We start from the raw sequence: 72,089 nt of genomic DNA on the forward strand, positions 1-72,089 counted from the left end.
AACAGACCCTGAATATCATAATTACACTGCCAAAAATTTTAATAATACAGGCCAACTCTACCAATAAGTTGAATTATGAACGAAATAGCTAGACGGATTTGGTAAATTTATTGATATCCAGAAAGAGCAGAGCAAGGTAATTAATTTTCTCTCATCTTACTTCACCTGTTTTTTCAGAATCAATTATTAAAGGGTTTTTCAAATTTTGTCATTGTTTCTTACTCGTTTGTCATAATTGACAGTTATAATTTTACCTTTAGCTAAAGTTGGGCATATTAATTGGTGTCACCATGTTTGCCATATGAGGTCCCAAAATTCTATTCATGGAATCATGGTGTTGGAGATTCGAATGTGAGAAATTCCTTTTCAACTGCCAAAATTTTGCAATTTCATTGCGCCACCAGAAATTGAATACTGAATAGTGCTTGCAGTGGGAGTGTGGGACAAATGCCAATATCTGGTTACTCAATAAATATGGGGATAAGGTTCAAGTTCAACTACTAGATGAGTTGTATGCTTAGACTTAGTTAATGCAGGTATTGGCTATATGGTTACACTTACATACAAATTGGAATCATATATAGGAACTAAATGTAGGCATAAATTTTGAACTGAAAACTATATATAATATTTCCCTCCCCCCCCTTCCTTTTTGATTAATGGTTCCATAGGGTAACAATCATATTTTTGAAATAATATATTATCTAACTAGAACATACTTAAGTATCCAATCTATATCTATATAATAATATCTAAAAGTTAGAGTATAGCATTTATTATTGTTATATTCTTGTTAAGCTATATCAATGTTGCATTTTGGTCTACTTTGGTCTATTCAGTTTACTTTAATCCATTTCGGTCTACTTTAGTCCATTTCAAAAATGAGAAAAAACATTTTTGGGTTAAGAGTACATATTCTAAATTCAAATTTATTAAAAAAAATATATATAGATCTCAAACTCGTTCCAAATTTATTAATTCTCAATTGCACACTTGGGTTGTTCCCTGAGTTCGGGCTAAATGAGGTTGAGAGATTTTCATGTTGGATTGTTTATCTAGTTGTCCCAACATGTGTGAGGATGTGGTATGGTATGAAGATAATTTTGGCATTAGTACAAAACTATCTTTTCTAATTTGTCACCCCAATTTTATAATCTTAGCTCCACCACCTCCAAGGGAATAACACTAATTTTTTAAAAACTATTTTTCATTGGATTCATCTAAGAAATCTTTTCTTTTTTTAAATGTCAATAATTACAACAATGAAGAAGAGGGGTTCAAATCTCAGTTCTCTTAATAAAGGAAACTCAGATTCGATTATGCCAGTGAATTACAAGGTTTTTGGCATCATCTAACAATTTTGAAATAAGAAAATATAGGCAATTGTTCTTTTAGTAGGCGTGGAGCTCATATCCATAAGACTCGTACGAAACAATTCTTGCGCGATAACATGACATGAGATATGTCCTCCAAATCTTTTAGCTAAAACTTTCATGTTGACAAAATTTGTAGGCCTTACATGAGGCAGGTAGTTGGACTTTTTAAAGTATGCTGACAACTTGGACCATTGGCCCAATCGGCAGAGTTATGACATCAGGCCCACCCATATTTTACATAATATGGAGCTTCACGTCCTATCTAAAAAGGTTAAAGCCCAGATATTTCTCGTGAGGATAAGCACAATAATGAATAATGATACATATTGGGGATAACCAAGCTACCAGTTGTGAGATTGAGATGGCACACTGATATTAATTTGAAGAATTGATTTAATAAATGGAACTATTAAGTTGCACAGTAGTTTTCACATGCAAGATGAAGAAATTTTATTGAGGTTGAAACTGCTTTTCATCTGTGCATACACTAAAAAATTGCAGAAATCATTCTGAATAATTCAATTTAATAATTAAAATTTCCTTAAATGGGTAACAGTTTGTACTTTGTAGCAATAGTAATTCCACAAAAATAATCATAGCTAGAAACAACACCAGATTTTAAAAGGCAAAACATGCAAGAACCCCAGTAGCCATGAAGAGCTGAAAAGCAAGAAGGTGTTTGAAAAATTGGTTAGAGGAAGCACTGCTCTTAGATGGGCCTGGGGCAGGTGCATGTCCCTCAGTTGGGCTTGGGCTTGGGCTCAGACTTGGGCTTGGACTTGTTGAAGTTTTAGGAACCCTGATGTCTACCTTCTGACCAACCTCGCAGTGGCCCGGGACGCCACAGATATAGTAGTAGTGACCAGGTTTCGTAATGGGCAAAGAGTCATTCCCAGAGATACGAACAAATTTTGGGTCAGTTGAGTTGCATGACTTGAAATTCTCATAGGTCACTAACATCACATTGTTTTCTATGGGGTTGTACACGAAACCTGCATTTGAAGAGGAGCCAATAACAATTTACAATTAGCATGTATCTAAATGTTGATTTACTAAGAAAGTTTTGACATTAAAAAAAAATAAATAAAAAATAGAAGGAATTTTCAAATACCTACCAAATAGCCTAATATTAACGTCTCTTTTGGGCATGATCTATTGTTATCTTATTACGTACTATCAAACTTCTATTCTTACAATTTCAATGTGTCACTCATGGCTTATATATATATATATATATATATATATATATGTGTGTGTGTGTGTGTGTTTTGTTTGTCAAACAATTTCACGGAGAACATGATTGCACGAATTGTTCATGTTGCATCTTGGATTAATGTAAGAAGGAATTTTTTTTATCACATTAATTTGCTCCCAAGACCTTTGACTTTTTCTAATTTTTATAATTAGAGTCAAACTTTAAAAGGCTGTATGTGAGTGAAACTACCAAATTAAATCCCTGAAAGTGCTACAGTTACAAACTATTTTACAATATTTTTACAAATTATTGTTGTAGCCAACTTCTTATTGGTTCTCATTTAAACCTACTAATAACAACATTTTTTTTATTTACCAATAATCACTCATCACATTAGCAGTTTGTAAAAAAATTTGTAAAAAAGTTTGCATTTTTAGCATTTTCCCAATAGATTATATAGCCCCTAAATATAGGGCTTCCTTTAATCTGCTTCCTAAGTTCATACTTAGAGACAAACCTTGGTGCTATGCATTTATCTATTTGGTTGCTTTCTTTCTTTCAGTGTCAAATGTTTGTTCACATGAAAAGAGGAGGATTGCGATAACTTGGCTACCAATGTAAAGATTTAATCACTCTATTGTGAATGTGTTGAAAATACTACTAAAACTATCTAGCTAGGCATAAAGCTAATAGATTCAAATCTATAGAAAAAGATTCAGCAAAAAGAAAATCTACAAAATAATTAAGAAGTTATACCACACACATATCAAAAAGAGGTTATGCGGTTCAATTATATAAGAGGAATAAGAGGTATATTTGGTGGGGAGTGTTTTCCCCTTCCTAGGGTTGTAAATGAACCAAATCAATCATAAACAACTCGGACTCGGCTTAATAAAAAACTTATTCATGTTTGTTTGTTTATAAATAAGTTAAGCTTGAGCCTTAGTTTAAGGCTCATTTAATAAACAAGCTGATCCCAAGCAAAAAAATTTGTTCACGAATAAGCTCGTGAGCTATTAGGCTTGATACAAAACTATTCAAGCATAAATTCATTTATAAGTTTATATGTGTTAGCTAAATATACTCATTATACATATCTTAATAATGACATGACCAACATGAGATCATTACATATTACCTTAATTTTTTTTTCTTCCCTCTAAACTAACCAAGAACCACTTTAGATTATAGTTACATTTAAAAATAAACTAATTAATTACGTAGGCCACATATGATCCTTCCTTATCAATCATTTAAAGTAAAATTGTGAAACATGTTAGTACTTTCTCATTCATAATAGTTATAGACAAGTATTTTTTTAGTTCTTCAACGTCTAACATGAATGTAAAAATTGTATTTTGAATAATTGTTGAAGCTGTAGACAAGAAATGATAAATGAATGAATTTAGTTATGTAAATTTTTAATTTGAATAATGGCTAATCATAAGTAGGACTAGATGTATGATAAAATGAGTATACTATTTTCTTTTTCTTTTTCTTAATTTTAGAGATTTAAACATTTGATACTGTAATTTTTTTAGATTTCAAGCTCAAAAGCTTAAGCCGAGCTCGAGTTTGAGCTTGATATTAAGCTTAAGCTTGGCTTGACTAATTAATCAAGCCAAGCCAAACCAAGCTCAAGCTTTTTGGCTTTCTCACAAGTTCAAGCTCAAACACTATTTTTAGGTTTGTCATGAGCTCGAGCCAAGTTTGAGTTTTTTACTTTTCTTGATTAATCAAGCTTGAATATGCTTTACTCGACAAAGCTCAATTTGTTTATGGTCCTACTCCTACCCCTACCCCACTGCCTCGGCCACTCATCATTGATTATTTGATAACACAAATAGTATAGACCACGTACAATATATTAACAAGAAAACCCAAGTATATCAAACAAAAAAAGAACAAAATTTTAGGAATGAGAGTGAAGGAATAAATTGAAAAGAAACAAAAAGGTTATAAACCTATTATTTGATTCTAGCTCCCTCTTTCTTCCTTCCCATGAGCCCACACACATATTAAAAGGCAAAAAAAATGTAAAAATTTTCTCTCAAGCTCATAAAAAAATTGAGATTGTGAAAAGATACTGGAATCAAGAGAAAATACTTCATAATTTATTTGATTCATTTTACATATTTTTCATCTTCTTCCTCTAAATAAGTAATATATATTGTATTTTTTCTCTTTAATTTGATGCTTTGTTTTTTTTTCCCCTATTATAATAAGATGTAGATCTAGAGAGAAAGAAAACACAATTCTCCAATATAATCAATCATTCAATAGATAAAGCCTGATATTGAAAACAGTGATAAATAAAAAGAGAGACAAGAAGAGCTTACGAATGGTGTCCCCAACGCGGAACTCCTTAGTTGAAGCCCAACTCTTGTAATCAATATTGCTATCGTTACTCCATCCTCGAAAGTCACCCACCTCATACACAACACCAAAACTGACCTCAATAAGAGCCAAAAAGAAGAACAAAACCATCACATTCTTAACCAAAGCCATGAGAGAAACTATTATGAATTAAAAAAAAAAAAAGGTGCAATAAGGTTGGTGATTTATATTGGTGTAATTAAACAAACCTTTACATGGGCAACTTATATCATAATGCTAAGATTTGCAAGGTAATATTTTCTTTCCTGAATTTGCACCACTAGGTTAGCGGTATTCTATTTCTTTCCCTCTGTGTGTGTTTGTTTCTTCAAAAAAAAAAAAAAAGGTTAGCGGTATTCTCTGGTATATATGGAAAGTTATTTGTGAATTGAGAATGTAATCTTTGATGATTTTTTTTAATGGGGATTTTTGATGATTTATTTCCATATATATATATATATATATGTGTGTGTGTTACAGGGTCAGGGGTCTAGTACTAGACCTAAATCAGTAAAGGGTTAGAAATCTGTATTTTTGAGTTTATAATCTATTTATTTCTTTTTATGTGATAGCCAGGTTGGGAATTATTAAGAGGATTTTGATTGTTGATTGGGATATACATCATGCTAATGGTAGGAAATTTCGTGTTCTATTCTTCTCTAGCTGTTCACGTGTTTGTTAGTTTTAACTTCTTTTTTGATGAAAGTTAGTTTTATCTTTGACTCTCCGGATCCTTGTTACTCGTAGCTACTTTAAACATTTCTTGTTTTACCTTTTCATGTGTATCTGTCAAAATCAAATGGTGTTATTATAGTCCTATTTCGTCAATCTTGTATTGTCATCCTCGGTTACTAATTAACTGAACAGGTATTGAGAAGCAATTTATTTTAAGTAATGCTGGAGATGCAATTTATTTTTTTATTTATAATTATTGACGTGATTTGTTGTGCTTATTACTGGACTTATAGCTTGTGTTTAGGGCGGAGCCATGAATTTTTGTTTGAGAAGCCAAGTTGTATGGTACTAATATATTTATCAAGATAATCCCAAACACACATATATGTATACACACTTTTTTTTTATTATATATACACATAAATATACACACTTTTTATTTGATAAATTATATATATATACACACCAAAAAAAAAAAAAAAAAACTTAGTATTTTCAATCAAAATTATGTTTGATGGCGATTTTTCATAAAATAAAATTCATTTTTACCATTTTCATAGCGAAATTCTTATAAAAAGTTTCATTTTCAATACAAATTATCAAATTTTATACTAAAGTAAGTAAAAAATCTTTTAATTGAACTAATGAAATTTTAAAAAACACGAATGATCCAAAACTTGGAGAAAATAAGTTAAGCTCCGAACATATTTGAAGCTATCTTGCTGTAACCCATTATGTGGTAACTAAAGAGACATTTTATATGTAGTTTTAGTGACAGTATTTTTTTTAATAAGTCAATAACTTGCTAATTGCCACATAACAGGCTGAAAAAGATAAATTTAAACATATTTATTACCAAACTTTATCAAATATTTACATTTTACAATAAAAAATAGAATTGCAAAAAATAAAATTATATCTCTATAACTATTAGACCAATTATTTTTTATAAAAGCATCATTAGACTAATTCAAATATTTGGGGGGCCAACTCTTATTAAAATAATTATATATATTTAAAAAAATTTCAAAATTTTGGAGGGGCCATGGGCCCCCCACCCAATTGCATAGCTCCGCCCCTACTTGTGTTTGTGTGTGTTATTTTATTTATTTTTAATGTATTTATCCATGAATAATTTTTTTTTTTTTTTGTCACATATAGTATTTTGGTTCAACCATCAATTATTCCACAATATTGTGTTGCAAGTGAGTCAACTAAGATTTCCTGTCTTCCTTTGCTTCTAAAAAGAAAAACTAAGATTTCCTGTCATGCAACACATCATCTCCAATTGCCATCTATTTTTCAGGCTTCGACTTAATTACCCTCGATTGGCCTAATAGCTTCTACTACATTTGTAGTGTCCCTGGCCACTGCCAAGCCAGACAGAAGGTTGAAACTGAAATCAAGGTCACCCCAATCCCAATCTTATCAATTCCGTGCACAGGCATGAGCCGATCTCCTTTTTAGTTAAAGGAAAACATTTGCAGTGTTCTTCATTTCTTCTCTCTTCTTTTTTTTTTTTTTTTTTTTTTTTAAATTTTATTTTTGAATTTGAATGGGATATATACAGAAGGACTGCCATTAACATGGTGTCCCACAGGCCACAATATACAATATATGAGTCAAAACTAAAAGAGTATATTAAAGGGGTACTCCCGAGAAGTATGAAAGTTAACAATCAAAATGAAGTCATTTGTGATTTTTATATTAACTTAATCGGTAAAGTTTTTATTGTCAAATAAGGATCTTTAGATAATGTCACATGCAATAAAAATAAAACATAATGATATTTTGATCTAAATTTACAAATGCACTTATATAGAATTGCATGAAGTGCTCACTATAGTCTACACCCTTAGAGTACTCACATCAATGAGTATATAATAGAATGGTAAAACTTTAAGTAACATAGATACAGTACCTTATTTATCCCTTTTAAAATTTAAACATTTGTCTACTTACTTTACGGGAAAACTGCCATTTAACGCTCCGTTATTTCTTTTTCTTTCCCATGTTTCTATGTTTCTGACTATTGAACTCCCGCGGAAAACACAAACGCTCCTACCATTCTCTCTCTCCCTCTCTGTTCTTCTCTTTCTCTCTTTCTTTCCTTCTCTCTCGCTCAGATTGAATGAAATAGACGAATCCAGCTCTCTGTTTTTGCAAATTGGTTGGCTGGCACTAAGTAAATTGGTTGGTATGTATTGGCTAAATCTCATTATAGGTTTTCAATTCTAGTTGCTGAGTTTGTGTTATTTTGAGGTTTAGTAGAGTTTTTTTTTTTTTTGGTTGATTATGATCTGGGTATCAATTTTTGTTATTGGGTCTGTGTTATTATTGTTTTTATTTGGGTTTTCAATTCTAGCTGCTGGGTTTGTATTATTTTGAGGTTTGGTAGAGTTTTCCTTTGGCTATTTCTAATAAAGGTTTCAATTTTGGTTAATGGATCTGTCTTAGTATTGCTTTGGTTAATTTTGATTTGGGTTTTCAATTCTAGCTACTGGGCTTGTGTTATTTTGAGGTATGGTAGAGTTTTCCTTTGGCTATTTCATTAGGCGGTCAAGTTAAAAGCACTTGCAATTGTTTTAATTAGCTTCCTTTGTCTGATAGCATTAACGGAGGAGAATCACTTAGCCCTTATGCTTTTTATTTATTTATTTATTTTTTTGACTGGTTTGCAGTTGCTTAACATTTTTACTATTGCTTTTCAGCTCGCAGTTGCTTAACATTTTTGGCTGGCTTGCTTTGGTTAATTTTAATTTGGGGTTTCAATTCTAGTTGCTGGGTTTGAGTTATTTTGAGGTTTGGAAGAGTTTTCCAATGGCTGAGTTCACCTTGATGAAGCTGAGTTCTATTTTTTTTTCAATGTCTAACGTTTGTCTTTGGTGTTTGATTAATAATTCAAACTAGAGATTTGAAATTGGAAAGGTAAAAGATTCTTAGAATAGCAATCATATACTAATCTTAGAGAATTAAATACAAATATCTTGATTTGCATATTTTGGAAGTTGCTGGATTGATATTTGCAATACCTAGAGATGTTTTAATCGCTAGTGAATTTTTTTGGTTTATTTGTCATATCTTCTAAGACTGCTCTAGTGACTAGTCATTAACATTGTAGCTTGATTTTTAAATGTGGTACGACATTGATTGGTTGCTAATTTAGAACACCAATCCATGTTACTCCTATTGATTCTTTCTTCATGCATATACATTGCAAAACATTTTTTTTTTTTAACTTCTTTCAACAATTCCATCATATATTTTAGTAAATTTTTATATTTTCAGTGAACTTAGTTCATCAAAAGCAATAAGTTGTGTCTGTTAATTTACTGGTTATGGAGAAAGATGGGAAGAACAACCTTGAAGAAGTTGTGTTTGTTGATTCAGAGGAAGATACAACTCCAAAAATTAGAGAAAATGTAGGCACTAAAGAAGATATAACTCCAAAAATTGGAATGGAGTTTGATTCAGAGGATGAGGCATATCTATATTATAATATATATGCTGGATATGTTGGATTCAGTATTTGTAGAGATTGGGTAAATAGAAGTAAGGCAAATAAAACAACTATCATATCCCACAAGTATTGTTGTTTTAAAGCTGGTTACAAGAAGGATGTTGCATATGAAGGAAAGAAATCTAGAATAAAATTAAGATGTGGTTGTGAAGCCCAAATGTTTGTTGTCGCTTATCAGTTTATTTATTGATGCGTGTTTTGGGTACTTTTATTGTTATAACTTATTAGGTGTGACTTCATTAATATTGGGTACTTTTTCTGGTCCAAATTCACTATTGGCCTTTTGATAATTTGAACTGTTTTTGCCTTACTGCCTTTTTTTTCCTCCGCACTGGGTGGCTGCTTTTTTCTGCACTAGTTTTCCTGCACTGGATAGCTGCTGCCTGTAGTGTGTGGGCTGCTGTTTTCTTATTCTGCAATGATTTCCCTCTTGGCACCAGGTTTAGTTGGCAGCATTGGCTTTAGTTTTGTTGTAGTTTAGCTCCAGTCGCATGTATTGTTTTGTTTCCCTTGATTGACCCCAAGTCTATACTTCTTTGCATACAAACTTTATCAATAATATATCTATGATCTATCTTTATCTCCAAAAAAAAAAAAAAAAAACAATATCATTTCACATCATGGAAAATTATTCTTATATACACAAATATGCACTTCCACACATAAATGTAACTGCACATCACATAGCCCTTAGTCCCAACTATTATCTTTAAGTACAGGCAAATGAAGGCTGGTGTGGACTCTTTTTAAAAAGGATGAGGCAACCTGTGGTAAAGATAGAGCCAAAACTCACAATAAATTCAAATGAAATGGCATAAAAGCCCCACTTATTGTTGGAAAAATAATAGTAAGTAAACAAGTTTGATACAACAAACAATATCCCAAATAATTAGCAAGAATGTAAATAAGCAATAATAATAATATAAATTTAAGTAAAGTTAGGAACAATCTCACAGTGCTATAGAATCACGCAAAGAGCGTTGTCCTTAAAGATTGATTCGTGCAACCCAAAGTAAAACTTGGTGCGATTGGTTCTGTTGGCCAAACAACCCCCCAGGATTAGACTATAGCGTCGACCTTTGTGATGTACGCACTTCCACTCACAAAAGGTTTAAGAATAACCCTCTATTGCCTTCCCTTAGAACAAATATTCTTGTATAAAAAATATGTGGGAGAGAAAGATAATAGACTTGTGTATATCTAAAAATATAGAGTAGTAAAAAGACCCTTTAGAAAGTGTGTTAGGATGAGTATTATATAGGCTACTTATGAAGATAATAGTCTATAGTTATTGGTTACTAATAACCCTTAAAAGCCCAACGGCTATATTATCAATTATTGTCTAACGACTATTTTTTTCATAATTGTCCAACGGCTATTTTTCTCATAATTGTCCAATGGCTATTTTACTCATAAATTTCCAATGGCTAGAAAATAAATAAGAATAAAAGTATTTGGAACACACACCCACACCAACACTTATAACTCCAAAAAAAAAAAAAAAAAAACTTAGTTTTGATAATAAAATGAAGTAAACAGTGTTTTATTAAATTGTGAACTCACATTACAAATATCGCATGGCATATTGCAAAAGAGAGTACACTAAAGTAAAAACAGAATTCACTAATTAAATACAATGCTTATTGTGCAATTTTTAAATAACTTGCAATTGTACAGAATAATTTGAATATATTCAACAGCTTAAGTCCTACTGCCTATTCAATCTAACACGTCTCTCTGCCATTGGGAATGGTTGAGCTGCAAATCACTTTATGTCTCAAGACGTTTGAAATGGTTGAGCTACAAATCACTTTATGTCTCCATGTTGTATAAATCTTTTGTCCAAACAATGCATAGATTTTTGGACATTATAATTGTTTCTTTTAGTTCTCCTACTAGGCTTAACACTGATGCATCTTGATGCTAAGATGTTCTTTCCAATCAGTGAGGAGATATAACAGGATCAGTTCGATTAATGAACTCGACCAACTCATTCTGGTGAATGAGAATAGATTTTCTGGGCAAGCTTTAATAGACCAGGAATGAATGGTCAATCCTTGAGATGAATCCTTCGTAAGTCCTGAAGTGGCAAACTTTGCCAATCTGTCCGCCTATGCATAAGTCAGAACCAAGGCAAAATGAGAAATATTAACAAAAATAATCAGAAGATGGTAAAATTTCATTTCTAAATAATCAAACAAAGTGAATAACTATACACACAATATTTCAAGAATAAGAAGTGCCAACAAAAATTTTGAACCATGTTTTGGACTTTAGCTTGTAAAGAATTAAACCTCCAGTTGGAAAAGAACCTTTAATTGTGAATCTTGAGATCCATTGCCAATCTTTAATTTTTCTTTAGAGGATGAATTAGATTTATTCAGCCAACTCAATTTGGCTTCACTAATAAAATATAAAAGTTATATATGAACGAATAGGTGCATACCCTAAATCAGCAATGACAATGCTGACATTATCTTCTGATCGTCGGTCCTGTAGGGCATATGCATTTTTAGGTCATTATAACTTCCCAAGTAAAATACCTAACCAATCAGTGTAGATTAAAAAAAAATGATCATTTAATTCATTACCATAACTGCTTGAGCCAGTGCTTCACAAATCACAAGCTAGCTGAAATCAGAACAAGAGGAAAGTTAACACTGCCCATGTTTAAAATATAAATGAAAAGAAGAGAATATGCAATTTATATTGGCTTTAAGGTTATATGAGACCAATTTACTAAATACTAACACTACACCTGAACATCTCCATGCTGTCGAAGTTGATTTCTAACAAAAGCAATTGCATCTGAGCTGAAAAGCAATAGCAAAAACGTTAAGCAACTGCAAACCAACCAAGAAAGGGTACAATTTAAAGGACTGTCAAATTCATTATCGACAAGAAAGACTACAATTCAAAAATAATATAATCTTTTAAGTCTTGAAGACATCAATGGGATTGAGCCATCTGTGACCACTTTCCTTAGAGATCAAAGACAGAATCAAAGCCATGGAAAAGATGTTAGAGATTGCTATGACTTGTAGGCCATAAATATTAATAGAACTTTGACATGTTTGATCTCCCACATTCTCAAAGAAATAGGGTATTTAAACGGAGCACAAGGAAACTTATGCCTTTATTTTCAGCACACATATATTTCTATAATCAAACATTCTTCTCATTATCCTGGTGATCAATCTGGAAAATTATTTTAAGTTGTAATTTATGCTCCCTTTTGATCAAAACAAATATCCTGTGTAATATATATTACTTGGTGAAGCCAGATGACATTTTACATTGTTCCATCTTACCCCAAGAAAAGATTAAATTGCTCTTCTAAAGGGCATCAACAGTTACCAGGAGTGAGCTATTGAGTGGATGTGATTTTATCACCACAGCACAAAATGTCATAACAGAACAGGATATCCAAACTTCACCACACAAAATTATCTTTTCAAGGTACGTTGAACACCATTTTAATTATTTGGGGAGTTTTTCACATCTGATAGGGATAACTATAATTTTAATTTTTGCATTGAACATAAAATATGTAACCACTTTAAGAATGAAATCACTAAGATTTTGAAAGGAGTCAATACAATAAATTGAAATCAATTGAGGGTTTTAAATGCTTGTGTTCTCTAGAGGATGGAGATTCGATTTGGGTTTGGGTTTGAATTTGGGGTTGACTATACAAAGCTTTACCGGGAATAGCTTTGAGATCATAATCAGAAGAGGAAGATTAGTCAAAAACTTGGGTGGGATTATTCTGATTCTGATTATTATTATTGTTACTTGTGCGTAGGAAATTTACAAGCTTTTTCAGTGAGTGATTTAGGTGTGGAATGATTCCTTATTTTTTTTTTTTTTTTTTTTTCCTTTTTTTTTAATAACAGTTTTTTTTTTTTTTTTTAATTCCGAAATTTATTTAAAAAAAAGAAAGCCAAAACTACGTCATTTTGGCTCAATTAACCGCTGAACATAATTGGAGTTTAACAGAATACCAAATTGACAAAATTGAAAGTTAGAGGACTGAAATGACAAAACTGAAAGTTAGAAGACTGAAATGAAAAAGACTGAAAGTTAGAAAGTCAGTTTTACATTTTTGTCTTATTTTTATTATTTGGCACAACTTATTTTTTTTAGTTTTTTAAAATTTGATTGATTGAAAAGAAAAAAAAAAGGGTTAAACTTTGATGCAATGGTTTAAACTTGGTGAAATAGGCCCCCCAACCATTAAAAAAGTCCTACCCTAAACTACTAGAACAAACCCTATTATATATGCGGTCACATAGAATAGTACTGTAAGTTCTTTAGAGCATTAGCATTGGATAATGCTAATGCCAAATGTAAGGAGAATTTGGCTTTTGCAGTCCCAAATGTCACTGCATCAGAGAATTCTAAACTCAAGTATTACAATTTTTTTTGCAATACTGTTACAGTGCAATTCTATCTTTAGGATTGCACTTTAGCACAATTGTAAAACCAAAAACAATATTTTATTCTCTCCCTCTCTCATTCTGACTCTGACTTCATCTCTCTGTCTCTTACCGGTGCTGGGTTTTGGATTTTGGAGGTTGGATCAGCATGGATCGGCGAGCTGGGTTTGGATCGGTGGGCTGAGATCGGTTGATGGTGGGTTTAGATTGGTTGATCGGTGGGTTTGAAACGGTGGATCTGTTGATCGGTGGGTGGATCAATTGGGTTGATCATTGGTAGCTCTGATGGTGGCTCCGGCGATGATTTTTTTTGAATGGGTTTGCTCCGGTGGCGTTGCTTTAGTTTTGGTTTGGTTTTGGTTTTGCTGGGTATTTTTGACGACCTAGGTTTCAAATCGGCGGCGTGGGTTTCCGATCGGTGGCTTGGGTATTTTCGACGTTTTTCTGGGTATTTTCGACAGCCTGGGTTTCAAATCGGCGGCTTGGGTTTGCTGATTGGTGGCTTAGGAATTTTTGGGTATTTTTTTATGTTTTTTTGGGTTGATCATCGGCATTTTTTTTGGGTATTTTCGACGGCCTGGGTTTCAAATCGACGGTGTGGGTTTGCTGATCAATGGCTTGGGTTTGCTGATCGGTGACTTGGGTGGTGGGTGTGGTGGCCGTTGTTGGCTCCAACTATTTTGATGGTTTGTGCGTGTGTGGCTCTATTGAAGGTTTGATGGTTTGTGTTTGTGTGTGTGTGTGGTGATGGGTTTGGAAAGGTTGATCGGTGTATCATGGGTCTCTGTGTGTGTGGGTTTGTGTGTTGAACCGGTGCTAGAGGTTGAGGGAGAAAGAGAGGAAAAAAAAAGACTGTTGGAAAGCCCAGGAAAACCAAGTCTGAAAAAAAAGTGACGACTGGAAAGAAATAATAAAAGAAAGATCAAAAAATAATATTTTAATAAAAATAGAGTTTTGGGATGCTGGAGGTATTGTAAAATGGTATGGTATAATGATAAAGTGGCTTTTTGGAATGGTAAAATAGAGTAGAACTGGAATTTCCCAATGCTAATGCTCTTATCATTTCACATGTCAAACTCTCTCTCTCTTACTTTACTGTTTTGTGGGGGGTACCGATGGCTTCAGCAAAGAGTAGTATAGCAATTTGCTTCTTCTTCTTATTGACGATGATGGGTCTTTTATTTCCTTTTGGAGAAGATGAAGATGAAGATGGGTCTTTGTCGTGGGGTTTCCAACTCCATTCCTTCAATTCACGTGGTTGGGGACTCTAAAAGGTGGACTAGCCTTGGCCATGTTGATTAAACCGACTGGGCTTGTACCAAGAACTTCCATGTTGACGATGCTCTGTGTAGGCTTCTTGTTCCTCTACTTTCTTTTTCTTTCCTTTTTTCCTTCTTGTTTATAGGGTTTTTTTTTTTTTTTTTTTTTTTTTTTTTTTTAGTCTTTGGGGGCTACAAATGTAACGCATTGTTTATAGGTTTTTACATTGTGGGAAATTGTCAAGGCAAATTAACCGCTTTATCAGATTTTCTTCACATATGCATGCTAAACTTAATTAGACCCAAATTCATAGTATCCATTGATGTAACTTTTGTCTGAAAGCTAATTTGATAAAAGTTGATATAAAATATAGTTGTTCTTTAAAATAAAAAAAAATAAAAAAAAAATAGTGCAAAACTTACTTATAGTATTCTCTTACGTTGTTATACTTAGTTAAAAATACACTTCCATAAAAAAAAAAAAAAAAAAAAAAAAAAAAAAAAAAAAAGTCGCATTGCTAAATTTTTAGAAGAGAATTTAAGGAAGTACCGTATGATATGAAAATCACAAAGAAATTACAAGTTACAAAAAAAAAATACACTTATTGGCCCCCATAGATTTTAGAATTTAGGCTATAACTCCTCAGACTTTGTGAATCAGTACCAAAAAAACCCACAAAAAGGCCTTACATATTTATAAATACTCCTCAAAGTTTTGAATTAGTCCAGAAAACACCCCCCCCCCTAAAAAATTAAATTTGTAAAGAAAAATACACATAGGCCCATTTTCAACAATCAGCTCGTGACCCTTGCAAATAGAAAACCCCTTTCTCCTTTAATAATTCTAGAACTCAAATGGTAAATAAGAAGAAAAAGAATATAATAATAAATAAATAAATAAAACCCAAATCATTCTTACGGACTGCTGCCTCTCCACGGCTTCAGCCTCTGGCACAAACCACCAACAACAACTACTGGTATCTCTCCCTCTCTTAGGATTTCTTCATTGTTTTTATCTCTCTTTGGATTTCTCTAATGTGAGATCTTTTTGGATTTCTCACTTTCTCTCTCTTATGTACAGTATTTAAACACTTTCTAATTAGAGCATTTGCAGCAGTGTAGCTAAATAGCTATATAATTATTTTAACTACACCAAAACACACAAAAAAAAAAAAAAAAAAAAAGTTACAACAGTGAAGCTAAAGGTAAAATTTTTACCTTCATTACTACAACTATATATGGCCGTGCACTGTAGTTGAGAGCTAAAAAAATTTATTCTCCAGTTGGATTAAAATAATATATGTTTGATTATTTTTTTATATTCTTTTATTCACACTGTGGCTCTCTCTCAGGCTTCGTTTGGAATGAGAGAATGGAATGGAAAGGAATAAAAAGAATAATTTTAGAATATTCTTCCCTTCCCTTGTTTGGGAGTTTTAATGAAATGAATGAAAAGTCAATTCCTTTGTTTGGGAGTTTAAGTAGGAGGGAATGGAATGGGTAGGAGGGAATACTCATTTCTCTCTATTCCCTTAAAACCTCAAATTTTCATTCCCCCCGAAATTGGGAGGAATGGGAGGGAATGGAATTATATTTAATGATTTTTTTACTAAAACTCCCAAAATACCCCTATATATTCAACATTTTATTTTAAAATAGGGGTCTAATAGTAATATTGTCATAAAATGATTCAATTCTATTCCCTCATGTTACTCCCAAACAAGATTACTTACATTCCATTCATTTTCATTCCTTTCCATTCCTTCATTTTAAAACATCCAATCAAGGTTACTTAATTCCATTCCATTCATTTCCCTTACTTAAATACATTCTATTCCATTCCATTCCCTTATGATCATTTTATTCAATTCCATTTCATTCTCTTATAAACTCCCAAACGGAGCCTTAGTGTCACTCTTAACTCACTCTCTGAAGCTCTCATCTCTCTGTCTCACCTTCTCTCAAGCTCTCTCTCTCAAACTCTCACCTCTCTGTTTCATTGCCACTGGCCCGACTCACTGCCCAGCTACTAGTCTAGCTCCATGGCAAAGAAGTAATCTAACGATTAAAAAAAAGGCCAACTCAATGACTCTATTTTTCTCATCTTCTTTCCCTCACCTCTCCTCTTCTCTCTGCAAATTACCGCCATCACCTAAGCATGAGAGACCCATCAATGGAAGCTTTATTCAACACAAGATTTCAAAGGAAATCAAATCCAGTATCTCTCTCTTCTCTAAATCTATTACCCAGTAAGACAAGAATTAAAAATCCAAAGACAATATAACAATATAAAAATCCAAAGAAAAACAAAGAAATCTGGCATTTCAGATCTATGAATATGAATCATTGCTTTGAAATCTGGTTTTGAATCATAGCCTGCAGTGTGGGTTGCCTTTTCAGATGCTCAGCGACGGCGGTAATGTTGTAGAGAGAAGTGGATAGCCAAAGATAGAAAGTAAGATGAGAAAAATAGAAAAATTGAGTTGACGTTTTTTTAATAGTTAGGTATATTATTTTATTGTAGTAGATGTATTATTTTATTGTGTTGTTTATATATTTTATTGTGTTGAGAGTTAAAATAAAACTATTGATATTGGATGTTTTATGAAGTGAGATGATGGCGGCATTGCTATAACATTCAGTATGGCACATTTTCTCTCTCGCGAAGAAGAAAATGAGCTAGTTCGAAGCGATAAAAAAGTCAAGGAATCTCACGGTGGGCATGAAGATCCTATTACATTCAGGCTTGGTAATGCCAATCTTTCCACACCGGTGAAGCTATCCTTTAAGAATAAGCTCGTTGGGGAGATACCGGGTGCCTACACCCAAGCCTTTGATTTCGCTACGCATATGGATACTGAGTCCGTCTCAGATGAAGAGATCGATGAAGTAAGGAAGGGATTTGTTGCTATCAAGCTTTCTAAAGAGACTAAGTCACGCATTCGAGCTCCTTGGTCTAAGGCCATTATCATTAAGGTGTTTAGGAGAACAGTTGGGTTCACTTCCTCCATGCAAAAATCATGGGACTGTTGAAACCAACGGGAAGGTTAGACATGGTGGACCTTGGCAAGGATTTTTTTCCTAGTGAGATTCTTGGTACAGGAAGACCTTGAAACTGTGCTCAAGAGAGGCCACTGGTTCATAGGGGAGCACTTTCTTTCCATTCGCAAATGGGAAGCAAATTTTAAGCCGTCGGAAGCTCTAGTTACCTCGATGGCAGTTTGGGTTCGCCTTAACGAACTTCCTATAGAATATTATGATGCTGGTGTTCTTAGAGAGATTGGGCAAGCTTTAGGGAATGTCCTTAGGATCGATACTCATACTAACACTGAGGCCAAAGGCAGATTCACTCGTATCTATGTACAAGTCGATATCGGTAAGCCTCTTGTTACATCGGTTGGTATTGGAAAGCACCAACAAAAGGTAGTTTATGAGGGACTCCAAAAGCTTTGTTTCCTATATGGGCGCCTTGGTCATCGATAGGAAAACTGCTAGTATTCCATCAGACCACCCTCACCTCCGGCCAACCCGAAAAACACGGCAAGGGTCTTCGACAAGGAAGCCCAAGCCTCTCCGCCTCCCGAGGTGCATGAGGTAGAGTCACATGATGCTACTTTCGAGCCTTGGATGGTGGTTTCACGAAGAAGGAAAGGTCCTAAAGTTGGCCAACAAAGCAACACCAACCTCAAACCCGAATTGCACCATTCTTTTAAAAATGTTAGCACAGTAGAGTTGTTGGAGACAAACAAGGGTGACAAGCTGCCAGCTGGAGCAAAAAGCGTTGATGGGAAGAGAAAAGCAAGAAGTGATGTGGACCTTTCAGTGGAAACTGAGCTCAATCCAATGGGTAATAAGTTATCGGGGTTAGTGGGCTCGGGCCCCTTAAGGATTACTCAAACCAAATTTCCTAGTGGGCCTTCCATTAAATTTAATCAAGGCTTAACTTTATCAAAGCCCGTGGCCACTTCAGTGAAGGGCAAAAGAGACCTTGCATAAGGCAGGGCAGCGCCGTTCCAAGCAAAGAAACAACTTCAGCTATTCTTTCTTCACACACAGAGAAACTTCCTTCCACTGTTGTTTGGTCAAACAGTATTATGAATATTCAAGGGGATTCTAATGGAGGCTTTCAATTCCAAAGCCAATCGAAAAGAGAAGTGGATGATCATTTTGGAGGGGAGGATTTTGGAAATTCCTTCAGTGGTCATCGACGAAGTTCGAGCTTGCTCCACACACAAAATGGGTTAGTTCAGTGCAAAGCTTCGCAAAGCATGGAAGCTCATCTTCACTCTAACTCCGAGGAGTGCGACAATGGGTTTTCTTCCTCTGACCAATCCAACTTAAGGGATGATGACCATTCCATGGTGGAGCACCGTGAAATTCCTACGGGGGATGAAATTCTTAATCCATTGGCCAACCACCGAGGAATTGATGGTGGTACTGGAGCTTTGTATGACTCTAATGTCGGGCAATGATCAGACAACAGAAGTGGAGAGGATGACCGGATGGAATTTGATGGAGGAAGCGAGCCTGCTCCCTCCGTATGATGAATGCCCAACTCCAAATCATCATCTAGTCGTGAATGTGATTGCTTGGAATTGTAGAGGTGCACTGAAGGCTCCGTTTATTAAGCATGCTTCTGATTTGGCTAATAACCATAATCCGGCCATTATGATCATCATGGAGACTCGTATTGGCAGAGAGAGAGCTAAGGAAATTACAGACAAGCTCCCTTTTGATGGAGCGATTCATACGGACACAATAGGCTATGCTGGTGGCCTCTAGCTCATGTGGAACACTGAGAAGGTGAATGTTACTCTGCTTGCCAAGTCTGAACAGGAAACCCATGTTTCGGTTAAGGTAATCTCTTCCAACCTTGATTACATTCTTACTACCATTTATGCTAGTCCTAGGTTTCGTGAAATATGTATTTTGTGGAATAATTTGAAAAATGTTGCTAACCTTCATGACAAGCCTTGGATTATTGCTGGTGATTTCAACGAAATGCTTGTTGATGGAGATAAATTTAGGGGTAGGACTGTCAGTGCCAATCGGTCCTTAATCTTCAAAGAATGTCTTGATAGCTGTAATATGATTGATTTGGGGTTTACGGGTCCCCGTTTTACTTGGTCTAATCGGAGAGATATTTCGGATCTGATTCAAGAAAGAATTGATCGATTTTTTGCCAATCCAAGCTGGTGTGCATTACATCCCAATGTGAGGGTGAGTCATTTGGTTCACTGCCACTCTGATCATTGCCCCATTCTGTTGGAATCTGATATGGGTAGTGGTGTTTACCTTCTTCGACCCTTCAAGTTTCAAAGTTTTTGGCTTGAAGATCTTACCTTTCCCAGGGTTGTCTCAGATACTTAGGACCGATCCTCCTCCTTACAAGAAGTGTCGGAAAATTTTGCTACTAAGGCAGTGGATTGGAATAAAAACCATTTTGGTAATATCTTCGTCAAAAAGAAACGGGTAATGGCCAGATTGGGCGGAGTCCAAAAAGCTTTGACGAGTCACCCCTCTTCATCCTTGCTAGCCTTGGAAAACAATATGCACAGTGAGCTAAATGATATTCTGAGTCAGGAAGAGGAGCTTTGGGTTCAGAAATCTTGAATTAATAGATTGGTTCATAGGGATAGAAATACTTCCTTCCATCATGTGTCTACCATTGTTCGAAGAAGGCGCAACTGTATTTCTTGTATAAAAAATGATGCAGGGGGGTGGATTCATAATGAAAGGGAGATTGTGGAGTTCATTAGGTGGAGGTTTGATAGGCTTTTCACTTCTAGTCTGGTTAGTGCTCCCCTCACTCCTCCTCAATCCTTTCGATGGCATTCTACCCTTACTGAGGAGGAAAAGAATACCTTCTGTTTGCCTATTTCTGATGTTGAAATCAAAGATAGTCTTTGGGCGATGAAACCTTGGAAATCTCCGGGTCCTGATGGATTACACATCGGGTTTTTTCAGAGGTTTTGGTCTGTTGTTGGTAAGTCAATCAAAAAGAAAGTTAAGCTAGCCTTTGAGGAGAGGAAAATTCCTAACTATCTAAACTAGACCAACATTACCTTGATTCCTAAGATTTCGAGGCCGGAAACTCTAGGAAACTACCTTCCAATTAGCTTGTGTAATACGGTGTACAAGATTGTGACAAAAATTATTGTGTGTAGATTGAGGCCTTTTCTTGACAAGCTTATCTCTCCTTTCCAACCAGCTTTTATTTCGGGTAGGACGGTGGTGGATAATGCCATTGTTGTGCAAGAACTCATACATACTATTAGCTTTAAGAAAGGTCGGGTGGGTTATATGGCAATAAAGGTTGACTTAGAGAAGGCATATGACAAGTTAGAGTGGAGTTTTATTCGGGAAGTTCTGATCAACTCAAACCTTCCTAATCAATTGGTGGCACTTATTATGAGCTGCGTTTTCTCGATGTCCACCTCTATTCTTTTTAATGGTGGCAGTGCTGATCCTATCCTCCCAACTAGAGGTATTAGGCAAGGGGATCCGCTTTCCCCTTACCTTTTCAATCTGTGTATGGATGTCCTTGGGCATCTTATTGAAGCAAAATGCAATGAGACGAGTTGGATTCCTGTTAAAAGCTCCAAAAGTGGGTTAGCAATCTCACATTTGTTCTTCGCTAATGACTTAGTTCTCTTTGCTAAAGCGGATCACGTAAATTGCTCTACCATAAGAGATGTGCTTGATGAGTTTTGCATCTGGTCGGGCCAGACCATTAGTGACAGTAAATCCAGGGTGTTTTTCTCCCCTAAAGTGGACATTGACACTAGGGAATCTTTGTGCGACATCTTGGGGTTTAAGTCAACGCTTAATCTAGGCAAGTATCTAGGTTTCCCTATCAAGCATCAGGGCACTGGCAGTCAAGATTACAACTTTGTGTTGGATAGAATTAAGCAAAAATTGGTTGGATGGAAGGCCAATCTTCTATCTATGGCAAGAAGAGCCGTGCTTACCCAAGCCTCAACTTCCGTGGTTCCGACTTACACTATGTAGTGTGCTGCCTTGCCAGGAAAGTTGCTTGAAAACATTGATAGAGTTAACTGGAACTTTTTATGGGGCTCTACTGATACAACCAAAAAGACTCATTGGGTGGGATGGCACAAAGTCACTAGATCAAAGGAGGAGGGAGGCTTAGGTCTCCAATCGGCTAAAGGGAAGAACTTAGCTCTCCTTGCTAAACTTAATTGGAGATTCCACACAGAAAATGATTCTTTATGGGCCAAAGTGCTCAAAAGCAAGTATTGCTCACACCGAAGGGCAAATTCTAGGAACGCCGATAAACTTCCTTGTTCAAGGGTGTGGAAGGCAATGAAAAAGGGTTCGACGGTTTTAAAAAAGGCATGAGATGGATTTCAGGAGGAAGTAGTAAGCTTAGTTTTTGGCATGATAATTGGACCATGAGTGGCCTTTTGAGATCAGCTATCCAAAGTCCATTGTTGCAGGAAGAAGAAATTTTGCTTGTAAAGGATTTTAATGGGCCTGGGAGGTGGGATTGGTCTAAATTGTCCTTCCTTCTTCCTAAGTCTATTCTTGTGGAGCTGAAGTCTATTCCTCATTCCACTTTGGTCTCAAGTATGGAAGATAGGCTGATTTGGAGTGGCACGAGTCATGGGGACTTTGACCTCAAATCAGCTTATTATTTAGCTATGAACTTTCAAGACTCTCCTACTCCTTTCTCGGGTCAGTGGGTTTGGAAAATGGAGACATTACCGCGCATCAAGTTCTTCATTTGGATGTGCCTTCATGATAGCATTGGAGTGGGAGTGTGTCTAGCTAGGAGGGGTTTAAGAGATTTGGAAACCTGTCAAATCTGCCAAAGGGAGCCTAAGACTATACCTACGTGACTACGTGGTGGCAAAAAACATTTGGGCTCAATTGGGAATTAAAGCTAATGATAGGTTTTCTGAGGAAGATATGCTTCAGTGGTTCAGTAGAAATTGTAAAGATTCATTGTGCTGTGTGGGAAGTCATACTCCTTGGAGAATTATATTTGCTTTTGCCGTTTGGATGATTTGGAAACAGAGGAATGGCATGGTTTTTAATAGTTACCCCTACAAAGCTAACCTCCACAAGGATATTCTCTTTTGTGCATCAGAGTTTCAATATTGTGTTTTAAATCCTAATCAAGTTAGTGCGTGAAGGGTGATGCAAATTCGTTGGGAAAGGCCGCTGCAAGGATGGATCTGCCTCAAAACTAATGGTGCTTCCAGTGGTAACCCGGGCTTGGCTGGGTGTGGAGGTATTTTGAGGAATGAGAGTTGCGAATGGATAAAGGGATTCTCAAGAAACATAGGGAGAGCTACCAGCTTTACTGTGGAGCTTTGGGTTCTTAGAGATGGCCTCACCCTTTGCAAAGACCTTAATTTGTGTGTTGTTGATATCCAAATTGATGCTAAAGTTGTTATTGAGCTCCTTGCTAACCCCATCTGCTCTAATACTGTTGTTACTCCTATTGTTGATGATTGCAAGCGCTTGCTTAGTCAAATTCCCCAAGTTAGGCTCGGTCATTGCTATCGTGAAGCAAATGGTTGTGTAGATTTTCTTGCCAAAAAAGGGATTTCTCAAGATGGAGATTTTTTTTGTTTATGTTGATCCTCCTTTGGAATTGCTTGAGCTTATAAACTCAGATTGCTCAGGAATGTATCATAACAGGCTTTGTCCTGATACGTTGTTGTCCCTTTAGTTTTGCAGTTAATGAATTCCAGTTTATCAAAAAAAAAAAAAAAAAGATAGAGAAGATGGCGGTGATAGGTGGTTGTGATTGTTGTTTATTGTTTATTGTAGTGGATATATTATTTTATTGTAGTAGATATATTATTTTATTGTGATTTATATTATTTTATTGTATTGAAAGCTAAAATAGATCCACTGTTGAAAGATGTTTTATAAAGTGAGTAGGTAAAATAGATAAAATAACCTTTTATGGTGCTAAATAAATATATTTTTAATTCCATTGATGTGAATGCTCTCGATGAGAAACATTATACGGCTAAATATGTGAATAGTTTATGGGTACTTGTGTGTTGACGTTCTCAAAAAAGTGTACTTATATTGGTATAAAATATTAATAAATAATATTAAGTTTGTATAAGATGTAAATAAATAATTTCAACCAAAAATGCTAGACACAAGTTTTATGTGCAATTATTTGATTTTGTTGGATATAATAATTTACACTTCACTATCTACCACTGTTTAGTTATGTATATAAAAACTTTAAATATCTGAATCTAAATATTTATTTTGAATTATGATAAAGGTGAGTAAGAGAGCTAAATTTTTTTTGTCATATTTAGCTTGACCTCCCATAAATTTTTTTTTTTTTTTTTTTTTTTTAAATCCTAGCTCCGCCTACCTAAGTCATGTCCTTTAAAAAAATATTTTTAAAATAAACTAGAAAACTTAAAAAATATACACTTGTAATTTGCAATTGCAGCCATCCTTTATTTACGTTTTTTTAATGAATCGTATTAGGGACATGATTTTTTTTATTTACAATTTTATGAGTTTTTTTTTTTTTTTTGGATAAATACTGAGGTTGCAAGTTGTTATTAAGAAAATTCGATTAGCTTCACTTTATAAGACACTAATCATAAACTTATTGATTATTTGTTTATAAGTTGTGAAAAAAAAAATTTGTCAATAAACTTATTGATTATTTATTTATAATCATGTATTAATTTATCTTTCTTTTTTCTTTTTGTTATCATATGCAGTTTTTGAATACAACAATCTAAACCACAATGTGTTACGAGTGAGTCACCAAGATTTCATGTCATGCAACACTTCATCCCCAATAGAAGCCTATTCTTCATGTTTGGACTTAATCCCCCTCGATAGGTCCGGTGACTTCTACTACATTTGCAGCTTCAATGACCACTGTCAAGCCGGACAGAAGGTTAAAATCAAGGTCACCCCAATTTCATCAATTCCAAACACAATCTCAAGCTCAACTCCTTCTGTGCCATCACCACCTTCTACTGTGATTATTGGTTTCTTTTCCACCATAAAAGCAATGCTCTAGCTAGCATTTTAAACAAGCCATGGATGCTTGTGTTTGCTCTTGCATTTTATGTCGGTGTTGTTTTAATATTGTTTAATGTCTTTTGATTGATTTATTCATGGTTATCATGAGCATGAATTTTTGTTAGAAAAGTTCTATAGTAATACTTTGTGTGTTTTTGACATAATTATTGATCGTACTCAATGCATAAATAAAGCTCTTGATTCAATGTGATTTGAAAGATGCAAAACCCATTATGTGTCACTTTAGACATAAGGCACTTGGCATTGTACTAGATTCCCATCTCTTGTGCTTTCAAGATAATGGCTTCCCCCGTCCCTTAATTCTTTTTTACTTCACTATCATGATTATTTTCTTAATTTTTATTAAAAAAAGCTTTTATTTTCTTAATTTAACTATTGAAAACTAAATGGATGATTCTTTAAGATTAAATTCCTTTCTCCTCTTAAAACAAATAATAGTAGGAGATGTGAAATTCGAACAACGTATATAAGGCATCACAAAAAAAAGTCATTACCAAATACCAATAACTAGACTATATGCGGAATGTTGCTCTTGTAGTTTGACATGGACTTTTGACGGGCTGATTCCCCATCTCTTAGAGGGAAAACCATCAGCTTATTAGAGTTACATTAGCCCAAGCCCACATGTGGCGGGATCACACTCGATATATACAATTCTCTGTGTGTGTTTGGTTGGGGGGCGGGGAATCACAAGCATTACTTGTATGTTTGTTACCAAAAACTGTTTTGAATCTTTTGATGCATTCTGAAAAGTGGGAATATGTAGCATTTAACGTCTATTTAACATATGATTAGAAACAAAGTTTATTATGTTGAATCATGTTGTGTGATATAATCTTTCTTGTGATCAGAAAGTTATTATTCTTCTCTATTCAAGTTCTACAACTTAATAACTTTATTTTCTGGTAGGCCACCTAGAGTTTTTACAAGACTTGAATCACAAGACTTCTATCATCACTCATTTATAACAAGAATAGCACAAAATCTAAACCTTCACATATCTTCATACACATAACTCAAGCATAATTATACAACCATTAACATTTTCATCACTTGCACTTCACTAATTAAGTTGGAAGGCTCACACAAATATTTTGAGAGTTATAAATTCCTAGATAGCTTAATCAAGACGAAATGATGAACACATAAAGGGAATTAAAAATCTAGATGACAACATGAATATTTTTTTACTATGAAAAAATTGCAAAATTGTCTTTTCCAAACTTTATTTTTTATTTTTTATTTTATAAATTGTCTTTTTCCAAACTTACATTGGAAACATGCTTGGTGAATTTAATGAATTATATAATCAGCATGACATGTTTTTGTTCAATATCAATTATCTCTGTTGAATTCATTCACATTGAGAACTTAACTAGGTGTTATTTTTTTAAGGCAAAGGTAGAAATACGTTGTGGCTTGAATCTAAAAATCATAGTATTAAATAAATTCCTTAGATGAATGCATAACCAAATTAAATAACCCAATGGTTTCAAAAAAAAAAAATTAAATAACCCAATTATATGTATATATTACAAACGTTTGCTAAATGGGGATGTGATGACTTTTATTAAGTGTTCATATCACTATATAGTATACAAATAATTTGTGGGTTTCCATTTATATATAATGGACTCCTTATTTTTCTCTTCTAATTTACTTAATTCACATTTGTAGTTAAAAGAAAAAATGAAAATACGGGACAGCACACATAACATAATTCCGTGTCCCATTACCAGCGTGGGATCACTAGCAAAATTTAGTATTTAATAATAAAAAAAAGGTATTTGATGTTAAAAGATTTTATATCACATGATAATATCAAAATGGAAATGAGCCAAATTGGCAAAAACCTTGGTTAAATGGTAATGAGTTGCACCTGGGAACCGTGGCGGTTTCAGAATTTTTTTTAGGGGGGTCAATAGTGTTGAAGCTAGAAATTTATTGTCGCAGGAGTAAAACATAAAATGATTATTATTTTTTGTATATTCAACTTTCATATTATATAAAATAATTTAAAATAGTATTCTAAATACAATTTAGTAGACAAATTTTATTGTACAATAGCCTAAAAAATTATTAATAGTTTAAAGATTGTTAAGACAACAATCATTGAATACATAAATAAATATAATTAAATAACTAATTAAACATTTTTGTCAAATTAATAATAATTTATTATATTTATATGTACTAACAATTAAAAAAATGATAAAGAACAATAGTAACACACATAAGATTTGGTCTAGGAGTAAATGTGAAACTAAGAAAAATAAATAGTAATTGATATAAGTTTTTTTTTTTTTTTTTTTTTAAGCATATGACTTTTTAATCATACACGTGGTCATTCTCTTGGAATTGGAGTAAGCACTAAAAACTTCTTGAACCTGGAAATCTATAAAACACTTATCAACCTACTTGATTAGATAGAAAGAAAACATACAAGGGAGAAAAAGTGATAAAGAGAATGAGGAAAAAAATCACAGATATAGATACAAATAGGTTTGTTGTAGAGGTGGTGTAATTTTATTTTTTTAATTGCTAAAAGTAGTGTACTTTTTTTCTCATGAAGAAGAAAAGTGCAAGGAAAAATAGTTCCATTCCTCCATCAATTGTAAAGTAAGCTAGAGTTAGATAAGGTTTACTTATTTATTTATTTTAAAATGAATGAGAAATTTTAAGAGTAGTGCTACTGCATGACACCTTCACAACAAAATTTAGGTGACAAGTTGTTAAATGTATGTAAAAAAGTGATGTCAATTGTGGGTCTAGATAAATTCAGTTACAATTTGCCACTTAACCTTTATTTTAAAATTATTATGAAAATATTGTGAAAATAGCACAAAGTTGAGCATATTCAAGCTTATTTGATTTAAACAAAAATTATGCTCAAAGTGTCCAAAATTTTATTTTGGAGGGTCAAAAAAAAATTTTTAATTTTGTATATAATTTTTTCTTTTTGCCCAAGTCCGGGGGTTCATTTGAATTCCCTGGGCTGGTTGTAGAGTCACCTGCGCTTGGGAAGGGGAAAAAAGTGGTAATGAGTTGTGTGAATGTCTGTATAAAGGGTAACATTAACATGAGGGGTATAACTTTTCTTTTTTTTGTCATACTTTGTTAATGTGTCAAATGTGATTAGTAAAAAATTACTTCTATATGAATTTACTTTTTTTTTTTTTGAGAAACATATGAATTTACTAATGATACGACTTTTATTTTGCATTCACAATATATCACATCAAGGATTCATATGAGTGCATTTACTTACTAGAATTAATTCTAAGAACCAAGCAATTAGATCTATGAACTCCCATCTTTTTTAAGTGGTTAGGTTTTTAGGGTTCGAAAAGAGGTGAATTTCTTGGAGAATAAACCCTAGTTTGCAAGCAAAGAAGACAGTCAGAGGAGAGAAGTTGTGAAAGAGAAAATTTATTGGAGAGAGAGAGAAAATGAGCTATAACCTAATTATTATTATTATATATATAATATATACACACACAAATTTTATCAAAATTGCCTGATAATTGAATCCAGTTTTTATCTATTAAAAAAAATCCAATTATTAGCACAAAATCTCCGAGAATTTATTGTCTTCCTAATAAGATTTCGAGTCAAATATCAATGGCATAATTGGATCCAGCTTTTTTCTACTAAAAACAAATTAAAAAGAATCCAATTACTAGCACAAAATCACCAAGCCTTTATTGCCTTCCTAATATGATTATGAGTCGAATTTATTTGGCCGAGCTCAAAAATATCAAACAATATCAAATAAGCAGACTTCCCAATTTTACTACAAACTTGTGTTACAAGGTGTGTAGAAGAAATTTCCGCGTGAAAATCTTTTCCTTCCATATTTGACACCTTACCATCAATACATATACATGACCCCTTAGAATTTTCTACCACTATTTTATCGTCTAACCTAGCTAGCTCTCTTTAATATATATATATATTTTTAATTTCTAGATCTCTCTCTCTCGCTTTTTCCCCGAGTGTAGAAAAACCATGGCGGCTTTCGCTAAGAGTGCAATGGTTTTGTTGAGTGTGATGACCCTTATTGAGGTCTCTTTTGCTGTTGTTTATACGGTGGGTGAATCTCAAGGGTGGACAACCCATGTTGATTACAAGAGTTGGGCTGCTAATAAGACATTCCATGTTGGTGACATTATTAGTAAGAACTTCCTTCTTAATCTTTATATATGATTTAGTATTCTTTTATGTTTTTCTTAATGTCTATTTTTTTTTTCTTGGCTTTATTAATATTCATATGGTCCTTAGTTATGGTGGATTTTTATGAATTTTGGATATTATAGGGTAATTAATTGAGTTTGAGTTCTCCTCAAATTTTTTTTTTTTTTTTTTGAGTTTTGAGTTTCTTGAGTTTTATTATACTGGAGTTTTGTGAGATTTGCCTTGGAGATTTATAAATAAAAAAACTATATACACTAATTTACACTATTTATGTACTTTCTCTAAGAATTTTATATCTTAATTTAATTATGCATAGGATGTGTACCCAAAAAATGAGTAATCTTAACTTTAAAAAAGAATACCACCTATTCTAGTGGCTGTGTCTTTGTTAATGGATCAATTGGTCAAATAATATATATTGCAATTTTTTCTCCCTTTTGTGATACCACTAAAAGAATAGTGTTAGGGTTTCTTTTTCATGGCCTCAAGTAAAGCCCTAGATCCCTTTCTCAATGGAAAAGAACCATCTAGCTTTACAAGATAAATTCTAACATAATTCTTTTGCTTATTGATGATATATATTTTGGTTAATTTTCTGTGAGTGAGATTTTTCTTTTCTTTTTTCCCATTGATTCTCTGAACTATGATTTGGCTTCATTGTTTTGCCTCTCTGTATTGGTGGGGGAATCTTTCTCAGTATTTACAATTCTATTATGTTCAATTTTAATCAGTCAAACAAAAAAAAGTTCCTAGTGAAACAGATTTGCTTCAACTTTATTTTTTTTAGCATAAGTACCCTTTCCCCCCCTATTTTCTTTACAAGTAAAGAAATCAAATTTGATTTTTTTTTCCTTGATTTTTTTTTCAATGGAATTTCAATGTATAGAAAAAATTAAGATTTTAATTCCTTTATTCTCACAATAACCTATATATATATATATTCCATGAATACCTTTTTTGCTATTTCCTTTTAAAAATAAAAGGCAGCATCAATTTTTATTTTCCAAATTAAGAATATTGAAGTGTGCACTGTGCACATGGATGCGGTGAGTCTTTAAAATTTTTTACATAAATAAATAAGTGCCAAAAAGACTCTAAAGTCTAAACAAAAGACTCTAAAGTCTAAACAACCTTTGTAATTAGGTTCAACATTCGTATTTTATGCCTTTGATGCGTCTTTTCAGTAAACATAAAATAGTGCATGTAATTTTTTTTCCCCCCAATATTAAAGAATATAAAAAAACTCTCTGTTTAGTTTTTATTAGCCATTGACCAAGCCTATTGAAAAAATTATTCCCCTTTCATGGGTCACAATTTTCCCAACACTAGTAGGGAAAATTCCCTCCTAGCTAGTGGATAACAGATTTTATCTCCAAAAACATGGGCAATTTGGAACATAATGCCATTTTATTTAGTGTAATTCTTTGTTTTTCAGAAATCTGTCATATTATTCTTATCAAGCAAATGCATAGTAGTTAATATCACCTCAAAGGAGAGCATGTTGTAAGTCCTCCCAATTCCTAACTATGAAGAAAGTAGGGCCAAATAAATTTAAAAAAAAAAAAAAATCTGATTCTATATCTGCAAATGATAAACCACACATAATAGAGGTTGGACTCCAAGACCAGTTGTCCTAATACCAATGATAAATAACCCATTAAAAAATTTTGAATTTAATTATTTAACCAATATTCTTTCGCAACTAATTATCACTATTTTCACACGCAGATTTCCAATACGACGCTAAAAATAATGACGTGATTGAAGTGAGCCGTGAAGATTTCCACACATGCAACCTTAGATCTCCACTCGCTTTCTTCAGCACTGGCAGGGACATGATCAATATGAGTTATCCTCGCCATTATTACTACGTTTGCACCACCCCTGGCCACTGCTTAGATGGCCAGAAGGTTGACATCAGGGTCCTCAAAATTCCAAAATCAACTCCTACGCCTAGTCCAACTCCAACTCCTAATCCTAGTACTAGTCCAAGTCCAAGTCCTAGTGCAACACCCAAACCTAGTACCAGTCCAAGTGCTACTCCTAAACCTAGTCCTAATCCAAGTCCAAGTGCTACTCCTAGGCCTAGTCCTAGTCCAAGCCCAATTGCAACTCCTCCAAGTCCAAGAGCAACTCCTAATCCTAGTACTAGTCCTAGCCCTAGTACTAATACTAGTTCAAGTCCAAAATCCAGTGCAGCTCCTCCTCATGATCACTCTATTCCACCAGTGGCACAGGCACCTGCCCCATCTAAGAAGAGTGCTGCATCATCAATGGTATCTTCCAAAGGGCTGCTTGCAATCCAGCTTTTGATGGCTTTGTGTTTTCTTGCATATTTTTAAGATGTGTTTCTCTGTTCAGTAGAGGCAACTAGTTATGTTTATGTTTAATCAGGACCTATAATTTTGCATGATATTCTTATATTATTCTAATTTCAATTATTTGGACACATTTCCATATTCCAATAAATGAGGGCCCGTTTGGTAATGTTGTTCTAGTAAGGTTGTTTGTATTTTTTGAAAATACGTGTGGATGAAAAGTGTGTGTCTGTGTGAAAATACGTATAATGTTATTTAAACATTGAAAACTGTTGTTTAAACAACGATAACAAACGGGTCCTAAATTTTTGAAACAAAGTGAGGTAAAATTGGCAGCACACAAGTTGATTATGGCTTAAGCTTTTAATGAGCTCAACTTGATCATAGTGACTTAAGTTCGACTTGAAAATTGCAAATTAGGTTATGCCAAATTGGTACTCGATGTTATTAAATGAATGAATTTTATTGTTTGGAGTGTAAGCTCAATTTGAAGCTTAAAACTTTATGGAAAATTTTATAGAATGGAGGAAGGTACTCAAAGACTTTTATCTATATTCATGGATCATGCAATCAAACGATTTTGATGAATATGTGGTATTTATGCCATTAACTCTATGGTTTAACGTTCATCCTGTGGCTTGTCAAGCATAGTTTTGTGTCTGAATGAGATTAGTTATCAAACTAAAAAATAGACCTTAAAATTGTATATCTATTAACCCAACAATATAAAGAGTCTTGCAAAATTAAAACTTGAGGTAGAGACATGACTTTCTAACATTTTTGCTAGATGGGAAAAAGTCCCATTTGAGAGCACTTGCATCTAGTTTTGCATTTTTTGGTTAAATTATCTCTTTTAAAAAGTCACTTCTTTTGGAGTTTCAAATGATAATAATGACATTTTTGCGGTATTTCATATATGTGATATATTCAAACTCTACCGTGCTTCTCCCTCTATCTATGAAAGTCACTTTTCTATTTTAAAAACTTGCTTTAAATAATCACAAATTGTCTCATATACATGAAATTTCAAAGCTTCCAACTTGCTTGAACCAAATTGATTTGGCAGAATAACTGCACATTCATTGACATCTATGTAGATATGTTGAAGTTTTTACTCCTCAGGGGATAAGGCTTGGGCTGGCTAATCCTGATTGGAGAATCATATTCCATGATGCTCTTTAGACTTTAGGAACTTTAATTATATGGCACACCACTCTCTATTTTTACCATTCCATATAAATATTCTTTCTTTATCATTTTCGGTATTAAGATCCTCTTGAATTGTTAAGGAAACTTCTTTTTGGAATTATTATATGGTAACTTCTTTTTGGAATTATTATATACTAACGACTCCTTTTATATATTGAATATGTAAAATATATTGATGGAAATAAACTCATCCCAACACATAGAATAAAATTAAACTAGCACACTAAAGTGGCATATTCCATTGAAATTCTCTATCCATTTAAAGTGCAGTCGACAAGGTATTAGGTATTAACTTATATCATGCATATGAAAGTGGCCATCAATCCCAACAGATATATGGTAATACAATCCCAAATGATTAGTAGACATAATGACTTTTACACTAATAAGCTAACCAATAAGATAAAATGCAAGAGCAGTCACAGCCAACCAAAACTTGGAAGACTGGATAATTGGAGCACTGCTTGGAGATGGGCTAGGTGCTATGAAAGCAGAAGGTGAGCCTGATAGAGCTGATTCACTAGGAGCTAAGCTTGGACTTCTTGCTGAAGCTCTGATGACCTTGATTGGAACCTTCTGACCGGCTTGGCAGTGGCCAGGTACGCCACAGAGATAATAGAAGTTGCCGGGGCTTCTTAGGGTGATGGAGTCGGAGCCAGAGGTGTAGGAGGCAATTGGAGAAGTTGCATTGCAAGACTGGAAATTTTGATGGGTTACTTGCAACACATTGTGGAATTGCTTATTATATGTAAAAACTGCATGTTAATACATAACATTAAGTGATAAATACAGAGATGACCATTTCAAGAACAAAATTATAGCTGAAAAATCCTGGATGAAAAATTCATTAAACATGCTAACAAGACAATTTTTCTATGTTTTCCAATTTCAAATTGAGGCACGTCCTAAGATTTAATTCAAAGACTCTTTACATAAGATGCGATCCTTCTTAGGAGAAAAAAATGTAAATCAATTAATCATACTAGTGAAAATGTTTGAGTTTGCATAAAAATCAAGTAAATAATCTACTCACAATTTACAGGTCATTGAATGGTTTTCATTAACATATAATGTAGCTCAATGATTAACTTAAACTGTACTCCTCAATACAAAATTAAACAAATCAATCTTTGCATATTTAGCACATCTGGTTATCTCATCAGATCAGGACAAAAGTGTGTCTCACAGCAATAATTAGGGTGCCAGATAACTGGAGGTGAAAACAAAGAAATATTTCTAATAACAGAAAATCTGACTGAAGTACTAGTTCACTCTGGCACATGCAAAGCTAGGTCCAAAAGTGTAGGTTGAAATTTTCTGGATGGCTATGGTGAACCACTATACCAATACAAGGACCCTATGATTTTAGAGGGGAAGGTGGGATTATTCTATGATTTGATTAAATCTGCATACACAATTCTTTCTCAAAAAATAAAAATAAAATAAAATAAAATAAAACATATACAATTTAATTCACACATTTTTTTTATAACTTGCTCAAACAATAAAACTCTAGATATAAAGGTAATATTTACTTTTGATCTAGTTAAAATGAACTATTTTGCGTATGTGTGTTTAACTATATATATATGTTACAAAATGATGAATTTAATTATTTAATTATTAGACAAAATTCTCCTATAACACATTACATTTCTTTAAAAGTTAAAATCATCACATGTATTATTTAAAAAGTGAAGTGACTTGTTAAATAGGCCATGAGATTTATTAAAAAAAAAAACCAATCACGAGAGGGTTTTATTGATCTTCACATAATAAACTGGTTTGTAGGTATATTTTTTTCAAAAAAACATTACGTGTAATAGTAGTGTGAAGCAATTATGAGCCAAATGTATTGGCAAATTTTAAGACATGGTTTTGCACATATCAAACCCAAACAAGTTTTCACATAGAAGAGTGGAAAAACGAGAACAAAATCAATATATATCAGAACTCAGAAGAGGAAAATAACAAAACAAAAAGGCGGGATAAGAAGAGAGGTAACTCACCGATTTTGTCACCAAAATGGAAGTTGTTGGTGGAAGACCACTTGGTATAATCAACAGGGATTTGGATAGTCCATCCAGCAGAGTCTCCCACAATGTAAGTAGCAGCCATGCAGGCCCCAGAGAAAGCCATGATCATCATCATCAAGAAAAAGCAAGCCAGTTCTCTTTTAGCCACCAACGCCATGGCTAACAACCCAATGAAGAGAGAGAGAGATCAAAAGGATAGGTGAGTGAAATTGTGAAAGGATTCCAGCGTGACCATTAATTTAAAGAGTGTTTGTTCTAGAGGGAGTACTAAGCTGACAAGTTTTTTTTTTTTTTTTTTTTTTTTTTTTTTTCTACATACCCCTGTATTAAAGTTAAATTTTGAATATGATATTTATAAAATTTTAAAAATAATGTCATTAACATTGTGTTTGTGCCATGCAGGAAGTATACTTTACATGACTTCTGTAAATGTATGAATTTAATGAGAGTTTGGTTGCTCAACTAACACCTTTTAAAATTTTTAGAAAACTTCTAGGGCTTAAATTTTTTTATCTGTTATTGCAACTATCAAATTATTAAAAAAAAAAAAATTAGTGACTTCAATTTAAATGATATATCACACTTTATTTGAATGAGATGTTATTGTATATTGTCTGTACAGGTCACCCATTTTATGTTTAGAGTATGAACATCATTAAAAATAAATAAAGAATCCGCAATCTCTGCAACTTTATTCTTTAGTTTCTCTTTCCCTCTCTTCTACCTTCATTCTTCTTAGTACTCATTTCTTAACGATCGGCAAAGTTAGTCCATACACCATTGACTCCATCCCCAAGCCTTCTTTGCAACCACTATTTGAGTTGCCCATTGCCATCCATCTACTGCCTCCTATGCAGCCTCTGTCACAACAACTCGACAAGTCTCTTTAGTCCACAACTTTCAACGCCTACATCATTGATGATGCCGAAAAATCACCAATGAGTCACACAACCTTTGCACGCTCAAAACAATACTTGCACAATGAAAAGAGAAGACCTAACAGAGAACACCGGTGTGGTGCCGACCAAATATCCTCCGAAGGTCAAGTTAGAATTTTTCACAACTCTAGAGTGCTAGAGCTCGGGTGAATTATGCGTACCTTTTTCTTAAGGGTCTTTGGGTTTTTATAGTTATGTAGATCCAAGGCACCTTTTCTTGCGTAACAAGTCTTTTCCTTATAGGAAAGATCTCTATTAATGCACATATATTCCAAAACCCTCATTGTGTTAGAATTCTATTCATATTGGGACTCTGTGAACTATGGTTAATCTTGAAATGCAAGTCATTTCCATTCAAGGTTTCTTGGAGGTCACATAATGATTAATTGAGTGTCATGTGGCTTTTTGATCCGTCCACACTATGTCCATTCACCTAGGATCTGTCCCCTATTAGCCCACTTACCTAGCACCTAGTTCATCTAAGTGGATCTGTCACCTCCAATTTTCTCCATCTTCAGTTGCCCCCTCACCCCATAGGTCCGTGATTCTTGAGTGGAAGGACCTATGGGGTGACGGTTTAATCCAGCCCTTTCAGGAACACCCCTAGCCTTGACAGGCTGGCCTGCAATCATTAATGGCGAAGGACACGTGGCATTTACTGAATGGTCGCTCACTTGGATTGAAGCGCTCCTTTGTCTTCCGTAGTGTTCTCCCTATATAAATCAAACTCTCTTCCTCTTATTTCTTTACTTTCTACTGAAATCTACGATCAGAGAGCACCGTCATCCTTGTCAGACAATCATACTGTCCAACTGTTGCATCCGTCATCAACACCTCTTTACTGTTCAACTTCAATTTTGGTAAGCATTCTTTTCCCTCTACTTTAAACTTTATGCTTTTTTATTTTTCTAGACTTTTTGCACTACCGTCATCCATTATAAACCGATCAGAGTCTTAGGATTTACTGTCACGTGTAGGTCATGTCTAGTGCGTCGAGTAACCAGTCGTTTGTTTGCGACAGAGCGGGCTACGATGAAGTGTACTCGTCAGGTCACAAAGACCTGGACAGTCCAAGTGAAGAAAGGAGTCCATCAGCCAGTTCTCCTTCCTCAAGGGATGAGGGTTTGGAGATGGAAAGGCTAGAGGATGACTTTAGTGAAGGCCAAGATAATGCTGAGCCCCCAGTTCAATCCGTCGTGGGTCCTAATGGACTTAGGGAGTTTATCATGCTACCCATATGGACGGTTTAACGATTTTAATTCCTCGATCAAAGAATCTCACTTCAAAACACTTAGGGCTAAGTATTAAATACCTGACAACATACCTCTCCGTCTACCTTACAAGTCGGAAAAATGCTACTATGATGGTATTGAAGGTGTCGGGGTTTATGAGCAAATGTTGAAGGCAAGGCTCAGATTCCCCTTAAGTTCACTCCATCGTCAACTTCTTCAACACTTAGGCCTGTCCGCCAACCAGATTTCCCTAAATGCCTGGAGGGTCTTCCTAAGCGTGGAGGTATTGTACGATGCAATGTCCGAAGGTGCCGAAAGGTTGACGGTGCGGGAATTCCTACATTGTTACCGTCCTGATGAGATTGCCCAGTCAAAGGGTATGTATAGCTTCATGTCTAGGAGCCCTTTGCTGAAACTTGTGTGTAAGACCCCTGACTCCAATAGGAACTGGAAGAGTCGGTATTTTTTTCATGGAAGGTGACGAATGGATGTGTCGTCCTAGAGACAATGAATTTATGCCCGTCAACACCAAATGGGGCATATTGCCACCGTTTGGTATGTATCCGTCTATATTCGGCTTAGTTTTTATTTGCCATGTCACTTTAACCGTCTTCTTTTGCAGTTCGCGACCGTCCACAAGTCTCTCTCGAAGAGTGGAGTTTTCTGGAGAGTAACAAGTCCAAGCTAAAGCAGAGGACGTGGGCAAAGTTGGTCACATTAGACACTATCCACTGGTACTGTGACGGACCAGAGCCAACTCCAGCTGCCCGTCAATACAACGCTCAAGTTCGCTAATGTAAGTCTGTCACCACATCTTTGGGCTTCTTGGTTTGTATACTTCACTGCAACCATTCGTCTTCCCTTGTGTAGAAATGGATGTTGCCAAGAGAAGGGTCGTCATCAAACAATAGGCAGCCAAAAAGAAAGAGGTGGAAGGACAACCTAAGGAGACGGGTTCATCCAACCTGTCCACAAAAAGAAAGCTGCTAGAGAAGCAAGGTCGTCTCCCCAAGAAGCCCAAAATCATTTTGGAGCCCGTCGTGGGACTAGAGTCTGAGGGCAGGAAGACAATTACTCCTACCAAACATGGAGCAGGAAAGGGTTTAATGAAGAGTCCATCTACCACCCAAGAGAAGCCACCCGTCCTCCTCCGTGAGGATTCCAAATATGCTTTAGAGAAAATTTCATCCATCATATCGTCTGACGACTATAAGGACTTAAGCAACCATGCCACGGAAGCCATGGGAGAGACGGGGCTCTTTTGTATTGCTCAGGTAAGTCATGCCACCCACTTTCTATTCTTCCCGTTCATATACCTCCGTCACTAATAACCTTTGTTTTCAGGCAATGGTGATGATGAAGGGGCTGATGGGACGGTGTCTGAACCATGAGACGGCGCTGGACCGTGTAAGGGCAAGGGCCAACAAGACAGAGGACAAGTTGAATGGTCTCAAGGCCTGGAAGGTTGGCATGGAGAAAAAATTTGCTACGTCGGAGAAAGTCAAGAAAAAGCTTGAGGAAAATATGGAGACGATGAGAAAAGTCTTGGAGGATAAAGAGAAAGAGATCCAGGATGCCAAGGATAAACTCTGTCAGGTGAAGGAGGTAGCGATCCGTGAATATCGTGACTCTAACGCCCTTCTAGAAGAGCTCAGGACCTTTTATGCGGTCGGTTTCGATGACGCTATCTGTCAGGCCAAGAAAGCTTATCCTGACCTTGACTTTTCTCATCTCAACATTGATACACAAGCCCAAGCTACTACTCAACCCGTTGCCTTTGTGAGTACAGATGATCTATTTGCTGATGATGCAGCCCTTGGCGACGTAGAGTCAGCTCCTGTTGAAAACCAAGCCCAGCCTGTCGATGATGATGCCCATCAGCCCGTGATTGTTCAAGAGAATGTTAAAAACACCCCCCCCCCATCAGTAAAATTTTTTTATTTTTTTGGAATTGTAACTATTTGGGGAACAGCCTTTTAACTTATCCATCATTCGTGGCATGTAAAACATTCCCTTTATGGGCTTTAAGTAATATTTTATCTATTGTTTGTCTATTTTTATGACTTTAAACATGTAGTCAGTGATTAAACAAAAACAATCTTTTAGATGGATCTGTCCTCTAATGAATGTGTAGTGTGAGTTTTAACTTTACGTTGAACTCGTAATAGGGATCTTATAACTGTCCTCTTCAAAAAAGGGGGTCCATTCACTTGTGGACTAGTGAGGAACATTCAACTTTAAGTTGGGTCCGTCCTTCAAGATGAGTCCGTCCACATAGTGACTAGTAATATTAGTTCAACTATGAGTTTGATCCGTCCACTATATGGGCTTTTTGAATCTTTAGATGGAGTCTATTCAATGGATCTTACAATTTAGATCCGTCCTCTATCAGGTTTCAATTGTGGATTGAGGTAAATCAATTTTACGTTGGATCCGTCCACTAAATGGAACTTACAATTTTCATCCTTTAGGATGAGTTCGTCCATTCACGGACTAGTATTATTAACCCAACCTTAAGTCGTATCCATTCATTATGTGGATTTTATAGTCACCCGATAAGATGAGTCTGTCCACTTGCGGACTGGCAGCTTTAATCAAACCTCAAGTTGAATCCGTCCACTATATTGACAAGCAATATTGATGTGACTCCGTCCACTTATGGACTATCAATATTAATCCAACCTTAAGTTGGATCTGTCAATTATATGGACTTTATAGTTATCATCCTTTAGGATGAGTCCATCCACTTGTTGGACCTAATAATATCTTCACCCTCTTAGGATGAACCGTCCATCTTGTGGATTTTAGTTATTCCATCCTTCACGGATGAATCCGTCCATTGTATGAACTAAATCCATTTTATGGACTTCAATAATTTGTCCTTTTCAAGGATTTTAGAATATTTCAGTCTCCTGGGATGAACCGTCCATTTTATTGGACTTCGTGGTAGACCCGTCCACTCGTTGGACTAATATTTTCACCCTCCTGGGATGAATTCGTCCATTTTATGGACTTGATAAAATTTCGAAGAATAAACACTAGTCATATCTTAATACTCCTCTTATTATAGTCATTTTATTCGTAGGAGAGTAATTTCTCAAGGGAGAAGCTTAAAAAGATACTTAAAAACCATTGTAGCAAAAAATAAATTATCTAAATAGTGAACTAAAAAACTAGAAAATGTAACAAAAATTGATCTAAAAATAAACTGGAGGTCTGGTGGATGTTGCTTTCTGCGTCGTCATCTCTATTGATAGTACTTTCGTAGGTGCTCAGCGTTACATGAATGCTGCAATTTTCGCCTGTCTAGCGTCTTAAGGTGGTAAGTGTCTTTTCTTTGCCATGATGTAATTCTGTAAAGTCCTTCCCAATTAGGGCCGAGCTTTCCTTGGGTAGGATCTTTAGCGACACCCATTATCTTCCTCAAAACAAGATCTCCGACCTGGAAGTCTCTGTGTCTGACCTTAGAGTTATAGTGCTTCGCCATGAGGTTCTGGTATCGTGCCAACCTTTGCTCAGCTGTTGCCCGGACCTTGTCCACCAGGTCAACTTACAGGCGTATAGCCTTATCATTCTTGCCCTCATCATAATTCTCCACCCTATAGCTTGTAAGCCTTACTTCTGCTAGGATGACTGCCTCACTTCCGTATGCTAGTCGAAATGGTGTATCCCCCGTAGGTGTCCTTGCAGTTGTCTAGTATGCCCATAAAACACTTGGTAGTTCATTCGGCCATATGCCCTTTGCTCCCTCGAGCCGAGTCTTGATGATCTTAAGCAAGGATCGGTTCATAACTTCAACTTGTCCATTGGCTTGTGGGTGGGCAGGTGACGAGTAATGGTTCTTGATTCCTAGTTCCAAACAAAAGTCTTTGAACGCGCTATTATCGAATTGCTTTCCGTTGTCCGAGACAAGCACCCTGGGAATCCCGTATCTACAAATGATATTCTTCCAGACAAAACTCTGAATATTTTTCTTCGTGATAGTGGCTAAGGCTTATGCTTCCACCCATTTGGTGAAGTAGTCGATGCCAACTACTAGGAACTTTAGCTGTCTGACTGCTATTGGGAAATGGCCCATGATATCTAATCCTCACTGAGCAAACGGCCACGGAGCCGTTATAGGGGTGAGTTCCTTGGACAGTTGTCTGATGACATTACCGAATCTTTGGCATTTGTCGCAATCTTTGGCATTTGTCGCAAGCTTTGACATAAGTTTGCGCATCCTTCTGCATAGTAGGCCAGTAGTATCTTGCTCGAATTAGCTGTTCACCAATAATCGTGCCCCTGAGTGGTTTCTGCAGATCCCCTGATGGATCTTTCTCATGACATAATAAGCCTTCTTGGGGCCCAAACACCTTAGGTACGAGCGAGAGAAACCTCTTTTGTATAAGACGTCTTTTATTAGATCAAATTGCGATACTTGGACCTTCAATTTTCTGGCAGAGTTCTTCTTGTCTGGTAGCATGTCGTTCCTTAGGTAGAAGACTAATGGCGTGGTCCAGTTGCTTTCAGCACCCATCTCCTGCACACTCGTAATCTCATCTATGAGTGAAGAGATTTGGACGAAGGATAGTACCTGATCGGGGATGAGCATGTATTCTGCTTAGGCGGCCTTAGCTAAACGATCGGCACACTCATTCTCCTCCCTTGGGATTTGGACGAATTTGATTTGGAGTCCGCCAATTCAACCCTTCACCTCCTCAAGGTACTTCTTCATTCTTTCATTCTTACATTCGTAGTTACCATTAATCTGACTGGTTACGACTTGGGAGTCGCAGTATACAACCATGTTTTCAGCTCCCGCCACTTTTGCAAGGTCCAATCCTATCACTAAAGTTTCGTATTCTGCTTCATTATTGGTCATAGGAAAGTCCATGCGAATCATGCACTCGATCTTATCTCCTTCTAGGGTGTGGAATACCATACCGGCCCCTCCTGCTTGCTTATTTAAAGATCCTTTTGTATGGACGCTCCACTGCGGAACCACTTCTGCCCCCTAGCCTTCCATTAGAGTGAATTCGGCAATGAAGTCAGCCACCACCTGTCCCTTTATATCAATACACGGACGGTACCATATATCGAACTCACTTAACTCGACTGCCCATAACGCCATTCGTCCTGCAGCTTCGGGGCTACTCATGGCTCTTCTCAGAGGCTTATCCATCAAGACAACAATAGTATGTGCTTGGAAATACAGCTTGAGTTTTCGTGCTGCGGTCACCAATGCGAACTCCAGCTACTCCATCTGGGGATACCTTTCTTCTGCTCCTTGAAATCCGCAGCTTGTAAAGTAAACGAGTCTCTGCAACCCGTCCTTTTCTCTTACCAAAGTAGTGCTAACAACGGCTTGCGAGACGGCTAAGTACAGATAGAGCTCTTCCCTTGGCTTGGATGGGCTGAGTAATGGAGGAGACGAAAGATACAACTTTAGATTTTCGAATGCCTGCTGGCACTCGTTCGTCCACTCAAACGATCTCTTCAATACGCGGAAGAAGGGTAGGCATTTATTTGTTGCCCTAGAGACAAACCTGTTTAGTGCTGCTATCTTGCCATTCAAGCTTTACACCTCCTTGACCGTCTTTGGTGGGGCTAGCTCCATTATAGCCCGTATTTTCTCTGAATTGACCTCAATACCCCTTTAGGATACCATGAATCCCAGGAATTTTCCCACCCGAACACACACTTATTCGGATTTAATTTCATGTTGTACGCCCGGAGGGTGTCGAAGGTCTCTTGGAGGTCGCTCAAGTGTTCGTCTTCTCGTACGCTTTTCACCAGCATGTTGTCTACATAAACTTGCACATTCTCCCAATCTGGTGTGCAAACATCTTGTTCATTAATCTCTGGTACGTTGCCCCTGCGTTCTTGAGCCCGAATGGCATCACTTTGTAGTAGAAGAGTCCTTGGTTGGTAACAAAAGAAGTCTTTTCTTAATCAGCTTCCTCCACTCTGATCTAGTTGTATCTTGAGAACGCAGCCATGAAGCTCAAAAGTTGATGTCTCGCGGTTGAGTCTACCAACGTATTTATCCGTGGGAGCGGGTAACTGTCCTTGGGGCAAGCTCGATTGAGGTCCGTGAAGTCTATGCACATCCTCCACTTTCCATTGGCCTTTTTTACCATAACCACGTTTGCCAACCAGTCAGGGTAGTACACTTCTCGAATGAAATCTGCTTCCAGCAACTTCCAAACCTCCTCAGCTATGGCTTTGTGTCGTCCACTCAGGCCTTGAGTCATTAAGGATCACTTCCTCTAGTTCTTCCACTGGCTCCGCTGTTGTTCGTTGTTCTTCTATGCACATGGTTTGCTGGTGATCATCCATTTCTGCATGGCAATGTAGCATTCACACGCTGCCACTTGATCCCCTCTTACTTTTCCTACCCCGTATTCAATGGGAAACTTGATCATCAAATGGTAGGTTGATGTTACAGTCTTCCATGAATTCAAAGTAGGACGTTCCAACATGGCGTTGTACACGGATGAGCAGTCAACGACTAGGAAGGTCACGTCCTTCGTGATTTGCTGAGGGTAATCTCTGACTGTCACTGGTAAGGTGATTGCACCCAATGGATACACCCTTGTTCCTCAAAATCCTACAAGCAGGGCGTTGGTTGGGATCAATCGTTCTCTCTCTATTCTCATATGCTAAAAGGCTGGATAGTACAAGATATCAGCGGAGCTTCCGTTGTCTACCAGCACCTTGTAGGTGTTATAGTCTTCTACCCGTATACTGATTACGAGTGCATCATCATGTGGGTGGTGGAGACGTCGGGCATCTTCCTCTGTGAACCCAATTACAGGATTGTCGACCCGTGCCATCTTCAGGGCATACGCTGTTAGTTGAATATTCTGAATCATCCGTAGGTATGCATTACGTGCCTTTTTTGAGGAACTAGAAGTACTACCCCCTAGGTCGCTCATTTTCTCTTCGAGCTAGTGCTCCTTGGTTTTGTTCTGTTCCTTCCTTGTTGACGAATTTTTGCAGTTTCCCTTGCCTAATGAAGGCCTCTATCTGCTGCTTCAAGTCATAGCAATCAGACGTGTCGTGACCGTGGTCTCGGTGGAAACGGCAATATTTATCCCTAAGCCTCTTACTAGGATCATCCTTCAATTTTCTGGGGAATGTCAAGCCTACTTCATCTTTGATCTGCATCAGGACCTGATCAATCGGGGTATTCAGGGGGGTGAAGTTTGTGAACCTCCCTGTCGGGGGCTTGGATCGTCAATCATCTCTTTTATCTCCTATTTTGGCTATCTTTCTACCCCTATCCTGTCGGGCTTCCTCCTACCTCTTTCTTTTCTTGGGTTTCTCCTCACGGGCCAGCAGCACATCCTCAGCATTCATGTATTTGTTGGCCCTGTAAAGCACATCCGACATGGTTTTCGGATCATTCTTGTACAAGGAGAATAAAAACTTACCCTTTCGTAGCCTGTTCGTGAAGGCTACTACGAGAATCTTATCGTTAGCCTCGTCAATCGAGAGTGCTTCCTTGTTGACGTGGGCTATATAAGACCTCGGCGTCTTATCCTCCCATTGCCTAATGCTGATTAAGCATGCGGTCAACTTCTTATATTTATGTCCCCTGATAAAGTGTGAAGGGAACTAGGCGCTTAGGTCCTTCAAAGTGCTGATGGAGTTGGGCGTCAACTTGCTGAACCAAATTCTTGCGGGACCCCTTAGTGTGGTAGGGAAGGCCCTACACATGATCTCGTCTGCTACTCCTTGAAGGTGCATTAGGGTTTTGAATGATTCCAAGTGATCGAGAGGGTCCTTGGCTCCATCGTAGCTTTCTATCTACGGCATGCGGAACTTCTATAGTAGGGAGAAGGAGTTGATGGACATGGTGAATGGTGAATCGGTTTGGTCGACCAGATCGTCGAGGTCACTAGACACCTTTTCCTTGAGCGCGTTCATCATAAAGTCCATCCGTTCCTTCATCATTTGCATCTCCGCGACAATGTAGGGTGTAGCCGTGTCAGTGATGGATGGACGGCTCATGTCTTGCCATTCCAGTCTACTGGGGGCATTACTACCCTCTGGCCCCTCTTGGTTTCTTCATTTAACACTGGTTCCTTCTTGGTCTTCCTTTTGGGTACCTATCGCCGCGTTCTTCTGTTGTAGCTGTTCCTCTAGGTCTTGGTTTTGTTTGGTAAGACGTTCCACTACTGCTGTGAGGGTTTGGACCTACCTCTTTAGGGTAGTGGGTCATGACTCGTCTCCCTGAACGTTGTTGGTGGTCACCATCGAGCAAGTAAGTACCATGCAACTCTTTGTCCGGGTAGCGTTTGTATGGCTTACAAGTCGCAGTCGTTTCCCATAGACATCACCAACTGATGATGCTGAAAAATCACCAGTGAGCCACACAGCCTTTGCACGCTCGAAACAATACCTGCACAATAAAAAAAGAAGACCTAACAGAGAGCACTGGTGTGGTGCCGACCAAATATCCTCCGAAAGTCAAGTTAGAATTTCTCACAACTCTAAAGTGCTAGAGCTGGGATAAATTATGCGTACCTTTTTCTTGAGGGTCTTTGGGTTTTTATAGTTGTGTAGATCCAAGGCATCTTTGCTTGCGTAACAAGTCTTTTTCCTTATAGGAAAGATCTTTATTAATGCGCATATATTCCAGATCCTCATTGTGTTAGAATTCTATTCATATTGGGACTCTGTGAACTATGGTTAATCTTGAAACGCAAGTTGTTTCCATTCAGGATTTCTTAGAGGTCACATAATGATTAATTGAGTGCCACGTGGCCTTTTGATCCGTCCACACTATGTTCATTCACCTAGGATCTATCCCCTATTAGCCCACTTACCTAGCACCTAGTCTGTCTAAATGGATCTGTCACCTCCAATTTTCTCCCTCTTCAATCATGATCCTTAAGAATGAAATCCAGAATAGAGGATTTTGGAGAAGAGTGAGAAGAGATTAGGAATCTTTGAGTTGGGAGTGAAATCGGCAAGTTTGAGTTTGGTGGATCTAGTCGGAGAAGAGGATTTAAGATCGGAGATGATTCGTAAGCTTGGGCTAACTCTAGGAACTGAGTCGTGGCTTCGACTTGGAATAAGCTGGATCTGGGATTGTGGTGGTGATGTTGCACCGTTGGGTTTGTGGTGAATCTGAGTTTGTTGGATTGTTGTATGGAGGCGCTGGGTTTGGGGATTTGTTTGATTTTGGATTATAGTTTAAACTTAATGGCACAAGATTTGCTGTGATTGAAAGCCAAACAAAGTTAGAATTAATGTAATCTGTGTTGATACTTGATATGCCATTGTTGGACTTGATCACTATTACGATACGAAAGAAATTGCAAGAAAGAAAAGTCTGTTTGTTTACCAAGAAATTATAATAAGAGAAAAAAGAAAATTGGTAAGATAAAAAGGAAACTCTGTTTGGTTAAAAAATTGTAACAAAAATAAAAGCAAAAAAAGGTAAAGAAAACACAAGTATTTTTAAAAGCTGATGGAGCCTTTTTTTGCTACGTAAGAATTGATGTTGTCAATAAAATTTAGACACGTCAGCATATCATTTTATATTTTAATATTAGACATGTCAACTATGTAAACCGTTTGCCACGTAAACAAAATCCGTTAGTGAGTTAACTGTAAGGACCAAATTGGTTGTAAGTTGAAAATATGAGGGACCAAATTGACTGTTACCAAAATGTAAAGACCAAATTGACTGTAATTCCAAAATGTAAAGACCAAAACAGTGTTTTCGCCTAAAATCAACAAATGTGATAAACAAATTAGCATAATATTTATTATTTAACGGACACATCAGCATTAGCTATGGACTGATTTCTTTCTATCTTTAAAATTATAAAACACAATTCACGTTTTTCTTGGGGTGTTGGTTTGATTTAGATGATGAATTAGAAAAGACACTATTTTTGGGGCAATAATTGACTAAGGGCCAAGGCCCAGCTTGAACTATGGTTGGGCTAGTTTCAATCTGATTGGTTAATAGGTCCACTGGCCTAGCCTGGCTGAAACTTCAAAGGGCCCAGGTTTATTTTTGTGATTTATGTACTCCTTACGTTGTCTTTTACTATGCTTGATATTAGCTACCAAACAGATGAAAATAATATATCAGGTACAATAACGTATCCTTCTCAAAAAAAAAAAAAAAAAAGGGTACAATAACGTATGAGCTGATGTAAAAGACAAAGGAATTGAATGGAAAGCCAGGAATACATAACAGTCACACCTAGATATGTTTTATAGGGTTACAAATTTATAATCCAATCAAGCCCATCTAAGTCAAATAGTGAAGGACCAAGCTTGGATTGATTAGAATAATAAAATGTTTAGACTTTTTTTTTTTTTTTTTTGAGAGAGTTTCAACCTATAGCGTCCACTTCTGATAATAGCTCTTTATCATCAAATCAAGACACCAATCGATTTTTAGTGTAGGCGGGGATTGATTTCCAGATCTCTTGTTCAACCATCAGAGACTTTACCAGTTTAAACTTTAAACTTTGCTTGAGTTTGGGTTGAGCTTACATAAAATGTTTGAATTTGGGCTTGTCAAATATAACTAAATAGCTTGAGCTCAACTTAAATTTACTTGATTTATTAGTCAATTCGAACTTGAGTTTAATGTCAAGTACTTGAGCTTAAGGTCATGTATATTATCACGCTTTTAAAATAAGCAAATCAAGCAAATAATCTAAAAACCTCAATTAGTCAAAGATTAGCTGTTGTATACCAAACTCACAAAACCATAGTATTTACAAGAGCATGGCTTAATGAGATATATGTACAATTCAACTTTGAGGCTATGGTTCTAATAAATATCTAAAATAATAAAATTCATAACAAAACTATAATTAATTTTTATTATTATTATTATAAGATAGAAATTCTAATCTAACCTAATTTAAGTGTATATGTGTATGAAGCTCATTTATAGAGATTTGAATCCTGACCCTTGCCCCCCACACCCTAAAAAACATTTATACTTGTAGAGTGACTATTGTACCAAGCGTGCGCAGTGGTAAATTATAATTAATTAATAATTCACACATTTAGAGAGAGAGAGAGATGTACATTTTGTATAGATGATTAAGTAAGGTAAGATCACTATCACCAAGTTTTATTTGAAAAAAAAAACCTTACGCTCAAGTTTTAGTTTAACTTATATTACATTTTAATGTGTGTAAAAAAATAATATACTAACACTTCTTCTTTTTTTAAAGAGTTTCAATTTATAATATCTGCTCCTGATGATAACTCTTTATCACCAAATCAAAATTAAAATTTAGGTTGCGTTTGACATTGGCTTAAAAAGCTAGCTTTTTTTACTATTTAATTTATTTTTACTACTATTCATAAGTCTCATTGCACTTTTTGGTACTATTAATGAGTTCTAATGTACTATTGCGGCTACTTTTTAGTTTTATTTACAGTACTTTCAGCAAAAAGCTTTCAATTTCAGCTAAATAAGCTGTTTCCAAACGGACTTTTAGTATTGAAAAATTATATGACATAGAAAATAACGTATGGGTTGATGTAAAAAACAAAACAATTGAATGAAAAGAGAGGGATGCACAACCGTCACACCTAGATATATTTTATGGAGTTACAAATTTATAATCAGCCAAGCCAAGTCGAATAGTGAATGATCAAGTTTGGCTTGATTAGAATAATAAAATGTTTAGATTTTAAACTTTTATTTAGCTTGAGTTGGACTCACATAAAAGGTTTGAATTTGGACTTGTCAAATAATTGAATAGCTTGAGCTTAATCGGAAATTACTTGATTTATTAGTTAATCTGAACTTGAGCTCAAACTCGAGTTCAATGTCAAGCACTTGAGTTTAAGCTCATGTATATTATCATGCTTTTAAAATAAGCAAATCAAGCAAATAATCTAAAAGACTCCATTAATCAAGATTAGTTGTTATATAGCAAATTCACAAAACCATAACATTTACAAGAGCATGTTTCATTGAGATATGTAAAATTCAATTATGAGACTATGATTCCAATAAATATCTAAAAAAAAAATTCATAATAAACTATAATTAATTAGTAATTATCTCAAATTGAGAGAGAGAGAGATCACCCTCAAGTTTTTTTTGTTTTTTTTTTTTAAATTTTTTTATTATTATACAAAATATAAATTCTACTCTAATCTAATCTAAGTGTATATTTATGCGAAGCTCTCTATTGGAGACTTGAACCCCAGCCCTTACCTCCCACACCCTCACAAGCACTTGTACTTGTAGAGTGACTATTGTACCAATGATGTGCGGTGGTGATCACCTTTAAGTTTTAGTTTAACTTATATTATATTCCTTTTTTTTTTTTTTTTTTGAACAACATTCCTAAACTAACACTTAAAATTTAATATTGAAAAGTTATATGACACAAAAATAAAAATAAAAACCCCTCAAATGGAAAACTATTTTTTTTTTTTTTTTTTTTGGTAAAAACTATAGACAAAATTGACATTGTACCCTTTAAAAAGTTTTATTTAATTTACATTATTTGAAATCCTGAACCGGCACAGGACATATAATCTAACCGGTGTTCTGGGTCACTTCATCCTGATAACCAAACAAGCCCAAGGAAAAAAAAAAAATAATAATAATCTTATCCACAAACCCAAAACCCACACTCCCTCTTCTTCTTCCTTCAGAGAACCAAAGCTTTGTTCATATTTCCAACTCTGCCCCCACAATCAGAACGCTCACTCACTCACTTTGCTAAGCTTCTCTCTCTCTTCTGAGTGTTCATGGCGACATCGTTTTGTCCAACGACCCCTGTACGGTCCATCCTTCAACCCCAGCAAAACCCTCCCAAAAGCCTCCTCTTTCTTCGTGGTATGTAACCCTTTAACCTTTTTCTTAGTTGTATTTTACTTTAGTGTGTACATGCTTTAGAAAATGTTAGTGATTCATAGAGTTTTGTGGGTTGTTTTTGGTAATGTGAATGCAAATTTTGAAATTTGGTTGAATTTCTAAATGACACTTTTGGAGTTTATTTAAGTCTGGGGTTTGTTTAGAATGTTAAAGTTTAGTTTTTTAATTGTGAAAGCTAAATGGGTATTGGTTTTATTGCGTGGAGAGTGGTTTGTGATTGAATATTTTTACAGGTTCGTGTAATGGAGGACCTGATTTTGTGAAATGCCGGTTAAGCGCATATTCGTGGAGCTCCGCTGTGAGCTGTAGTAAGATTGCCAATGGTGCTGCAGGGTTTTGTGGGAAGCCCATTGTTTTGAGGAAGTTGTTGCAAAGGAGGCAAGTTGAACGGAAAAGTTTGGAAACCTCATTTGTGCTATAGTTATGCTTATGATTGATTGTGGTGCTTTTTAAGTTTGAAAATGTTGTACTCAATGACTGTGTAGTAAGATTGCCAATGAGCTCTAGCTCAACTGGCACCTCCTCCCCTTGCAAGTGCTAGGTGGAGGGTGAGGTCATGTGTAATTTACAAATAATAATAATAATAAAAAGACTGGGTTGTAAGATTGCATATGGCTATGGATGTGGCTGTGGCTGTTCTTGGAATTTAAGAGCATAAAAATGGTAATTTGCTTTTGAAATGATGGGCCATGTTAGGATGTATAGCATTGCTATTCTGCTTGATGCAATTGGTCTGAGTTAATGGTCGGGTGATGTGTTATTTGGTGACCTACTGATGTTGTGAATTGTTCAGAAGAGGAGTTGTGAGGGCTGCAACTATTGAAGAAATTGAAGCACAAAAATCATTGATTGAGAAAGATTCTGTAAGTGTCTCCGATGGTTCATTACAAGATGTAGCATGTGGCTAGGTTGTAAGATTAAAATCTGACAGTTTCATAATATTGGAAAAATGTATTCTTGATGTTGTTGGTTGTTTTTCAGAAAGGAAGGATGGAAAAAACTATTGATACAGTTCGATCAAATTTCAATTCAATAAGGACAGGGAGATCAAACCCAGCCATGCTAGATAAAATTGAGGTATGAATCTAGATGCAGGATTGTTAGTTTTGTTATTAGGTCTTACGTACATCTGCATTCAAAATATTTCCAGCCAAATTTTGTTTAGAACACAGTGACAACATTTCAAAAACCATTGCTACGAAGGTTAATGAGTGGCACTCAATTTTATACTGGTCTCGAGCATGATATGATATGAAGGTCAACAGATTGAAAATGTTTGATTTTTTGTCATGAATGCTGTCAGAAAACTATATGAGGCATTCCCAGTGCGACAATCCATGCTGTTTTTTTGCTGGGTTTTGAACCATGACCTCACACTCCGCCCATTATTGTGGGAGGAAAAACTGCATTTAAGTCAAAGCTTGTTGGCATAATCCATGCTAATATATGGTTGTGTTCTGAATATGAAGAGCGAATGGAGCATGTGTTCATGAACCAAAGATATTGACTTGTCATACTTCTTTTCTGAAGCACTAATTACTCTGTGTTGAGTTCTATGTTTGTGGTTCCTTTGGTGTTGTATATTTAATACCATATACTTCATGTTTAAAACTTGGGAGCAAAAGATAGGTTTAATCCCACTCTGAGTTTCAATTCATGGCCTCCTGCGTTTGGGCCTGGGATACTCAATTGTTTCACCATTTCATAGGGAAACCTTTATCACCTAAGAATCTAGAATTGACTCTAGTAAACATAAGAAATGAGTGTGTAACTGATGTACAACACTGGAAGCCATCATTCCTCAACAGGAAATAGTTTTTCAGGTTTAAAACCGGACAGGTTTTTATTGCTATGGGTATTTACTGCAAATCTGTAGCATCAATTGCTTTCATTTCTCTTCTTCTTCTTCCTTTTTCTGTTATTTTAATATATATATATATATATATATATATATATTCTCTCAAATGTACTTATCAAAAAAAAAAAAAAAAAAATCTCAAATGAGGAGAAGTTCCAAAATTTCAAGCTGATTCTAGCATTGCAATAGTTTTTGGTGGTTTAGTTTTGCAATAGTTGTCATTTCTGCTTATAGCATAATCTCTCTTGTAAGTGGCAATCAATGGGAGCTTTTCAGAAACAAATTGTATGGGGGAGCCACCTCATCCATTGCTTAATATGACATAGTATTTTGGGTCAACTTTAAAAAAATAAAAAATCATAGGTCTGCATGTGTGGTTCTATAAAAAAAGGAGGTGACTTCTGCAAAAAAGGTTGCAGAAGTGCAAAATCATCACTTGTAATTTATTAATGATTAAGTAATTACCTTTATTTTAGATTAGCTATAACCCAATGCTTTTCTAGGTGGAATATTATGGAAGTCCAGTTAGCTTGAAGAGCATAGCTCAAATCAGTACTCCCGATGCAAGTTCTCTCTTGGTTCAGCCATATGACAAATCCAGGTATTCTATAAACTGAAGGACATAAAATGGTTCTTGAGGAAGATCGAAACGTTCTCCATTTAATTTTATGTGATAAATGCATGTATACTAGTAAGTAAGAACTAAGACTAAAATTTTCTCTGATTCTCGTAAATTAATATGATAGTGAATCTTCCATAAATTTTTGACAACCAAAGGTGATCTAATTGTCCAATTATTTTGAGTTATAGAGCATTGACATCTTGCATTGCAGGACTGGCCCATGAAATCTTTCATATGATCTCTCTTTGACAATCTATTCTACTTTTTGATATGTGATGTTTGTCAGCTTAAAGGCTATAGAGAAGGCCATAGTGGGCTCTGATCTTGGTATGACTCCAAACAACGATGGAGAAGTGATAAGATTGACTCTCCCTCAACTTACATCAGAAAGGAGGAAGGTATAGTTTGCTGGCTTTGATCCCATTGCATGTAATTCTATGTCTTTTTATGCCATAGGCCCATAAGTCTATTTTCTATATCCAATTAATATGATATCTCAGCTGAAATATTACTTTTTCCTCTTTGTTCTTCTGATTTTTCTTGGATGTTGGGTGCTATACTGCAGTCAATTCATTCTATCTTGTGTTGCTCCTTGGAGCTCAATATCCTTACTGTCTCACCTGCATGACATTTTTGCATCTTACATATAATGTTCTCTCTGCATGTACATTAACTTCAAGTACCATGCTTTGAAATGAGTTAGATGATTGAATTATATTTAGACTTTTTGTACTTTGTCATGATTCATGACTTGAGCTTTATGTTAATTGTTTGGAATTAATCACATGAGGCCTGCTCTACTGTTCTGCTTCAAAGGTTCAGTTCTTCTAAAACTTTTCTCGGTTTAGCACTTGTTTTGTGATATGTTTATGTATCCTTTGAAAGGCTTTTGTTTGTTTGGTTTTTTTTTTTTTTTTTTTTTAAATAATTATTTTATAATGAATTTACATGCAAAAAATGCTTTATATTCTTGAAAATAGTGGTGGTTAGTAGTAATTGATGAAAGAAATTCTACTTTCTGTAATTTGATATAAATTTAAAAATATATATATATATATATATAGACACACATTTCTTTTTGAAGATGTGCACTATTCAGTGAAGTTCCTTAAAGCATGCTTACAAAGAACTCCATTTTTTTTTAATTAATTAATTTTATTTTAATCATTGCAGGAATTCTTAAAAATAGTAGCTAAACTGGCTGAAGAAGGGAAGGTACAGTGGCATTATCTCTGGACAATTTAAAACAAATACCTGCTGCTGTTTTTAGTAAATTCAATAGTATTAAAATTGGGCTTAGGTGGATATGTGGACCGTTGTCAGACCAAATCAGATCTCATGAAATGGCTCTAATTCATGTTTATATTGTTCCCCTTCTTCTGCCTTCTTCTCCTGTCTTCACTTGCCTGAATTTTTTTTTTTTGGGATAAGTAATGAAAAACATGTTAAATATGCAAAAAGAGTGTCACCTAAGTGACACTATTTTTTGGGGTTGAGAAGTCAGACATAGTTGGCCTGTAACATTTTTTTTGGGTTTGTAACTTTCTTGAAACACATGGGAATTCATCCAATACATAGGCTATGTTAAAGTCACTAAATTTGTCCTCTTGAATACCCCCTTCCCCTAAACTGTTTATAGGTGGCATTGAGGAACATAAGAAGAGATGCTTTAAAAGCCTGCGAAAAACTTGAGAAGGTTTGAATCCCTTAATCCCCTGCCCTGCTTTTTTCACACTCTCCAGTAATTGCTTTTTTGAGTCCAACCCCCACTCTCTTCTTTAAAAGTCCTTTGCTTTGCTTTACTTTACTTTCCATGCAGGAGAAAAAGCTCTCTGAAGACATTGCAAAGGACTTGTCAAGTGATTTGCAGGTAACTTGATGCTTTTGTATGCTTCATTATCTAGATGCTTCTGGACCTGGGACCACAATTCTAGAAATTATGGGGGGTTTACCCCCCAACTTGCTTATTTATCATGGAACAGCTTACTGGTAATTTTTTGGTTTCATCAGCAGGTTTGTCTCTAGAGACATATGTTTCCCGCCATCCTGTGTCTTCTTATTTGGAAAAAAAAAAAGAGGGGGGGGGGGGGGGGGGGGGGGGGATGGGGAGAGCAAAAAAAAAAAAGATACCTATGTTTCATTTTAGGAGAAGTTTGCTAGAAATAGCATTCTACATGCCATCAACTTGATTTTTTTTTTTTTTTATTTATTTTTTTTTTTTTATAAAGAAGATTCTGTGATTAGGTTTATCTCAAAAGTTATAGGAGAATTATACTAGAAATACCATTCCAAAAAGTATCAACTCGAATTTTCTTAAAAAGAAGTTTCTGAACAATATGGTGCTTATCCTATGTTAATATTATCTTCATTTTGTGCAGTTATAAATTGAATTGGCTTTTGGGACTAGATTCCTATTTATATGTTATGGGGTAAACCGAATTATTCATTGTAATATGGCATGATGTTATTGGTATATGCAATGTGTATATATATTCCTTAGCCAATAATAATTATTCTATTAGAATTATGGTTAAGTGACTAACTCACCATTTCCTAAGAGCTTAAACTTTTGGGACAATCGGTAATTTAACATGGTATTAGAGCAAGAGATCCTGAGTTCAATCCCAATCTTCACTCTACCTCCCATTTAAAATGTTAAATTCCCACTTGTTGGGCCTCCACTTACTAAGGGGAAGTTTAGGCTCATAAGCGAGGGGGAGTGTTAGAATTATGGTTAAGTGATTAAACTCACCATTTCCTAAGAGCTTAAACTTTCGGGACAATCGGTAATTTAACATATACTATTAGGAATCAAAATTTTTTTTTTTCCCTTGAATTTGCTTCCACAACCAACTTTATATATATGGGAATACTATTTTTCTCTCTCATGTTTTCCACTTTCCACTTCTCATTTCACCTTTTGTTCTCATACAGAAGCTGACGGATGAGTATATGAAGAAGATCGATGCCATCTACAAACAGAAAGAGAAGGTACTGCCTATTTCAACCAAACTGATGGCATAGGTGAAAATCTATGATACTTTTCAAACTAGAGTTAGTTTCTTTTTAGTGTACTTTACATGCTTGGGTTACAAATGGAAGATAGTCCATAAACTTGGTATGTCATCTATGCCACTCAGTGGATCTCAAGCTTGAGATCTTTATTATATCAACTAGTGGTAGTGATGTGCTGCATTTGATTCTTTGATAGTATATTGTTCTGGGTATTTGGATTGAGCTGCATACAGGCACCCCACTTGGTCATTTCATGGATATGGTTCGACAAGAATATACGAATTAGGTTAATCTCAAGTTTGAAAACAGTCTTTCTTTTGAAGAAGATATTTTTCTTCATACACTTATCAAAAAAAGATAAAATGAGGTGCCAAGGTTTCAGGGTGCGAAGAATTTGGACAGCTAGATTGGATCTGGTTCCATTCAAATTAGGGTTACTTCATGCTTCCTGACCTTTTTTTGGTGAAAGTGATTCCATTTTATGACATAGTTTTAAATGGATAATGTGGGCTTGGGCTAATAAGTAATGCATTTGGGTTACTTATTACTTATCAAAAAAATAAAAAAATAAAAGTAGTGCTTTTGGGTTAGTGAAATGGGTCAGGTTATTGCAGACCATGGTTTCAACTTACATAAGCAAAAAATGGAGAAAGTAACCAAGGATTACAGTGCTAAAAAATGTAATGTCGGAAAAAAAAAGGATAGAATACTCTGCGTTGTTGTAAAAGGGCCTCTGGTATAGAATCTTGATGGTCTCACTTCCATGGGAAAGTAAAATTTAATTGCCATTGCAACAGTCTAAAATGTGAAACCCATGAATGTGCAAGGAAAAATGTAAAAAGTCTTTAGTCTGACCAGTCAATTTCCTTGATTGTTCATTGAGGAAAACCAGAAATATTAAGGATGATGAATTCAGATCTATGTACACAAGAACACCACACTGAAAAATTTATGTCTAGGGCATGTAGACCTGTCCATAACTTGGTCAAATTATTCACAAATCAAATATTATTTATATATTGCTTGTCGTACTTCACACTTTCACGTCACCTTGATGTATAACATATTTTCATCGCACAATTGTTTTTTCAGGAGTTGCTGAAGGTTTAAGGATTGTCTAATACACATGTAAATGGGAGTTGATTGGAGAGCTTCCCCAGTAGTGAACCTCAGAATTTTGTATGTTGATAATCTGTGGTGTATATTGTTTATACAGGTTACAAAAAAGAACACTTTTGAATTGAGAAGAGACATTTCGTTTTGAAGTAAAATTCAGTGGGTGGGTCCCCCCTTTTTCTATTGTTTATCTGGGATTCTAAATCCACATTCAATGACTGCTAACTGTTCCTGCCAGTGCTGAGCCTTGGCAGACAGTGTATATAAATCCATAGAATACCTTGGTAAAACAAAAACAAAAACTCAAGTGAAATGAAATTCCTAGTGTATATGAGTTCCTTTTATCCATAATTCTTCGTGGACAATCACACATGTACACTAAATTAAGCATGTGCATACCAATTGCATGACAAAGGCTGCTAATTATGTTGTCCTAACATCAGTTTTTTAGGTTGAGGCATGTGATACTTTCAAAGAGAATGACCATGTATAAGATTCTAAGTGGTAGATTGTGGATGGTAGAAAAAAAGTGGTGAGTTTACGTAAAAGTGATTGACAACCGGTCACAATTTGACACATAAAATAGTCGTAACAATTTATGAGGTATCTGAACTACTCTTGCACATTTGTTTACACGAAGTAATAGGATGATTGCATTGAGTGTCAAATAAAGTGTGATACCTTTGTTTTTTTTTGGTGTACAATAAAGTGGTGATACCTGCTATCAACTAAAGTTTGTTTGTTTCAATTTCTTGGAAACTTCCCATGGAAAAAGGATGAAGTATGAATGGTAAAAAAACAAAAGGGATTTAAAAGAATCAACCGAGGGCCACATCTACCTTGCACAGGGGCCATAGTTGCCTGTTTCTTGTCTTAATTAGTTCTTTACATTAATTGGCCCACTGGAGAAGCAAAGTCAAACCTGCTTTTGCTCACTTTTTGAGTGGTTATTTTGACTCCTCTTTTTCCATGTGTATAATTCATAAATTTTTGGTAGATTTCATCCCTTTTTCTCTGAAGAGAGCCCTCTTTTTTCAAATCTCAAGCTCCTGTTCTTCTGAACAATATCAGCCTAGTCCAGATAGTTCTTAGGCGTTTAGATTTTAAGATCCATGAGGACCTACTTGTCACTCATTAAGTGGATAGAAATAAAAAGAGAAAATAATTCATATTTTCTTAGGAAAGAAATAAAAAAAAGGTTATACATATATGTTGTTTATGTGTATAAAAATTGAGGTCTAATTTCTTAAGTTAAATTTTAGGTGTTATATCTTAAATTTTATAAACAAAGTTGAGGAACAAACTTGGTTGTAACCTAAGATTATAACTCCACTCAATATTTTTTTATTGGATATGAATTTTGACAAATCTATTGTTTGATTACATTTTTTTTTTATATCCTTTATGTTTGAATTATTTTAGAAGATTAAAGATATTGGTTATGTTATCAATTAGATATTTAACAAGTTCTTATAATCTAAAATTTTATATATATATATATATATATATAAAAGTTTATAGGTTGAATAGCAAATATAAATCCAATTAGCATAAAATACATGTGTGTTAAGAATATAAAGAATATGCAATCCAACAATTAGATTTTTAAATATGTTAATTTTTTAAGTGGGAGTTGTAGCCTTAGGTTACAACCAAGTTTGTAGTCAAACTTTGTCCTAGTAAATTAAACACTATATTGAATTTATTTATTCTTGAAAAATATAATATTGTTTATACTACATTAGTCATTGCAGTCATATATATATATATATATATATATATAATTAGAACCTAAATTGAATTTTAATTGGAGTCTAATTTTGTGTCATGTGTCCAATCTAAACTTTTAAAATTTTGTATCAATTGAGTTAATTCAATACAAAATGCGAGGAGTTCAATATAAATGAACCATAAGAAACTCAATCACATCTAATTATATATCTAAAATTATAAGAAGAGAGAGTTTGAAAGATTGTGCTTTCCAATGCCATTTGTTTGTCAAGATAAAAATAATTCAAATTTATCAACATCTATATATATATAAAGTCAAAACTTAGAAAAAATTCAATTAGATTCCAAATTAGAATTCAATTATGGGCAAGTTTTGTGCCATGTGTCCTCTTAAGTTTTTTAATCTTTGTGCCAAGTGAGTTAATGAGTGCAAAATACTACAAGTTTAATATTAATGAACTATAAAATAAAAATAAAAACAATCATATCTACTCAATTAAAACCACCACACGACAAAGATTACCACGTATTCTATCTTATTAAAAATTAGAAAAAAAATTATCATAAGTAGTATTAAATTTAGGCAAGAATTTTAACATGCAACTAATTATATTTACTTTTTTTTTTTTCTAATAATTTGACTAATTATTTATATATTTATGATAAAAAAAATGTGTTTAATTTTAAATGCATCCATGCGTATACATGGGTTATAAGCTAATATATATATTTAAAGTCAAAGTTAAAAAGAAAATTCAATTAGATTCGAAATTAGATTTCAATTGTGTGCTAATTTTGTGTCATGTGTCCACTTAAGTTTTTGATATTTGTGTCAAGTGATTTAGTAAGTACAAAATACTAAGAGTCCAATATTAATGAACTATAAAATAAAATAAAAAATTAATTGTATATCTATTAAAAAAAAAATCACCACACGTTCTATTTTATCAAAAAAGAAAAAAAATCATAAGTAATATTAAACTTATGCAAAATTTTTAACATGCAACTAATTACGTTTACATTTTCTAATAATTCAACTAATTATTTATATTTTTATGATAAAAAATGTGTTTATTTTTAAATGCATCTATGCGTATGCATGTGTTACAAGCTAGTTTTACATAATATTATGAACAATCGTTATTTATTAAATAAAAACTTATATATATGGTGTGAATGTGTTTTTTTTTTTTAATTGTTCCGTGGCATATACACGAAATTCTAAACTAATTTAAACATAATTGAGAAACTTAGTGATAGGCCAAAAATGTATTGATCCATTTGGTAAATTAATCAACTAATTATCCATGTGAATTAATTAGATTCAATTACATGCAATAAGCATGGTAGCACAAATAAATCACCAAATAACTAAATGCAGCGGAAATAAAATTTGACATGGGTGATTTGTTTACGAATGGGGAAAATCACCGAGGTAAAACCCCACCGTGTGAATTTAAGGTCACCACTCATGAGGATCCACTATTATCAAAACAAGCGGTTATAAGTAAATGGAATCCCAGTACCTAATATCAACTTACAGTTGAACCCTTACTCCAATACCCAATTGGACTTGTAATGTAGTGACAATCTTTCATTTCAATGCATGACTCCAAATACGTGACTAATCAATTGATGCATGGACCCAAGTATGTGACTAAGCCACCAACTTGAGAAGGATGTTAGCTACAAATTTCTTTAGTTTATCCAAATGATAAAGATCGAGAAACTCCTTGGTTACAAAATCCTTTGCGCAAAGACGCAGCAGCTTTTACAAGGAATATGATGAACTAGGGCAAATTTTGTCTCCGATCACAATTTGCATGCATAATCAATTTGCATTGAGTTGCATCACTTTGTATCATCTTTGACGGCCTTTAAAATAATTTTTCTATATGTCTAGGGTTATGAAAAAAGAAACCATACACAAATACATTTGGATATGCATGAAATTAGATTTGGAAATCTGAATTTTGTAATTCTCGATAGATTCTGTTTTTGTTGAGCAGATGTCGAGCATCAGCATTAAACCTCGATAGATATTATCTGTCGAGTTTTAATGAACAACACTTCTTCACTTGTTTCTTAGACAGACTTACATGACTTCAATACTAGACTTGAACTCTTATTCCTTGAAGTACTAAACTCATCCTAAATTTACCCAATTACAAGAAAAATGCATTTTGTCAAAGAATTAGTCAATTTACAATAACATATATTCTAACAAGTTCCACATATGTCCTAATACTTAATTGAAACTTAATTGAGAAACTAAATATACAACATGTAAGTATCTGTATCGTTATTTTTCCATACATAACAATCCAATAATTGTAGATTAAATCAAAGTTTTGTGACAGTTTTCTCGTTCGGTGCAATTGGATGTGGGGTAGTAATCATCCAAAAACAATAACAAATCCATGAGGGTCATGTATGAGGTCAGATCTCAAAAGGGGCTTAGTGCACCAGTTCAACTGGCTCAAAGCACCAAATTAGAGACTAAACTTCTCTCACTTTCTCTCTTTCCTAATTCTTTACTTTATACCACTCCTTATCCTGATCATCCTTGAACATGCATGTAATAAGTTCTCATAAAATAAACCTTAAAGAATAAACTTTTTGAAAGCGAATTTCACTTTGCTTGATCTTGGATATGAATTTTTTGTTGTATATTTCCATATGTCTCCGGGGACCAATGACCAAAAATCTTTTCTTTTTTTTCTTTTTTTTTTTTTTAAAAATTTCCTAGTCTTTCTTATATTAACAAAGAGTTGTTTACTTCCATGGAAAGGTAAACAAATATTTTAGAAAAAAAAAAATGAAGTCAGAAACCTAACGTTTGAGGTTGAATATTAATCTAGAGTCCCTCATTACAAGTTGCAGAAAATATTAAAATAAGTTCCTCTCTAATCCTATCCAATTAAAAAACCAAAATCAAATAGAACAAAGAAACAAAGAAACAAATAAACAAATAAACAAATAAATAAACTAATAATAATTTTGTACGTTTGTTGATTATGGTGACCTCCACGATTAGCAATGAGACGAGCTCACATTCCTGAAAGCCCTCGAGAGTGCCGTTCCCATATAGAACAACAAAATGCTTGCCAACGTGACAAATCTATTGAGACAAAAATATTATCTCTAATTTTATATATGTTTAAAAGCTTATAATTAAAAACAAGTTGGATCCGATGAATTAATTAAATAATAATTTGGATTTCTATAATAATAAAGTGGCACACATGAGCTTGTCTTAACCCACCTCATATTATAATGTTTTAGTTGTGCTTGTGCATTAAAATATAGACCCAAACCAAAAAAAAGTACACAAAAGATATAGAAAACTAAGCTTAGGTCAAAATACAATAAGCTTTAACTAAATTAAAGTAGTCGTCCCCACTCGAAAATGATCACATCTAGGCGGGTTAACACCATAATTTACTAATTTTATGTTCTTTGATTGTTGATTCTATAAAATTAATTATTAAAGCTGATGAAGGTGCACATTATCTTGTTTATTTAATTAAAAAATTCGGGGAATATCTATTATTATTGTAGAATTGGGCAAGTGGAAGAGAAAATGGATTCCTTCCTTGGTTTTAATACTCATATAATAGTGTTGGAAAGACAAATGAGCATGCTTTTTCTATCACTTTTTTAATAAAAAAAATGGATTAGTTTAGAATTCAAAAGAATACTTTGTACAGCCATGTTTAAAATATAACAGATAATGTGTACATGTACTTCATTTTAGTAAAATAGTGCTTGCTTTCATTTGCATCTTTGTTGCTTAAAATAATGTTTTTTATAAGCCCCCTTTGCTGGTTCCAAAGGATTACAGAATATTATTCAAAGACTTTATAATTTTTTTTTTGAGAAAGAAAGACTTTATAATTCAGAAAGCCATCTAACCCGAAACAAGGTATCTTTGTAAGAGTGGAGAACTATTCTTTTTACATTCCTCGATGCATGGGGGCATATTTGTACTATACAGGAGTGACTTTTCTTGGCATGCACCATTGCACTTAGAAAGCCCCTCTTTATATTACAACTACGAGCTAAATATGCATACTAGAAGTCTCCTATGTCTCCATAAAAAAATACCTTGGCTCCTTTAAATATACATGAAAATTTTTATAGGCATAATCACATAATAAAAAACATTTTATAGATGTAACTTTTCCATGACTTATGAATTAAAAAAGTTATAATTTGTGTGTAATAAAAATGGTGAGACGAGTGTATATAAAAGTGGTGTTAGACTTAATTATTGTCCAACAATCATAATTTATCAATTTAACAAATTGTGAAAATTGATAAAGTCTTACTTTTTTTTTTTTGAGAAAGGATAAAGTCTTACTTAAACAATGAAAATGATACTGTTAATAGGATGGTTTAAATATTACAATAAGCATTTAAGGTACTTATTTGCAAAATGATTAATTATATATATTAATAACAATAGGGTACTATTTCGGCATTTCCAATACAATTGAGTTGGAATGGTTCCCTGACATTTGTGAAAGTTTGATTTTGGAAATAGGACTTGACTAGGTTTAACATTGACATTAAACAAATTATGGATTGTGAGGAATTATATATATATATATATATATATTATAAAATTTTTCCCCGTGTTCCTCTTTCTTGTTTCATCTACCTAATTTTATAATTAAACCCTTTTTTTTATAGGTTCTTTGTAATATTTTGAAGGTGACATTCATGTGCATTACCGCATTTCAATAATAATAATTATTATAAAAAAAAAAAAAAAAGTATGCTATGAGGAAAGGAAAAAATGTTTTCATGCCTATCAAAATGTAGTGATGGCAATTAATAGAGAAAGCTTAGTCCAAGTGCAATGTCATCTCTCTCATCCCACTCTACCTCACGACAAGATCTCACTACCACTCTAGGAAGAAGTTTTCAACCTTAAACATTTTAAAAATGATTACTCTTTTATGGCTTTTGTCGTTTCTGGTAAAAATCTCTGTTGTAAGTTGTAACCTACACCAAAAGATCATGAATGATATGGGCCAAATAACCAAGTTTCCTTCCAATTAAAAATTCAAGGAGTGGTGCTTTCAAATCTTTCTTTAATTTAGACTAAACATAAGTGAAAAATAATGCACCAATAAATTTCTTCATCTAGACACTTTTTCTTTCTTACCGATCTATGCAGTAAAAAAAAAAAAAAAAAAAACATTTTTTACGAACATAGCATCCATTCCTTGGCCCACAGACATAATAGAAGTTGTAAATTAGCTAAGGGAGTCCAGTGCTAATATGGGTAATCACATTCATAATCCAATCATATTAATAAAAAATACGTTAATAATAATAAGTTAATCAAATAATCGAAAATGAACTCGACTTGTGATGTTTAGCTTGGATCATGGCTTATCCTCCACGTGGCAGCTCCTCCTTATTATTCTTCATGTGAACTCCCCCACCCTGTCCCTACTCTTCATCCTTTGCCACAATACTCGCTCTCCCAGCCTACTAACCAATAAGCTCGCGAGTGTGTCTTTTGAAGGATCAAAAATTTTCTGAGCTCGGGCCCACTTTCCTATCTAACTTCTACTATGCTGGCCTAATACGCGACGGCCGTTTGATTAGATTTTGATTTCATGTACGGCTGAGATCTGGAGTTCGTTTTTGGAAGCACGAGGCAGTTAGTTGGCGGTGCCACGTAGGATTGCTTTTTTATCTTTTTTTTTTTTTTTTTTTTAATGATCGACCCCACAGGGTTTGATGTCTCTTCAAACTAAAAGTGAACGCCACGACGGATTCTAATCCAACGGCTGATAGAGCTTCTTCGTCTTAAAAAGTAACAATCTTGTCCCTGCGTTTATTCTCAGGGTCCCACGTTAGATACTCGAATTAAATAATAATAATAATGAATTTGACCGGTTTGAGCTGTCATTTTGGAAACCCATGTCCCCCCCGCCTGATTAATTAAATCTATACAACTTTTGTGGACTCTGTATATTCAATTGAATTTATTAACCGAGGGTTGATAGTTTATCTTTGTCGCTGTGTATTTGGAGTATGGACACAGCTGGATTCATGTTTTCAAATACAATTTTATTAATTTTTTATCATTTTATAATATATTTTTTGAGAGGTATCATTTTATAATTATAACATAGAAATCGTATTTTATTAATTTTATTATTTTATAATCATAACATTGGAATCGTATTTTCAAAGCATAATTTTAGTTAGATAGTGTTACAACATAATTATCATTTTTCTATTAAAAACAAAAGTAATTCTAAAGATACAAACTTTTTTATAAATTATTGATGTGGTGAGTGATTATTGATAAATAAAAAAGTGATGTTAATAGTGGACCTAAATGAAAACTAATAAGAAAATGACCACATCAACAATTTATAAAAATATTGTAAAATAGTTTGTGATTATACCATTACTCTAAAAAAAAAAAACTATTATGTCTATAATATTTTAATAATATTTTCACAACAAATTCGAGATAGTTAATTGTTACAGGTTATTAAAATTACTTTTTACCTACTAATAATGACAAATAACAATCTACCACAATTTGATAGTCTAAGAGTATTTACATCCCAAAATTCTATCACATCCTATTTTAACATCCCAAAAAGTTACTTAATCAATTATACTATACCATTTTACAATACTCTCAGCATTTCAACTTTTATTTTATAATATAACACATTAAAATAATATTTCTATACAATGAAATAATATATCTCAAAACCCAAATAAAAACAAAAACCCAAAATCCAAAAACTCAAAAACCTAGTGAGAGAGAAGGATTGATAAAGTAAGTAAATAAAATATTAATTTTTTTAAAAAAAAAATTTAGAATTGAGCTACAGTGCAATTGCACTATAAGAGCATTAGCATTGAAAAATTCCAATGTTATTCTATTTTACCATTCTAAAATATCACTTTATCAATATACCATACCATTTTACAATACCTCCACATCCCAAAACTCTATTTTTATTAAAATATTATTTTTAACACATTCTTTATTATTTCTTTCCAACCGTTCAATCTCATTTTCCTGGGCTTTCCAACAGCCATTTTTATTCCTCTCTCCTAGCACCGGTTCAACACACAACACACAACACACCCCCATGATACACCGATCAACCTATCCAAACCCATCACCACACCCACACACACAAACACAAACATCAAACCAGCAACAAAGCCACACACACAAACACAAACCCATTCAAAAACCGGGCCACCAATCAAAAACCCAAGCCAGGCCATCGATCCATGCCGCCAATTTGAAACCCAGGCCATCAATCAAAAACCGGAGCAAACCCATTAAAAAAAATCATCACCGGAGCAAACCCATTCAAACCCATTCAAAAAACATCATCACCGGAGCCACCGGAGCAAACCCATTCAAAAAAAATCATCACTGGAGCAAACCCATTTAAACCCATTCAAAAAACATCATCACCGGAGCAAACCCATTAAAAAAAATTATCATCGGAGCCATCAGAGCAAATCCATTCAAAAAAATGAGAGAGACGAGAGAGAAGATGGAGAGTAGAGACGAGAGAGAAGATGGAGAGCAGAGACGAGAGAGCAAACCCATTCAAAAAACATCATCACCGGAGCCATCAGAGCAAACCCATTCAAAAAAAACATCACTGGAGCCGTCGGAGCAAACCCATTCAAAAAAAACATCATTGGAGCCGTCGGAGCAAATCCATTCAAAAAAATGAGAGAGACGAGAGAGAAGATGGAGAGCAGAAACAAAAAAGAAGATGGAGAGCAGAGACGAGGGAGAGAGAAGAGCATAGAAAAAATGAGAGAGATGAGAGACAGAGGAGAGAGAGTAGAGATAAAAAATATATATTTTTTACAATACTGCTACAGTGCAATTCTATCTTTAGAATTGCACTGTAGTAAGTATTGCAAAAAATTTACCATACTTGTCTTTACAATTTTCTGATATAGATGATTTTAAGATTGCAAATGCCAAATTTCCCTTAGATATGACATTAGCATTCTCCAATTCTAATGCTCTACTATTACAAAATTTTTACAATAGTTAATATAGAATTGTACTGTAATACTATTATAAAATTTGTACAATAGTTAATTTTTACATGTATGAATGTGTGGGGGGAGTTTTGAGCTTTTAGAGCATTGCTAATGTGAATGCTCGAAGCGATCGCCTTTCTTTTAAAAAAATAAAAAAATTAGCGTTTTTAATTACCGAATTGTACCTATTCCCAAGTTACCGCCAATTCCACGTGGCAGAGAAGATATTTATTTCATATTAGTTACAGCCAATCAGAGAACGACAAGTCTAAATCAACATGTTGACTAGAACCGACCTGGCCTAATATCCTTCCACGGCTTCGGATTGATATTTTATATCACGCGCATACTGCGCGTGCAGATAGAGAACGACGAACCCAAAAATATAATTAAAAAGAAAAAAGAAAAGAAGAAAGAATAGAGAACTGTGAAGATATAAATTTAAGGAAAGTGACACGTGGCTATTGAGTGCGCACTGCCTATATTCTATCAGAAAAAGACGTCTCTGCCATGTTGGCATTGGCTGATCTCGAGCGTTCGATCTAATTTTAATCGAACGGACAAAATCGCATCAATATCGTCACCATGAAATCAAAGCCGTTGTTCTACACTTTGCTTCCGCGTGAGAGTGACAAAATCAGTGGGACAGAGAGAGAGAGAGAGAGATGAGGCTTTGAGCACAAAAAGCACACCAGGTGAGAAAGAGAAAGCAAACTCTGCGTGAGATAGAGATAGAGATAGAGAGAGAGAGTCTGAAACTTTTTTTTTTTTTTTTTTTTTCGAGTGTGTTTTTCTTGGCTTTTGCGAGAGTCTGAAATCTGAATCGGTGATTTTTGCGGTGGAAAAGTGGGAGAATCTGGAAGCTTTTGTTGATAGTTTTCTCCGGCGAGGAATTGATGTTCGCCGGAATTGAGTTGTTGAGTGAGTTTGATTTGATGAGAGAAGAGTGAAAAAGCTTATGGAACGAAGCAGAGAAGCAAGAAGATCATCATCATCATCCATGGCGACCGGAAATGGACAACCGAAACGACGTCACAGAAGCAATGGTCTCCGAGACTCACCTGGTATGTACTTTATACGAGATTGCTACGAATTTATGTACGTGTTTGTGTGTATGTATGTGAATTTCGTTTCTTTTTGTTGCAGAGGAAGGTCAGGTGGAGTTGCAAGAGGTGGTGAAGTTACGGAGCAAGAGAGATCGAGAATCGCTGATGAACAATCGGAGCAAGAGGAAGAGAACCAGTTCTAAACGAGAAGAAGGAGAGGAAAGCACGGAAGAGAGCGTCGGAGATGAAGAAGATGAAGAATACTCCACCGTCGTCGTCGAAGACAACAACCACCGCCGGCCGGCGAGATCCTCAAGGCACTGGAAGGTCGCCGATGAAATGATCGGCGTCTCTGTCCCGAGAAAAGCTCGCTCCTGTAAAAATCTAAATCTCCCTAACACCTCATCGTTTTCGGTTCATAATTTTGTATTTGAGAATAAGAAATGAAAATTCTGATTTTATTATTATTATTATTTTTATGTAAAAAAAAAAAAACAGCTTCAGCGAAAAGAGCACACGAGAATTTGGTTAGCGCAAATGGCGGTAAAGAAGAGCTGGTAAAGCTTTGTTTTTTTGCTTTGATTTTATTATTTTTAATTTTTGAAAATATTTCTATGAATTTTGATAAAAATCTGATATTGGTGTAGAAGGCTCAGCCACAAAATTCTCAGGAAGACATTGAGATTGAAATTGCAGAGGTTTTGTACGGATTAATGAAGCAGTCACAGTCACAGAGCAATAAAAGTAGTGGGAACTCTTCGCATGAGCTTGACCCGAATCCGAACCTGAATGACATAAATGGGTTGTCCACGGTTGCAGCCACCGCCACGGCCCCTCAGACCTGTGAGTCTTTGAGTATACTTAGCTTTTTCAGCCATACTTCTAAACTATGTTTTTTAATTTATTTATAAATTTTAATTTATGGGGTGGTGGTGTTTTGTGATTGTAGGTACAAAGAAGAGGAAAATGGAGGGTGAGAAAAGTTCGGGTACGGTTGAGAACAGTGAAATCGAAAGTGAACAGCTTGAAAAGACTGAAACTTCTTCTTCACCAAAAGAGTGTGTGTCATTGGAATCACAGCAAGAGGTGGACGCTGCAGTAACAGTGATAATGGAGGAGGAGGATCTGAAACCGTCGGATAAAGAAGCCGGAATCGGAGACTGTGTGTCGCCAAGGAAGGAATCAGCTACTCCTTGTGGTGGTGATGAATTGAATGCTGTTGAGGATGTTCAAGATTCCACAAAAGGGTAAGCCATCAAAGAATAAAAGAACATTTTGCTTTCTGTTTTTTTTTTTTTTTTTTGATTTTTTGATTTTTTTTTGATTGTATGGGTTCTGTTTTTTCAGGGTTCTGACTGTTCCGGAGGCTGAGAACAAGCGAGAGGAGAAGTTGGAGATTGATTTGATGGTGAGAAACCAATCACACAACCCCGAGATTAGATTTCAATAACTGTTTTGCTGTCACTTTTTTTTTTTTTTTTTTTTTTTTTCCCCTGAAGAAGAGTTGTATTTTTCATTAGGCTATGCCTCCTATGCCTTCTTCTCCTGATGGGGACGGCTTCATTGATTTGATATCGGATCATAAACCTCCGGTTAAAGATGAAGAAAAGGTAGAGAAATTTGTAAAGAAGGAAATTGTGGTAGAAGAATCTGAAGATAGGAGAAAGAACAAGGTGGAGGCAATTGGAGAAAAGAGTGAATTGCCTAAGTTTGATTTGGAGAAGCTAACTCAAGATAGTGGTAGTGTTGGTAGCATTAGGTTACAACAACAACAGCAAGCTAAAGCTAGCATTCCTAAAGTAGAGAAAACTGAGAAAACTGGTAAACCTACATTGCATTCTTTTCTATGTCCAATTTTGATGGTTCAGAAATTTCTTAACTTGAATTTTGAATCAATTTATTGAAAATATCTTATTAATCTTTGTCTTACAGCTCAATCGGATTCACTGCCTTTTCCAATAGCTGTTCCAGGCTGGCTCGGTGGTCTTCATTCTCTGGGGTATTTTACCTTATCATGTTTTCACTCTTCGTTATGTTTTTTCTTGAAATAGATATTGCTCCGTAGCGAAGATTTTAAACCAATTTTTATTAGCAGATACATGCCACCCTTTCAGACAGTTGTGCCAATGGATGGGATCACCGGGTCAGCCACACCATTACAGGTATCATTTGTTATTTCTTTGCGCTGTAGTTGTTCCTTTTATGGTCGTTTTTCATTGTTTGATTAGGAAATGCATTTGAATTTGCGAAATTGGAAATGTGCAGCCCCCACAGTTTTCTCTCTCCCAACCTCGGCCAAAGAGATGTGCAACCCACCATTTCATTGCTCGCAACATTTGTTTGCACCAGCAATATACGAAGATGAGCAATTTTTGCCCTGTGCCAGCTGGTCCTGCTGCTCTAGGCGGGGCCAAGATGAACAATCTCAATGCCATGCCCCCTGCTGAAAAAATGATTTTTGGAAACCCATTCCAGGGAAGCTTTCCAGGAAAGAGTCTTAATGCTGTGCAGGAAAAAGGGCAGGCTGAAACAAATTTTCCAGGGCATACTGGGAAAGATAAGGGCCGTGAGGCTGCCAACTTGACAGAAACAGCACAGAGAAAGCAGGTTGTGCTTCAACAAGCTCCACAGCTTGCCCCTGCTGGTAGCTTAATGGTATGGTTTAGTCTTCTGCATTGCACTTAAATTATTAGGTTGGTCTTTGGAATTGTCTTTTAATTGCTTTCATTTATCACATTGGTTCTATATGTATGGGTGAGAGTTATTCATTCTCGTCTGTTTGAATTACAGTCGGGCCCTGCTTTCATATTCTCTATGGGTCAGCATCCAGCAGTAGCAGCAGCAGGAGCTAATCAATCTGGGTCCTCTAAACATGCAAATTCAGCAAAGAATATTCCCTTGACTAGTAATACAGCTGCTGGATCTCTGGGGAGTAACTCTGCTTCTGGACCTTTGGGGAGCTCTTCGGTGTTACCAGCAGTAGCAACAGCAATGAGCTTCAACTATCCAACTTTTCCAGCCAATGAAGCTCCATACATGGCAATACTACAGAACAATGGGTACCCAGTCCCTATTTCCGCACCAGTTGGAACATCAACAGCATTTAGAGGAAGCAATCCTGCTCAAACTTTGCCTTTCTTTAATGGGCCTTTCTATTCATCGCAAATGTTCCATCCGTCTCAGCTTCAACAGCAACAGCCTCACTTGCAGCCTCTGGCCCAAACAACTCATCAGAGTACGAGCACATCAAGTGGCTTATCATCATCCCACAAGCAGCCACGAGGCGCCCAAGGTAGTGGCAATAATCTTTTGGCCTCATCTAAGCAGCATGTGCCACCATCCAATCAATCTCGCAAGATTGAGGCTGAGACGACCCGGGAAAATACTCAATCTTTTGCTGATAGTCAAGCTTCTCATACCCAAAAAAGTGTTTATGTGCAGAACTTCACGGTTCCAGGTCAGCCCCTAAATTATACTTTGATGCCCTCTGCAGCATTGGGCGTAAGTAGTGGAGGAAATCATGGTGAGAAACAGCAGCAGGGTTTAAAGAATGTGGTTGAGCTCTTCCCTTCTCCAGCGTTTGGCATGTCCTTTGCGGCCTTTAACGGGAACACAACAGCTTCAACCCTAAACTTCTCATCAATGCCACAAAATCCGGTAATATTTCAAAGCCTCCCAGATATGGCTCGGCAAGGTTACCAAGTTTCACAGGCTCCTCAAGCTGCACAGCCAAAGAATCACCAGGTATCTGAGGGGAAAACTAGAGCTAATTCAATCAATTCAGATGATGCAAAGAAAGCCACTTTGGGGAAGCCTTCAACAACTACAGGGCAGACCCTTGTTTTTGATAATTCAGCTAGAACTCTTAGCTTTATGTCATCACCTGTCCCTGGAAATTGGCCTTCTCGCTCCATTACCTCGACTACAATAACAACAAATGCTCCCACTGCTGGTAATACTTCCAATTCTCAACAACAGCAGCTGCTTCAGCTTCAAATGCAGAAGCAGCATATGATGCAACAGCAGCAACCAGCATTGTCAGCTCGAAGTAAAGCATCAACAACTAACAGCTTATCTTCCTCTCCCATTGTTGCCAAGTTCCCAACCAATCCACCCGTTTTTTCACAAACTCTAATTCATTCTAATAGCTCTGTCCAATCTTCTCAGTCAAAGAATGCAGGAAAAAACCCGTCTTCCCAAGCCCCCACTACATCTTCTGTGGCATCCAATGCCCCATTCCTCAATTATTTATCCCAGCAAACAGTGGGAGCTCCTTCAGGCCCTGCACAGATATCTTTTGGAGGAAATTCCAAGCCAGCTTTATCACCACAAGGGCAACAAATGCACACTAATAACCGGTCTTCATCTACTTCAGCTTCTGGGTCTCCATCTACTGGTGGTAACTTGAGAACAAATAGCACAGGTGGCAAAGTTGGTTCATCAACTAATACATTGCAGTCGCAACAAACAGAGAATTCATCAGGTGGAACCGGCCAGAAATCCTCTCCTGTTTGTGGGAGGAATGTGCCTTCAATCTTAAGTACTTGCCCCAGCCACATATCTGAACTCAAGTATTGAAACTAAGCTGCAAACACCACTGCAGAAGCACTTTCACCAAGCCCATAATACTCTGCAGCTGCACAATGGAAACTCCGCTGCACGGTTGCATTGTGGTTTCAGGCAAGGCAAACCCACAACTTTGTTCAAGCTGGTCTCCAATTGCTTAAATTCAATCAGTGCTACTGTCATTCTGCTTGAACCAATTGATGCCGCATATTGTTAACCATGTCCTGCAAATTTGAATGGGATAGTGTGTGTATATATGGGAGACTTCAGGGGCATGTGGGTTGCTTTCTGAGGAGCTGAAACTTTGAATGTGGTATGGCAGATTGTGACAGAGGTGAGAAAAGGAAAAAGGAAAGAGTGAGTTTTTG

The 72,089-nt window shown here is 35.3% G+C and overlaps 3 protein-coding genes and 1 pseudogene across 6 annotated transcripts in view; 3 read left to right on the forward strand and 1 right to left on the reverse strand.

Moving 5' to 3' along the window:
- The first annotated feature begins 17,483 nt into the window (after positions 1-17,483).
- LOC126708275 (uncharacterized) lies at positions 17,484-18,836 on the forward strand. The gene is made up of 3 exons (XM_050408076.1): positions 17,484-17,816; positions 17,943-18,263; positions 18,336-18,836. Exons 1-3 carry the CDS (start codon positions 17,484-17,486, stop codon positions 18,834-18,836), a joined length of 1,155 nt encoding a protein of 384 aa, XP_050264033.1.
- Positions 18,837-33,153: 14,317 nt separating this feature from the next.
- Positions 33,154-34,819, reverse strand: LOC126708276 (mavicyanin-like; annotated as a pseudogene).
- A 14,602-nt stretch (positions 34,820-49,421) lies between these two features.
- Positions 49,422-56,494, forward strand: LOC126708984 (ribosome-recycling factor, chloroplastic). 2 transcript variants are annotated; one of them, XM_050409044.1, is made up of 11 exons: positions 49,422-49,661; positions 49,934-50,078; positions 50,494-50,563; positions 50,682-50,777; positions 52,062-52,159; positions 52,467-52,578; positions 53,354-53,395; positions 53,820-53,876; positions 54,000-54,050; positions 55,115-55,204; positions 56,288-56,494. In XM_050409044.1, the coding sequence occupies exons 1-10, from the start codon at positions 49,574-49,576 to the stop codon at positions 55,202-55,204; spliced, it is 849 nt and encodes a 282-aa protein (XP_050265001.1). In that variant the 5' UTR covers positions 49,422-49,573; the 3' UTR covers positions 56,288-56,494. The 2 variants fall into 2 exon arrangements, with proteins under 2 accessions (XP_050265001.1, XP_050265002.1); XM_050409045.1 differs by having other exon boundaries at positions 49,423-49,661; positions 55,115-55,171.
- Positions 56,495-66,786: 10,292 nt separating this feature from the next.
- Positions 66,787-72,089, forward strand: part of LOC126709647 (protein TIME FOR COFFEE-like) — a 5,702-nt gene continuing 399 nt past the window's right edge. Inside the window, exons 1-11 of one of the 3 annotated variants that reach the window (XM_050409957.1) lie at positions 66,787-67,173; positions 67,256-67,531; positions 67,654-67,712; positions 67,803-67,998; positions 68,105-68,402; positions 68,503-68,563; positions 68,676-68,966; positions 69,087-69,154; positions 69,251-69,317; positions 69,421-69,810; positions 69,946-72,089. The exon at positions 69,946-72,089 is cut by the window's right edge and continues 399 nt beyond it. In XM_050409957.1, the coding sequence (XP_050265914.1) occupies positions 67,068-67,173; positions 67,256-67,531; positions 67,654-67,712; positions 67,803-67,998; positions 68,105-68,402; positions 68,503-68,563; positions 68,676-68,966; positions 69,087-69,154; positions 69,251-69,317; positions 69,421-69,810; positions 69,946-71,733 (3,600 nt within the window). In that variant the 5' untranslated portion in view covers positions 66,787-67,067 and the 3' untranslated portion in view covers positions 71,734-72,089. Of the gene's footprint in view, positions 67,174-67,255; positions 67,532-67,653; positions 67,713-67,802; positions 67,999-68,104; positions 68,403-68,502; positions 68,564-68,675; positions 68,977-69,086; positions 69,155-69,250; positions 69,318-69,420; positions 69,811-69,945 lie in introns of all 3 variants that reach the window. The other 2 variants (XM_050409956.1, XM_050409955.1) reach the window with 2 other exon arrangements.

The sequence above is a fragment of the Quercus robur genome, chromosome 12 (genome assembly GCF_932294415.1).
Source record: "Quercus robur chromosome 12, dhQueRobu3.1, whole genome shotgun sequence".
Classification (NCBI taxonomy): Eukaryota; Viridiplantae; Streptophyta; class Magnoliopsida; order Fagales; family Fagaceae; genus Quercus; species Quercus robur.

Excerpts from the sequence above, each read along its gene's own strand:
- LOC126708275 (XM_050408076.1), top strand. The coding sequence starts at position 17,484 with ATGGCACATTTTCTCTCTCGCGAAGAAGAAAATGAGCTAGTTCGAAGC. Across the intron at positions 17,817-17,942 it reads CTAAGGCCATTATCATTAAG|GAAGACCTTGAAACTGTGCT; the intron begins GTGTTTAGGAGA and ends TTCTTGGTACAG. Across the intron at positions 18,264-18,335 it reads TTGGAAAGCACCAACAAAAG|TATTCCATCAGACCACCCTC; the intron begins GTAGTTTATGAG and ends GAAAACTGCTAG.
- LOC126708984 (XM_050409044.1), top strand. The coding sequence starts at position 49,574 with ATGGCGACATCGTTTTGTCCAACGACCCCTGTACGGTCCATCCTTCAA. Across the intron at positions 50,564-50,681 it reads CATTGATTGAGAAAGATTCT|AAAGGAAGGATGGAAAAAAC; the intron begins GTAAGTGTCTCC and ends GTTGTTTTTCAG. Across the intron at positions 53,396-53,819 it reads AACTGGCTGAAGAAGGGAAG|GTGGCATTGAGGAACATAAG; the intron begins GTACAGTGGCAT and ends AACTGTTTATAG.